The sequence below is a fragment of the Cryptomeria japonica genome, chromosome 5 (assembly GCF_030272615.1).
Source record: "Cryptomeria japonica chromosome 5, Sugi_1.0, whole genome shotgun sequence".
In the NCBI taxonomy this organism is placed as follows: Eukaryota; Viridiplantae; Streptophyta; class Pinopsida; order Cupressales; family Cupressaceae; genus Cryptomeria; species Cryptomeria japonica.
The window spans coordinates 919,975,870-920,047,958 of NC_081409.1; positions in this window are offsets into that span (position 1 = coordinate 919,975,870).

Sequence of the window (72,089 nt, forward strand, 5' to 3'; positions counted from 1 at the left end):
TCTCTAAACTAACAGACTTAAATAATGTATTTCTTTTTTCTTTGGACAATCTAGTTGCTAACTTTAGAGATGGATAACTACTTCTAGATTTATTTACTGCAAATAAATAAAGTGACATAATTTAACAAATTTTAACAGCAAATATATTAGACTAGAAATCATTTGAAATATTGCTTAGAGATAGACAAATTAAATCTTTTTAACCATAATTTGTAAATGGAAATAAAAATGCTTACTTTTCTCTTACTAACATGCAGGCTTACTACTTCTCTGATTTCCATTATTTCAATATGCATAAAGAAATAAAATGAACCTTATTTTCAAAAATAACATGAATTCAATAAACATTATTTCAAGAACAATACATAACTTAAAATCCAACATAAACATTTCATTTTGTGACAAAATAATACTTTTCTTTCAAAGAATACTTAGAATACAAGATAGTCAACATTACATAGGGGTGAGATACCCATCTAGTCTTTCATTTCTATTAAATGAGGACTTTGAATAAAATGAATGCATTTCTTTTTCAAAATAAATACAACATATAGCTTTTCTTTTACATTGCTACAACTAAAACATAATATCCCATTTCCAAATCTTTTTATGCAAATCAAGTAAAACCAGCAACCCCTAGCTTGTTTTTTTTCCTTTTCTTTCCTAGCAACCTACAAATAAATCATAAGGTTTTGACAATGGAGAGCTCACCTCCTAGCCTAGGCTTTCTAGAAGCCACCCCCGAGCTTGGAGAACCAAGCCCTAGACAGGTTACACACATGAAAACACAACAAGCAAGGGAAAAACATACAACAACACTTTCCCAACTAAGGCTACACTTCATCACAAAATGTGATGATTTTACATGGGTGGTAGTAGACCAAATACTCTAAGGAGACTGCAAGAATGGTAGATCACAAAGACACCTCATGGCAAACAAAAATATATCATAAGTTCATTAACCCCACATCCTTATGCCCCCCAAGGCATTCATGCCATACTTTCTCCCCTTATGACCCCCAAATGCATAAAACAGGCCATGCAGCAAGGGTCATGTATACACCCCTTGAGTTCACTCTCATAATGAGAGCCTCTCACTCGAGGGCTGTCAAACTTCTACCACCCACAAAACCATCCTACTCTCCCAAGAGTAGAAGGCCTTGGTTACTCCCAAATCACAAGAAAATGCATAAAAGAAGTAACAAATAGGTCACATAATAATTTTCACAAAGGAAAATACAAGAAACAACTTTTATATACAAGCAATTTTTCCAGCATAAACATGCAACGTTAAAAGAAACAAAAGGAGAAGATGAACCAACCTTCAATATGCCCAAAGGTTTGCTAGAACTAGTTTGAGGATGAGCAGCCCAATTCCACAATTCTTCCTCCTACACTTAGCCAAAATTCTCTGATATCCAAAAATGGAGAGTGGGTGATTACCCACAAAGTCTCTCATTTTTGCCTAAAAAGACCTCAGTGAGAGTTCTCATAGGTTTCTAAAACTGAAAAAGGAAAAAGTAAGAGAAAGTGGGAAAAAAAGATCTCACATCAAAAAAAGAAGGTTATCTAACCTAGATGGCACCTTCTAATTTCAATTTTCGCTCACCTTAGGAAACTCACTTTTTGAGGTGAATAAACAGTCACATGGGAGTAGACACATGCCTAAAAATACTCCTAACCCATAGGTATACCTTATGGACTTTAGGAAACACCTTTAAACCACCCCTAGGAGTCTATTTGACCCCTTATAAACCCATCTAAAGCTAACTTTCGGGTCAAACCTGAGTTGACCACTCCAAAGAATCTCTACCCAAGGCAAATTTAGAAACACATTCAAATGTTTGAAAAGGCTATGGTTGAAACAACTCCCTTCAAGAGACAAGTCAACATTCAAGACATAAATCAACACGTGTCAAGTAACACAATAAAATACATTACAAAATTACACATGAAATTTGTCTCTTGTTGGATTTACACAAATTAATAATTCAATTTAACACACATGTAGCATTTATTTTCATAAATAAAATACGATACATATGGGGTGTTGTCTCTCCAAATAGACAACCCTTGGTTCTACGAACGTACATAGGTCTAGGTTTGGTTCTCCATAGTATTTCCATGGTCACATGATAATTTTCCTACGCATCTCAATTACACATTAGTAATTCCAAATAACCTCATATAAAATTAAACACATGAAAAAGAATACACGTCAAACACTTTTCATACAATTGACATTAAACAAAATCAATATATCTTATATCAAAATAAATCCACATAAGTAATTATCATAATCCTCATAATTTTGATCCACACATAAGGCATGCATCTTATTTCTATCATCATAATAAAGTCCTGCAAATCTAATAATGACATACATTATCTCAAAGTTATCCTATTCTAGAATCATATAAAGTTATGTATCCATAACACATCAAAATGTACACTGCAAGGTGAAATGATTCTCTAACTTGGTTCGATTACTTTTCTCACCAATCTATCCATCTAACATAGCCCATCCTATTGAATTATAATATTTATTAGTAAGGTCAACCATGGTCAACTGAGTTAACTAGAGCTTGATCAGGAAGGGGCTCTATAGCTTAAATGATTTCTTAACTCTCTCTTCAAATCTTGCATTCCTTTTAGGATATCTAGATGCAAAATGACCAATCTTATTACATTTAAAACATTTAAAAGGTGCTTTTCCTTCATACTTACTTCTTGTCGGTCCTCTATGTACTCTTCTAGCAAATAAGGCTTCAAGTTGCTCAAATTCTTCATCTTCTTTCCTCATATCTTCCAATTCTTTTGCATATAAGGCTTTCCAATCACTTTTGTTGGTGGATGATGATGATGATGATGATGATGATGCATGAAAAGCAAGTTCAGTCTTTACAGCTCCAGAAGATCCAAATTCTTCAAGCTCAAAAGTAGATAATTTCCCAATCAGAATGTCTTTGTTAACTGAAGTGTTTTCCATTGTTCTCAACTCATTAATTGGAGTTGCCTTCATCTTGTAAGACGGTGGAAGGGCTCTCAAGACTTTGGAAACTATTTAATATTCACTCAAAAATCCTCCACAACATTGAATTCCCATAACAATCTCATTTACTCTTTCCATAAACACAACAATTCTTTCATTATCTTCCATCTTCAAGTTTTCATATCTTACCCGGTAACCATCAAGTTTAGCAATTTTGACAGTAGGATCACCTTCATTTAAAGTTTGAAATTTATCCCACATAATCTTTGCTGATTATTTATCAGTCAATCCCATGATTTGTTGATCAATAAGTGCACACAAGAGGGCTTCTCTAGCTCTGCAATCATTTTCAATATTCTTGTCCAGGTCTGTAGGAGCAGGATTTACAGATGCCAGATCATAAGGTGTTTATCCTTTCTCAATGATCTCCCACATATCCTTTCCAAGACATCTAAGATGAGTCTCCATTCAAATTTTTCATATCCCATAATTTGTTCCATCAAGCTTAGGGATTTCTCTTCTGAAAATAGTTGTCGGTGGATTTGAAGTGTTAGCTGCCATAGGATCTACCTCACGCGATTAAGCTTCTGTAAAAGAGGACCAAAGCTCTGATACCAATTGTTAGGATAATTGGTGAACAACTAAGAGGGGGGGTCAATTAGTTGTTAATAGATTATATAATTTAATCCACTTAATAACCTTTAACCAGATTAAATACCGATAAAGAAGAAACAGATGTCGGTAGGAACATATACTGGTAAACAATAAAACTTAACAAAGAAATAGATAATCAACACAATGCAACCATACCACATAACACCATGATTTGTACATGGAAAACCCGAAAAGGGAAAAACCACGGTGGGAAGCCTACCCACAGTCAGATGATACTTCTGCAAAAAGTATGTGATACAATGAGGAGCATGCACATGCAGGAAGGCACACTGCCTAGAGTGCACTACTCATTACAAAAGAGTCTCACTGACTACAGAGAGGTTATAACCACCTCAAGATAAATGGAAAACAATCCAGAGTAATGAACTACCAGAGATAACATCTACCATGCCTGATTACAGTCCCACACTAATACATTTGGGGTCAAATTCTGACGGAGGTTTCCAATGGACAAGGAGCATTGTGTGAAAATTTGATTTTTTTTTTTTAAATGCCCGTGTTCATCGGAATTCCGACGACCTCGGGCATTTTATTAAAAAAAAAAACACATAATGCATTTTCATTTTGAAAGCAAACCAATGCAAGCAGCGACCGTCTTGCCTCCCTACCCCCCCCCCCCGCCCGCCGAAGCAATCTCTGCACAAGCAAGGTAAGGTTTTTTTTGCAATCAAAGGAACTCTTTGTTTTTCAATGAAGGGCAACTAATTTTTTTCACAATGAAGGGAAACTAGTTTTTTTTTGCGAATTAATCCATTTTATACATATCTCGCGATCTTCAAATTCCATGAAATGACATCTCTTTGAGGTATTCCATCATACAGTTCACATGTCGTGTGTATGCTACCCCATTTTGTGATTTTTGTTATTGAAGCATTTGCAACTAATTTCTGACAAAAAAACCCCTTCAATTATGCTTTGATGGATGTCCATACCTTGTTCCAAAGCTCCTATTTTGGCACACGTAGGGAGGATGCTGGCAAACATTGCATTGAGATAAACATGACTGTATTTCATGAGGATTTGAACTCAAAGCATTGGCACTATCACTTATGGCTATATTAGCTTTTTAAGACACTTTCATAGTGTACTTCACCTGTCCTAATAATGGACTATCATGAGATTCTTAAGAATGGAAATACTCCAAACATTTATGCCCTCTATGTTGTCATTGTGGTTTTCAATCATTGCGACTACATGCTTTTCAAGGACCAAGTAGTGTTCTTTTTTCATTGTTCTACTGTGCTTCTCAAGCTACACCAACATAGTTTTATTTAATGAATTTGTTTTGATAGTGATTTCTCCATGGCTTCCACTGTCTTTTTCTTGGTACATTCAATGCATTGTCATCTATCACTACTATTTATTGTCCTTTTTTACCTTTATTGAGGTTGTTCTCATACATGTCATTCACTTTGTCTATGAGTATATCTCAACCAATTCATTGTTGTAAGTAGAAATAAAAGATTAGTCTCATCTCTTTTACTATTTTAGACCTTCATAGTAATCTTTGCAATATATCATTTCCTTCCAATTATATGGAATAATGATTTTCTTTTTATGGAATGTGATGAAGGCTTGAGTGTATCTTCTTAAACTCACTTATTATCAACTCCTCTATGATTACCTTAGATCTTTGTGGCTAAGAATTGTTCTTGATGAACTTATGCTCTTTATTGATTTCTTTTACTACCATTATATTATCCTAAAAAAGGCTTGTTCAATGCTCCCGTAGCATGCATGTGCTCTATTTGTATTGATCTAGGGCTACTCATTAATGTATCTATGGATTTCCCTTATTCACTATATTGTGACAGTCATTTGCAGATTTGGGACTATCATCTTTCATAATTTGATGTCTTTAAGATGTGGGTAAATTGCTTGACAAGAAAAGCTCAAGCATTTGTGAAGTTCAAAGAGTTTAAACCCCTTGTTGAATGGTCATCCAGTTGTTCTCTAAATGTAAAATGCTTAAGTAAATGAGAAATTCACTCAAAATGGTTTATCCACAACTAAAAGAAAATGACTAACCACTACATATATGCATCAACAAAACAGTGTTGTATAGAGACCTAATCATGCCTTCATGGATATGTAGATCAAGTTCCTACATTTTGGACAAAAGCAATTCACACAATAATATATTTGTTGAACACACCCACCACAAAGATTTGGTTATACAATAATATATTTGTTGTTAACTTTATCATGGAGGATTTGGTTATGCTTGTTACAATCAAGGTTTGACCAAACTAATTCTTAAATATACAAATGAAAAGTGTGGTTGGTTGGTGACTAATTACTCTTTTTAACACCATTTACAAGATCATATCTAAATCAAGTGCCTCAAGAATTAAGCTACTACTAAGAAGATAGTTTGCCTAAAGCAAATGGGTTTCTTGGGTGGCTATTTATTGTAGATAACTTAGTTCCTTCATGAGAATCAATCAATTTGGAACATCTATAACTCACATTTGTGACATGTCACTAATGCAATTCCTTAGTACTTGTTTGAGTACTATCTCCTCTATTGTTTTCTATCCACTTTTGTGTCCTTCTTAGAACAAATAATAGATTAATGAGAAGGTGGAAAAGGTGGATTCACCTAAGAGGGAGTGGATTTTCCCAATAATATGTTAGATTCTCCCAAGGATGGATGGACAATACACTTGGAAGGTAGATGATTAAGGATGATGACAAGGTGAATTTTCCTTAGAATAATAGGGTTGATTTTCCTAAGAACAAGTAGATTCATGTAAACTAGAGGATACAAATTTGGACAAAATAATGGAAGGAGACTAAAACTAGATAGATTCACCTAAATGGAAGTGTAGTCATCTAAGGATAGGAAAAATTCACCATTTGCATAAGAAAGATGGATAAGATAAATGATTTATGTGAAATAGATTCACCTAAGAGAAAGTAGATTCACATAAGGATAGGTGGATTTTCCTAAAGATGAAGGGATAAGACTTAACAAAAAGAGGACTTAGGATGATGACAAGGAGGATTCATTTAAGGATATGGCATATTCACCTAAGGGATAGTGTATTCTCCCAAGAATATGGAAAAATTATTGATTGGTGGAATGACATACTAGATCAAGGAATGATACAAAGGTAGATTCACCTAAATATAGGGTAAATTCAGCTAAAAGGGTACCCATGAGATTCTGGTACTGAGTACCTATCTATGGATGGTGTATTTGGATACAAGTATGATGAAACCATGCTCGTGTATGATGAAACAAAGTCCAGATCTCTATTATAGGTCCAACATAATCTTTATTATTTGAGAAACCATTTTATTAGCATATCCAATTATGGTAATTTATGGGTTTAATTATGGATCATGTTGTCTATTTCCATGCACTATTGAACTTATTTGGATGTATTGTGATTATTTTAATTTTGAAATTATAAATAAATTATGTTTGTACCTTAGAAAGGGTAACTCCAATTGATGTTTGGGTAGTTTATTTGAAAACTTATGGTGATTATTGCCCTATGTTATGTAATGGAGTTATTTTTACACTAAGTAATTAACTAGAAAAATGAATTTGTATTGTTGTACAAGTATGATGAAACCATGCTTGTGTGTTTACATGTTTGTGCACCCTATTGAGAACCAACCTCATTATTGAGGAACTCAATAAATGTGGTGTTAAGTAGAAGAATGTAAAACTCAAGAAGCTATGGTGACATATTGTGGCATTAGTAGGGATTATCTCTATTGACCACACCTTTCAAAGATAGTATCCCCTAGTTCTCCTCATAGAATGGACCATTGGATGGCTCATAGTGGTATCCTATCCTACATTTATCTTGATGGCATTGCCAATAGTTGGTATGTAGTTCTTGGTACGGGTTTCCTCTTACCCTATTATCTTATTTATATCTTTGTTCCAACATGTGGAGATTGATTTTTGTCATGCTATGATGATTTTCATGTTTGCATGTGTTTTGACATTATGCAAATATATATGATGTCACACAATACTTATGTTTTGATATAGTGTAGGTGATGGTTACATGTTGTTGATGGTAGCGATTTGGGTTCAAAGACACAATTCCACACACACACAAATATTTGAAGATGCATTTTATATTATTCCTTCTTAGTGGCGATTAGTGTTGGAAGATTTGCACACATGTAGAGAGGAACTCATGTTAGATACAATAGGTTGTGTTTGATAACATATGAATGTGCCTCATGATCGATGATTTGGATTCCAAGATTAAGATGGCGAGGACCAAGCTTGAGCTGGAAGAGGTCAAGAAAACCCAGGAGGCCCTTAAAAAGAAAACTAAGGAGGTTAACACTGTGTGCAGGAATGCAACCAATAAGAAAAATGTCTCCCTATAGGCTATTCATGATGATATGAAAAAGAGGAGGGTGAAAAAAATAAAATTCATGGAGTCCCTGACCACTATCTCTAGTCCCAGGGCTTCCTTAGTTAAAGACACCCCTTACTCCACGTTCATTTTCTCTAGCTCTGGCATTGGGTCAAGTAAAAAAGATTTTTGTCTAATATTAAGTGCTTAGTTTGTGCCAAGATTTGCAATAAAATGGTACCCTCATGTAGTGGACCATCTGTTTGTGTCTGTGCTGAGTGGTTGTGAACTTTGGTTAATGGTTGTCTCGATTTTCTTTGTTTGTTGGTCTTTTAGTTTAGCTTTCAGTTTTTTGTTCACCAAACTGGGTTTTTGTTATCTGCAGTGGTGATTTTTTATTGGTTTTACATCCCTTGTGTGCTCTTGGTGCCACTTTGAAATTATCTAATGGTATAGGCCTAGTCCGGTTTATTAATCAAAACATTGAGGATAGCCAGGAATTTAAAAAAAATTGTAGAGAAATTTTATAGCCTAGATGAAAGTCTCAAGACAACACTACTAATTGCTTTGTTGGTTCATGGGGAAGAAGATGATTTAGACAAACTACAGGAGGAAGGCATTGTTGATGGGCATTTAGTTGTGTAACAAAAAAGGGAAGAAGATCTGAGTAAAGATCTCCTTACTATTTAGGATGGAGAAAATGCAAAAGATATGCAAATTAAGTTAAAGGAGTATCCTAAGATGATATGATCAAAATATCAAAGAGGCCTTAGTGTTGCTTTACGGTTATGTAGTTTGGTACGAGCCTATCTTGATTTTATTAATCAAAACATTGAGGATAGCTAGAAATCTAAAAAGAGAAATTTCATAGCCTAGATGAAAGTCCTGAGCCAACACAACTCATTGATTTGTTTGTATTAATTGAAACAGTTTAACCCTTTTAACATGTTTCATAGCAAACTTGCACTTTGTATGCAATCTTATTGTTACAGTTCAATTACTGAGGTGACGTGATTTTCAAAAGTATTCCGATGAAAACAAAATTGGTTTTCATTTATGTATTTTATTAAAATTTTAGAGTTTGCTCGTGAACATTTAAACTTAGAAGGATTTAAAAATTCAATACAAGAGTACTAGACATAATTTCTGGAGATAGAACTGAAACTCTCTCCCATGACTTCAGATTGTTTCCATGCTCTCTAGGCTAGTAGCTTTCAGACACAAAACATAGGTCTTCTAAATTCTGTCCCAACATTAATTAGTTCCTTTCTCTTCTTTTTCATGCTTTTGGAAAGAGAATTGGAAATTGTTAGGAATGAACATCTTCCTAGGTGATTTGTTAAAATACAATGGGGAACTCAATCAAATTTTAATTCACTTCGTTTTAAGTTATTATCACAATTCATTGAATTATACTTACAAAAGGCTTATATTTCCAAGGTAAAATATCAGTATCTTTCTTGAGTGATATTAGATAGCAGGGTCTCTTGGCTTAGACAAAATCACCCTCTCATTGTATTCAAAGTAGATGTGTAGCAAAGCTAGATGCATCAATCGTTAAATCATAAACAAACACAAGCTCAAAAATTGTGTTACCAAGTACACTTGGAACCTAGCCTGTAACTAACTAGTTCATACTAGATATTGTTTGGGTATGGTATTCAATTCTATTAGAATCTACAAAATAAATATTAACCTAGAAATTAATGTAAGTGATAACATTTTTTAAATTGTTAAATATAAATGATAATAAAATCAAAATAGCATAACATAGTTGATTTCATAAGAGAGAAAATGAAAAAGTTCACAATATCTTCACTCGATATCCAAGATTTTAAATCCATGAGGATGAAGATGAGGATGAGATAGAAAACCAAAAGACAAGGAATTGTTTACCCAAGTTTCCAAATTTTTGAGGATAAGGAAAAAAAACATAATCCTATGAAAGAAGGAGAATGTGCAAGTCATTATCTGAAGTTAAAAGAAATTACTTAAGTAAACTAAACAAACAAATGCAATATCATACTTATGATAAAACATATCCACTTGGTGAATAAAATGGTAAATTGGCACACCCCCTTAAGTGCAATTGAGGTAAGAAGAAATGGGTCCCAAGGTTAGGTATCCATGTAAAATATGAAATAACCCCAAATTATAAAGAGAGTGTACCCTCTCAAAGTAGAAACTAGAAAATCCCTAGGACAAAACTCCATCCCAAGTAACATATGTGAAGGCTAATATAAACCCACCCCATCCCCTAAAGTTGGTGCCTCCACAAAGAAGAGAGAAAAGCAATGCAAAATGTTGAATGGTGAATGTTGTAGTAGGTTCATTTGCAACAAATGATGCACCTTCCTTTCACAATATGGAAATATTGAGTTGTCAAATTGTTGAATTCCCATTCAAGTGGAATGTAGAAAGGAATTCAGATGTATGGTTTTTGAAGTGACTCATGTGTCTTGATGTTGATGTTAAGCTATGATTGTTCCATAGAAGATTCAGGAACTACAATCATTGAAGTGTGAGACCCTAATTAATGTGAAATATAATGTGTCATATTGCATGATATGGTGGGGATAGAACAAGTGAATTTACAATGGGAGACGATGTAACTCGATGGGCATTGTCATCAATGAGAAGACAAATATTCTCAATTGTTTCATCAATATTTGAAAGGTGAGAGTCCACAAACAGATGTGAAATGTTTAAGTAGGCCTCCCAATGAAGTGGATCTCATAGAAATGAAGAATCCTATATAGAGAATCATTGAGAGCCCTTGAAGATGAAAATTTGAACTTCGATGAAGAAATACATGATGGAGGAATATTTTGCAAGAGGAAATCAAAGTCATTATGGTGTCATCTAGATCTGAAATATGGTCTACTTTTCAAAAAATTAAAGATGCTTGATAGGAATGTGTCCTAGTGGGGTGAATCTAGAAGACATATAATCCTATTGCAAAGAATCATGGAAAGTTATAGAAGAAGCAACTTTTAATTCTAAAGTAGCAACGTGTATAAGAGATGTTCTCATTTGTAGATGGAGTATCAAGAGGAGGATCACTAGTCCATGGACCATGTCATTGCTGTTAAATACCTATGCTTTTGTTCATAGTCACTTGGTGTAGGAATGAATTCAATGAGATAGGGTAGGAGATCCTACATAATGTAATTTTTCACTATCCCTTGTTTCGAGTACAAATGGTTCTCTGAATTTATCTTGACAATAGAATGTCAGAATTTAATACCATAATCCATGATGAAAACTGCCAAAAATGGAAATTTATCTTAGTTCGCAATTACAAAATGCTTTTGTATAGGCCTCTCAAAGATTAAGTACATCAAATTGAGACTTTATAAATTGAGTGTATGTATTAGCAATCTCCCAAATTGTTCAATGGTCTCCAAACCTTGTCAATTTTTTATTTTTATTTTAACTCAAATATGTATGGTATAGGCATATCATTGGTTGTGTGAATTTTTTTTTCCTTAAATGCTTCTACGACCAAAAGAGACAAGTTTTAGATGAAAATGGGGTCTTATGGGCCTTTTTGACACAATGGTAGGTTCTTTAGACCTGAAAATGCCCTAAAAACCAGTCGATTGCCTTAAGTTACAAACAAATCCTTGTTTGTGAGCATGCTTCTTGATCTCCAATTTTGGTGGAATGAAAGATAATATTGAATTTCTCAAGCCTTTTGGATGCTTCGAAACCACCAAAAAAAAGCTACTTTGATCATTGAAATGTTGTAGTGACTTGGATAAAAAAAGAAAACTAAGTCTAAACTTTAGAAGTTAGTTTTTTCTTGTCAAATTGTTTTCAATTTTCAAATCATCCAAGGATGCAAGAGAAGTATATTTTGTTATGACAAGATAAAAAAAAAACTTAGAATCTTTTGAAACCATTGAAACATGGGGACCCCTTCCCCCCCTCCAAAATCCCTATTTTTCAGCATGCAATACTTAGGGGAACCATCCCCTTGCCGCACCACTTAGGGACATCCTAGGGACTCCAAGGAGTCTCTTGACCATCTTGAGGATGCCTATGAGTCTCCCATGGCCCCCAATTAGAAACTCCAATTCTAAACAAAAATGGTGAAATTATTGTAAAAATGTCATCCGTATTAAAGGTTTGGCAATGCCCCCTAACCTTGATGGGGGCTCTGCCCCAAACTCCCCACAAGGGGCACTACCCATTGACCCCAAACCTCTACCCACCATTCTTATTGTTAATGCAATCATTTCCATTTTTTTTATGTTGACTAGTTTAAACACTTAGTATGCCAAAGTTTCATATGCAATTCTTATACTTTTCTTAGTTTGTTCCCAAAGTTCCAAAACTCTACCACCATTGTTAATGTTCAAATTTCAATGCAATCATTGACATATTTTTAATGTTTATTGTAAAATTTACATAGTGTGGCAAAGTTTTATTTACAGTTGTTATACTTATTCTATACACATCCTTTTATAATTAATTTTTTAAGTTGTATATGTTGGCATATGGACACTCTAATGAGATATTGTGTGTGATTGAAGGTTTTGTCATTGATGGCAACCTTGAAATCCTATGGCACTGACAAGACATCATACCGGCAAAGCATTATTCAAGCAAGATAGTGCACCGGCATCAACAAGATCACTCTACACCGGCACCGACACCGACATAGAAGAAAAGATGTATACCGACATAGAGGCCGACAGGATTTTTGATATGTAATATTTTGATTATTATTGTAAGCCAACTTGGCAAATTGTAAAATGACTCTTGTATATAAAAGAGATCATTGTAGACATTTGTGAGTGTAAGGAAGCGAACAAAAAAGAAAATTATTAGGTAGACCTAATGTGTGAATTATAGGTCAAGGGTATATGTAAAGAATAGAGTTAGAACCGGTACTAAATCTGGCATTGGAGATGCCATTGTAAAGTAGTACAGATCATTAGATTAGTGCAATCCTCATTGTAAGTCAGTGTGACTTCTCATTGAGCAGTGAGCTCTAGGCAATTGGCCTTCCTGTATGTGCAGACCCCTATTGTAAGTAATTTTATCTTATTGGCCAGTAAGTGAATATTGTGGGTCACAAATCCCACCGAGGTTTTTCCCACACCGAGTTTCCTTGTTAAAACATCTTGTGTTATGGTTTTTTTTCATGTGGATGTTTTTTATTCTGTTTATTACATTAATTCTTGCATACCGATATACTGCTACTTTATGTTCTGCATGTTTTAACTTAAGAAAATTTGAATACTGGTCAGATACTGATTCACCCCCCCCTCTCTCAGTATCTGTGGGAACCCTAAAAATTGGTACCAGAGCCTAGTCCTCTATTTTCAGAAGCCTAATAGCTTGAGGAAGATCTTGACACCGGTAAAGATGGAAAATCTGATGAAGCAACTTGAAGGAGCTCTTACTGACTATGATGCAGAGAAGTTGAAAAATATCAAATTAGAAGATGATTTAAGAGCATCTCAGGATATCATTCAAGCACTTCAAGAAAATCTTACTGTTACAAGAAATAAGAGAAGAGAACTTTGTGAAAAATTTCAAAATGAGAATGATGAAAAGGAATCACTTAATGATATGATAAGCAAGTTGAAACAAGAGATCATGACAACAAAAAATGAAATGCAGGATATGACTATGAGATTTTGCAAAGAGATTGAGGACAGAAAGAAGAATGAAGAAGAATTGACCAGAAGACTAAGTGATGCAACAAATGAGAACACAAGACTTAGCTATGAAAATGACATGTTGAAGACAGATCTGATGCATACTCAGAATGACTCAAATGAACTAATGAGACAAAAAGAAATCTTGGAAAGGGAATTGGAAACTGCAAATCAACATAAAGAAAAATTCAAGAAAAGCTCAGAAGAACTTGGTACCTTATTGAGGAATCAAAAACCCAAAGGTGACACTTCTGGAATTGGATTTGAATTTGGAGAAAGCTCTGGTACTGCAAATACTCAGAATCATAGCAAACCAATAAGACCGCCTAATACTTATAAATTCAATGGAAAATGCTTTAGTTGTAATAAATATGGTCATAGAGAAAATGAATGTAGATCTAGGAATTATCAGAATATCAATCCACCCACCGGTCAATGCTCCAAATGCAACAAAGTTGGTCATAACTCTGAAAACTGTAGAATGAATGTGAGATGTTATGTTTGTGGAAGATTTGGACATCTATCTAATCAATGTAGAACACAAACCAGCATAGGTTATGGGAAAGCTATTCAGAAAAATAATGTAACTTGTTATGCATGTGACAAGATTGGGCATATTGCTAAATTTTGTAGAAGTAAAAGCACACCGGTAGACAACAAAAGTGCTAGCTTGAAAGGTAAAGAAAAAGTTGAAGAGGTTAAACAAGAATTCTCAAAGAAATGGATTAGAAAAGCTGATCTAAATATTGGGAATACTCCTCCACCGGTAGAACCAACAAATGCTCCACCGATAGGACAGAGTGATGCCTCACTGATAGGACAGAGTAGTGCTCCACTGGCGGGAAGCTCTTCATCTAATTGAAGAAAATTGTCTTGAGGGTTTGGCAGTCTAATGACACATGTGCTATTATTCCCTCAGTTAGAAGTTGAAAATCACTTATTACCGGCAAATAAAGTTAAGTGAATACTTAACTGACATGCAATTAATGTGGTAGATAGTGAAAAAGACTTTATATAATAAGGTTTTGGCTCCATTTCATTTCACCGTGATTTCAAACTTTCAGAGAGCACGAAGATTTCTGAGATAAGGAATTTCGAGAAAGAAGCAAGCACACTCCAAGCAATCATCCATCCAGGAAAGAAAAAGGTATTTTATCATGGCATCCACCTCTGCAATTGAATACATAGCGAACCCTACTTTTGTGGAAGTAATTAAAAGACCTTGGCCCATATTTCAGTTGGTCCCCAAAATAGCAAAGTAGGATGATACCTTAGGTGCATTTTCTCAAATCCCTAAAGGTGTTGTATATGCTAAAGACCCTAAAATGTATATTCACTGCAATATTGAAGAGTTAGGAGATGAGGAAATCAAAACCATGTATAAAACCAAGATATGTGATGATATCGGCAATGTCAAAGCTGAACACAAAATCATTGAAACCCTAGGATTCACAGAAATCCTTAGTATTCCTAAATTTCCTAAGGATGTGATTAGGATAGTGTTAAGCAGAGTTCATAGAGAATTTTTCTGGTTAGATACAATTCATAAGATCACCAAGCAAGCAGTAAAGGCTGTCATAGGGTTACTAGCCACTAGTAAAAGACCAGACAAAAATAAGAAAGTTTCAAATGATTTAGTCACAGACCTAACATGTGCAACATTTGATAAAAGATCTTTAAGGATTAATGATGTAAAGGATACAAATGTGAGATTCATAAGCATGATATTAGGTTACAAAGCCACTCATGCCAATAGACTTAACTCAATTTCTAGTTTATGCATTAAGAGTGCTTATGACATGATAACAGACAATGCAAAAATTGACCTTTGTGAATGGTTAAAGGATGAACTGATAGACAACCTTGGAAAGATAAAGAAGGATAAGAAAGGAACCTTCAGAATTGGAAATCTGTTAGTGTGTCTAATGCTTCATATAACAAAACAAGTTCCCGGTATAGGATATAAAGAACTTGGATATGACATACCGGTAGGAAAGCAACTGACAGAACTATTCAATGCCATGGGTGAGAATAAGGAAAACAACATTCATGACTTTTTCCAAGCACTAAAGACAAAAATGAAGAAAAGGACAAGGTTATCTCAGGAAATTGTAGATAAATACAAAGATGATATATGCTTTGTTATCAAAAAGGATGAAATATGGATGGAAGCAGTCATCCCAAGGACAATCTGGGTAACAGAAATGGGCTATGAGACAGATGACCACATAGTTGAAACTTATGCCAAAGCACTTCTGGAAGCCCCCAATGAACCTAAGGAGGAAGCATTTGGTAGTGTTGAAACAATAGAAAAACAAATACAGTCCAAGAAAAGAGTGAAGAAGGTAGAGACATTTGTGAGAAAAGGATCCAGACAAGCAAAAGCCATTAAGGAAGATGTACTAAAGAAAATCGGTATAACTAAAGATGAGTTGGCAGCCCCACAACCTAAAGCTCATCTATCACTAGTAGGTACTTCTTTAGAAGGAGACATGCCAGCAACCTTTAAAAGAGTTGTTAGGAAAAGAGATCCCTCACCGGCAACCACTCCTTCACCTAGAAGGACAAGGCAAAAGCAACAAGCTGTGAGATCTCCAGTCAGAAAGGTCACACCTAAAAAGAAGCTTACTCCTAAGAAAAAGAAAAAGGCAAAAACTGACTTGGCACCTCTAGACATTTTGCTAAATGAGATCACAGAGAGGAAAACTGAAGAACATAGGGAAAATTTATGACATCCTATCGGCTGAAGAGAAAGGGCAAGTTGAGGAAAGTGTAATATTACACATGGACATGTTCAAAAAGTTTTTGATGGAAGTCATAAATAAAATTCCTGATGACTTATACAAAAGACTTGAGGCCAGAAGGCAAGGAGTAATTGAACTAGACAAGAAAATAAAAATAGAAAAACTACTTGCTGTATATTCGGTAAACTCCCCAAAAGAAATTGATGATTTGATAGCTCAGGCTAACCGGACAGTTTTTTCCACTACACACCAACAAATTTCACTGATGGCAGGTAGAGTTATAGAAGTTTCAGAGGAAACAGAAGATGGTTGGGACATATTTTTGGTTGAAAAAGAGAAACAAGAAGAATATAGGAATCCCAAGCCTATTAAGGTATACCAGAAGGATAAGGACAAAGGGAAAGGCAAAATTGGTGGACCTTCAAGCATAAAGGTTAAAGATAACCTACCTCCACCTGTAAAAATTACAATCCCTAAAAACCAACCGGCAGCTGAAAGCATGGATGCAGAGGATAGCAATACAAATCCTGAAGTCCTATACACTATAAATGTTGATACCCAAAAGATCAACATAACAGTTGATAAAGACACAAGTGAAAAATCAAATATGGCTAAAGAGCCTCCAGTAACAGGAGATATAGAGCAACCGGTAGAGGATACAGGGAAAAAGATGGAATCTGAGGCACAAACAGAGAAACGGACAGATCTAAAGGCTCCGGAATAGATGCCACCAGTAAGCAATGAAGCAGGAAAACCAATGCTAAAGGAAATGCAGACACAAACTGATCTGCCAGAGGTCAATACAAGCATGGTCACTTCCACCGGTACTCAGTTTGTTGGGTCATCATCAAAGTCAGCAAATGTAACTGAGGTATTACTTGAATCCATCAAGAAAATAACTGACTATAGTTCACAAGCTTACAAAGCAATAGATGATTCAATACCAATTTTGAAGATAATTGACCCTAATTGTAATATAGATAATAAAGATTCTTTAGGACAGTTGGATACATTATGTAAATACATTTTTGGGAATATTGAGAAAATAAAGGAAGAATCTGTAAAATACATTATAGAAAAGGAGAAACATAAATTCTTTGAGGAGGAAATAAAGAAGTGTAACAGAGACTTTGACACACTTCTACCGGGACTGTGTAGTTTGTTAAAAGAGTATAAAAACCTGTATAAAGAAACATGCAAAACAAACTTCCTAACTATAGATATTGACAAGAAAATAAGCAAGACAGGGGAAGAGATAAACAAGCTTGTAGACAATTTTGTCAACTCTCTAGATTCACTATCTATTTTTGAAGATAAGTTAGCAAATTTTGAGGTAGAATTACTTAAATAGGAAAGAGAGAAAGAGACAATAATAAACAAGGCAAAACACTTGAGATCTAAACTGAGTCCAAGATTGGACTATCTAGCATCTTTGCCGAAGGAAATCTCAAAGGTATTAATACCGAGAAGTAAAACACTGGCAGAACAATTGCAGCATCTCACTGGTACTGTGAAGAGGACTGAAACAACAATAAAAGATAGCAAAAATTTTATGGACAGTATAAACTTAATTTTGGGCGATCTTTTTCAGATAATAACTACCCAACTACAAGGTTGAGGATATGGACCAGTATAACTACAAACTCTACTAACATCTTGACAACCTTTGTCATTGATGCCAAAGGGGGAGTAGTAGGATGAGAAAGTTCAAAAATAGGAATCATATGCTCAGGGGGAGCCCTTCATATTGTTGGTAAAATTTTTGGTCTACACATTTTGGACACTTTTTTGAAATTTCTCATGAGTGTTGCCATCAATGCCAAAGGGGGAGATTGTTGGCATATGGACACTCCAATGAGATATTGTGTGTGATTGAAGGTTTTTTCATTGATGGCAACCTTGAAATCCTATAGCATCGGCAAGACATCATACCGGCAAAGCATTATTCAAGCAAGATAGTGTACCGGCATCAACAAGATCACTCTACACTAGGACCGGTACCGGCACAGAAGAAAAGATGTATACCAACACAGAGGCCGACAGGATTTTTGATATGTAATATTTTGATTATTATTGGAAGCCGACTTGGAAAATTGTAAAATGACTTGTATATAAAAGAGATCATTGTAGACATTTGTGAGTGTAAGGAAGCGAACAAAAAAGAAAATTATTAGGCAGACCTAATGTGCGAATTATAGGTCAAGGGTATATGTAAAGAACAGAGTTAGAACCGGTACTGAATCTGGCATTGGAGATGCTATTGTAAAGTAGTATAGATCATTGGATTAGTACAATCCTCATTGTAAGTTAGTGTGACTTCTCATTGAGCAGTGAGCTCTAGGCAATTGGCCTTCCTGCATGTGTAGGCCCCTATTGTAAGTAATATTCTCTTATTGGCCAATAAGTGAATATTGTGGGTGACAAATCCCACCGAGGTTTTTCCCACACCGGGTTTCCTTGTTATAACATCTTGTGTTATGGTGTTCTTTTCATGTGGGTGTTTTTTATTCTATTTATTACATTAATTCTTGCATACCGGTATATTGCTACTTTATGTTCTGCATGTTTTGGCATAAGAAAATTTGAATACTGGTCAGATATTGATTCACCCCCCCCTCTCAGTATCTGTGGGAACCCTAACAGTATATATATTTGCATCCCACCCTTCCCCCTTCATCATCCCCCTATCGTCCCCAAACTTAAGCCCTTGGTATGTTAAGATATGAAAGCTCACAATAGTTTCATTTGATATGTTAATCGAGGAAAAACCTACAATATATAGCTTCCAAGATTCCAAATCCATGAGGATCATGAAGAGGTAGAAAACCAAAAAAAGAAATTGCTTATCCAAGTTTCCAAATTTGTGACAAGGAAAAAGTAGAATCTCAATCAAAGAAGGAGAATGTGCAACTCACTATCTTATTCTACCTAAGTAAAAATATTACCTAATTAAGCTTTTTAATAGTGGAATATCACACTTAGGATAAAACATATCCAAGGTAAATAAAATATTACATTGATAGGCTTCTTTGGTTGCTCTAAAAGTGGTGCCTTATGAATTATGTTCTTGGATACTAAAGTTTCCAAATTCTGGGCACTCTTGATAGCTTCTCGTAGAGATTGTGATTCAAAGGCTTTAACCAAACCTTTCAATGGTTTCTATTGATGTGTTTTTTATGCACTATGCAACACAAAATAATATACTAAGTATTCTATCCTCTCTTGAACAAAATCCTCCCAAGTGTTAAACTACGTGATCAAATGGGATGACTCCAAGATTCCAATAGTCAGGTCTTGACTTTATATTGCAGATAGACTCAATGATTGTGATGTGATATCTGCTGGAATCACAAGCAGGACTTGCGTTGCTTGGGTCATCCTTGAGCAACATCTTGACTTAGCCAAATTTTGTTTTTTGTACCCTAATTCTTTAATTTTGACCCCTTACTAGCATTGCCTTAGGTTTTATTGGAATTCTTGCTTCTCTAGCATGGGCACATTTCTAGGGTTCATTCGCACAAATTGCTCTTGATGAGCAAGCTAGTATCATGACCATGATTTAAACAAAATTTTAACTTAGTCAAATTATCTCCTCCAAACTTCTATGAGTTCATCACCTTCATTCTTCATCATTTGGATGTCTTTTGTCATTGGAAGATAATTCTTGACCACCATACCTCAATCTTGACCTATGCTACCTTAAAACCCTAGAACCTAGTCATGTTTACAATTGAGATCTTTGTGACTTGATCACTTAATATAGCTTAATCATGCAGGTCTCATCTAACTCCGACTCCAACACTTAAGCAAATCAACCCTAGCAACAAAGTACTTTGGGAAATATCTTGCAACTTAACAACATGGGTAATGATGCAGGAATGGAAGGTGAGACCTATAGAGGTGAGAGAGAGAGAGAGAGGGTGAGAGGAAGAGATAATGACCTGAAGAGGGTAGAGAAAGAGAAGTAGAGAGGGAAGAAGAGAGGGATGGAGAAAGAGACCTAGAGAGGGGAGAGAGAAGAGAGATAGTAGAGAGGGATAGAGAAGAGAGATAGAAGAGAGATACCAATGTCAATCTTTTTCTATAAAAAAAATTTCCAAAAAATTGGCCTATCGTCGAAATTTTGACTCCAAAGGGTAAAATTCCGATAGAGTGTCGTCGGATGCACAGCATCCTTGTCGGAACTCTCCTAGAAACCATCGTAATTACGACGGCCTCTAGGAGAGTTCTGATGAGGATGTTGTGCATCTGAAGACACTCCTCTGTCAAAATTTTTACGACGGCCTCCAGGAGTGTTCCAACGAGGATGTTGTGCATCCAACAACACTCCTCTATCAGAATTTTACCCTTTGGAGTTGGAATTCCGACGATAGGCCGAGATCGCGACGTATTCTTTCGGGGTATGAGCATCCATGGCAGCCATCGGAAAGGTTGGAGGTGATGTTGGAATTGCGACAACCACAAGGATAGTCGGAACTTCTGACACAAAGTTTTCAACAGCTTTTTTGGTTCGTAGTGTGACGAAATTGTGTCGGAATCCCGACGATTTGCCGTCGAAATTTTGACCCGAATGTGCTAGTGTCGGTTAAGCTCAATACTAGAGGCCTTTAACCTCTTCCTTAATCCCAATTCAATCACTTATGATCGACAAATTCTCCTTCACATATGATATTGCATTTCAAGACCACAACACTTATTCCCCATTACCATGATCTACAATGAGGTCTTATATCATTTTATACCAACCCTAAGGCCTAAACCAATTAGGTCAATGTTAGTGAACAGATTTTGCTCTTTGCATTCAAATGATTAATTTTAGGACTCTGTTACCTTCTTTTAAGAACAAATGGTTCATTGAACAGTTGGGTCGGTGTTTGTTCAATCACCTCCCTCTGAATTTTTGCCTAGGTATAGCTCCCTATCTAGATTTTTCATAAAGTATGTTTTTGTTTTTATATTTATATCCAAAATGAAAGCTTTTAACCAGAAAGCGTATAAGGCCACCTATATCATTCTTGGATGTAAGGCTATAACTTTCCTCATATCTCATAAATAACAGAAACTATCTTCTTAATTTTCAAAGTATGTAAATACAGTAACTGAAACAAAGTTCAATATACTTCTTCCGAATAAAGATGAACATATTTAGAGAAAATGAATGCACCCACAAACATGAATCTTTTCCAGAGTAAACAACACATTCAAAGGAAAGCACATCAGAGGAATAATGAAAAACTACAATGAAATAATCAAATATTGTTTCTTGATCGGATGAAAATATGCAAAGACATGTTATCTATTCGGATTCAAAATTCACAGATCTTTCTTCTCCCCAAAAACAATATCACCAGATTTCATATATATATCTTTATGTAATCAAAGACATAATGATACATCTGCTAATCTTTTTCCACCACAGATTTCAACCATCTGATTCCTCCTTTGATTAGGAATGAGAAAATCCAAAAACAAACACACGTTCTAGTTTTCTTTAAAATCAGTTACTAAAAATCTAACCCTTCTACCATCAATTCTACTTAATTTATAGTCTAAATGGGGGGGGTCTCCCTAAAAACTCAACCACTCCCTGATAAAACAGTTACGAAACCAACAAAAAATATTTTGGTACAGATGTCCCGAAGTTTTTGCATAACTATGAAAAATGTTTTTTTTTTTCAAAAATAAAGAAAACAAGACCAAAGCGGATGCACTATTCTATATCTCATCATCACCCTCTTCTCCGTCTTCACAAGCATCATGAGCAGCTGTGAGTTCTTGAATCATTGATTGGCTTGGGACTTTCATTGCATTAAGCTTCACCTTTGCCACCTCTTTATTCCACCTGTGTTGTATCATTTTCTCTGAATGCTTCGGCAGCTGATCATTCCCAATGAATACCATTGATTCGATCCTAGCCACTTTGGTTATATCCTCCAGTGTGAAACTACTCCTAACTCTGATCTTCTCCATGTTCAACCAGAATGACTTGAATACTTCCTGTGTACTTGCCCCGCAGATTCCTAGTTCCCAGTCATAATCGGGATTAACCACTTTATTATCTTTGACAATACTGCTCTGCAAATCTTGGAGTTCATAGACGGAGGTTTTTCCATCCGCAATTACCGACTGAAAGGTGAGCACCTACCACATGATAGTCTTCTTAAGCATGAAAAGTTGGCATTCATCAGATACCAGCTTAATTGAATGTTCTGTGAGAAATCTGGTAGTTCCGTACTCTTCGATTTTGGTAAACAGAGGCAGGACATTTTGCCATTTGTGCTCTTCTTTCTCCCATGGTACAAGTTGATTTTGGATTTCAGAAATCAGGCCCTGTACCTCATCACACAACTTTCGGGAGTCGGTAATGTATTTTTCACCATCTTTGATTACTTGTTCAATCCATTTTTCAACTGCTTCAGCGATGCTTTTAGCCCATTGAACTTGATCCATCAACTTCCTATTTTCTGGAGAAGTTGGGTCAAAATTCTCAGTGGTATGGGATATTGGCATTGCTCCAAGGCAACCGATGCTCTCGATGAACTGAGCCAAAACACTGATATTTCTTTTAAGTTCTCTTTTCTCCCATCCATCTTTCTCTGATCGGGTAAGCATCTTTTTCGCTGATACTTGGAAAAAATGGTTATCTGTATCCCTGCTCATCTTTCCCAACTCTACCTTTGTTATTTCAAAATCATCAGAACCAGCCTCTTTGTTCTCATCTTTCAGTTTGTAAGAAGCAATTTCCGTCGTCCATTTACTAGTTTCCTCGTCATTGTTTAGGTGCGCGGTGGTCTTGAACCTCTTTGGCTTTGGATTCTTCTCAGAGTACTTGGTAACCATCTCTTGAATTGGAATGCTCACGGTAAGAGAGCTCCTTTTCTTTTTCACTGAGGTTGTTAACCATTTAGGAGTCGCAGCAGCATGAGAAGTTCCTTCAATCATCTTTGGGGGTGGCGTCATAGCCACAGTCACCGTTTGGGAGTTTAGAGCACAAGCAACTTCACCATCCAAATCTTAAATTTCAAAGATCTGAGCTTCAAGCATGACATCTTTGGCTCCCATATCCTTGACCTGGTCCATTCTCTTCTGGGCGACACTACATGATCGAGTATACCGAGGGGTATTGAAATCTAGAGTTGGGCTAGGTCTGCGTCTAGGTGGAGCCGACTTGATTTCCTTACCTGCATGAATAGGAGCACTGTTAGAAGGACGTTTTGGTGAAGACATACTTCTCGTAGAAAGAGGCTTGGCATCTGGCTTCATTGCTTTCTTCTTGGCCACCCATGCCACTGTTCTGTCCAAAACTCATTCGGTTCTCGATTGAATGTCATCATTTTCGTCTTCATCCCAATTAATTGGGGGCATTTCAGTCTCTGCGTAGGCTAAATACCCTAGTTCAAACAGTTCAAGATAATCTTCTTCAAGCCCTTTAATATCTATCTTTATTTGCAGAGAAATAACCTGTTCTAGCACCAGTCTCATATTTTCTCTTTTGAAGACTTCAAATTCATCTAAACAGTCCTCCCAGAAATCTTCTAACTATGGCGTGGGAAGATAAGGCATTAAACCAAGGCTCCAAGAAAATCCTTTGTTGTCAAACCCTTTTCTTTCAGCATACAGAGAGAAATTAAAATTTCGAAGGTCTGCTCCTATACTTAGTGCATCAGACATTGAATTATAGGATAACACTCCCAAATGTATTGGAAAATGACCTTCCCACTTGTCCTTCGGCTGTGCCTTCTTGACCATGGAAGTCAGTTGTCTACATACTTCTACTAGGACAAAACAATCAAAATAGAAATGTGGAAGCTTGAAGGGTTCCTCTTCAAAGCCTCCCATTCGTATATAGAAAAAGCGTGGAAACTAGATGTTAAAGCTTCCGAACTTCTTAATCAAAGCCTGTGCCTCATCTGAAATCCGTTTGGCTTTTGTACCTTTCAATTCATGACACATATCACCCAGGAATGCATTATGTACCCTTCTGAAATCTTGTAGGGCATTGTCCTTTTGTAGCATTGGATAAAACTAATACACCGAAACATCTTCCTCAGTGGGCTGCTTGGGTATGTTGGTTAACTCCTTAACATAGGCCAGACAATACAAAAGATATGAGGACATGAAGAAATTTTGTTGAAATTGCTTGGCTAGACTCAACTGCTCTTTCATCGAATCAGCAATTAACTCCGCCCAATCTGGATATTGTTTTCCTTCCAGAACTAATTGTATATAGCAATATATCCAATCATCAAAGCTATAAGCTTTAGTAGAACCTCTGGCTCGGTGTAACAGAATCATTACATCGTGGATATGTGGCAACATGTGGTTCTTGTTAGGATTTTTAGGCAGTCTAGAACCACCTCTCTGAGGGACTTTCAACCAGTACTTTGCCACATTATTCCTGTGTCCAGCTCTATCCGCATTGAACTCACTAATTGACTAAGTAGGGGAGAAATTAGAAAATTGATAATCTGGTATTTTGAACACCGAAGCAATCACTTCGTGGTTAATGGCGAGAAGGGTTTCGCCGTTATCCCTTTTGATGGTTTCAGATACAGGGTCGTATCTGGCAATACACTCCCGAACAAGCTCTGGACAAGGGATTGCCGGAGGAAAGGCTACAACTTCTAAAAGTCCACTACTCAAAATCTCTATATAGAAAGACTTATCAACACCCCTAAACACCCTTTCTTTTAAATCTTCAAGGTTCTCACCCTTGAGGTCAGTATCACTAACTATGGCTTCTGTGGACGCCATCTAAAGACGTTTCCAAACAAGTGCAGGGTGGACTTCATGATTTCAAAACAAGAAACCCAAACTTGATTGCAATGAAACCAAACCTCTGTATGAGAGAAAATGCAAGGGAAAACACTGGAGAGAATAAGGAAAAACTCACCTTCACAGCTGTATAATTGGACGACGGCTAGCAGCAAGAAAAACTCCTATCCAGGGACAATATAAACACAAATCCAGCAGCAAGAGCAAACGCAGAACACAAATGATTTTCATACCTTATAAAGAAAGGTAATAATGCAGAACACTAAATGCAATGATTTCACAATTTCATTCTAAATGTGGCAAATTGATAGATTAGACCCCTGCACACATGCATTGAATGCATGGTGGCATACTTTAAGAAACTGCCAGTTCCCGCAATGTTCACTTACTTTGAAAAAACCAAAGAATGACATCACTTTAGAATATGGTTCTGCCTCTCCGTATTTAGCAATAAATACACTTCTTGAAACATTAGAAACTGCGGGACCCACCAGCATCGAACCTGTGTGAACATCTCGAACCAGCTTCTTGAGTGTTCAAGTAGTTCAAGATGTACGCCGCATCAAACTGTTGACTGCTTTGCCATGTTGAACAAGTTGAACATATTTGAACCCTTTGAACTTAGTTCAACAAGTTCAACACAAATATTATGTCACCGAACAAGAAAAACTTTATTAAAGAGCCACTGCAAAAACTTAGAGAAAATGTTAGTACGAAGAACCTTTTCTGAACACTTCGGAACCTATTGAACCTAAATGAACATCTTGAACCTAGTTTCAGAACGGTTCGACACGTTCAAGGAGTACAATGAATTGTCCGAACTTGAACAAAAATGACTAGAGAAAGGACTTGAGGCTGCATTTAAAGACTCGAACCAAGGTAATATGGTATGAACTAGGACTCCAACATAAAAAGGAAATTATGACCCATTCTTGGCATGAAGAATAAATGACGCGGTAACATTGGCTCTGACTGGGGATTGTATTTTTCAAAGGAAAATGCAAAGAACTCACAGACTCTGGTTTCTCAAAACATAAAACAACGAGTAAAGGGTTAAAAGCACAACCAAAAATACCTAGACTACTATGTACAAGTGACTCAAACACTAGACTTACAATTTATAGAGCTTGAGATCTTGCCCATTGTAGGTATAAGGTAGAATCATTCCATCAACATAGCTGAGTCTGAATGCATTTTGTCCTACTGCTTCACAAATTCTAAAAGGACCTTTCCACAATGAATCAAACTTGTCGTGAGCACCTTTGGACTCTTTCCTTTTGTCCCATAGTAGCACCTCATCTCCTACTAGGAAACCTCTTGGTTGAGCTCGTATGTCAAAAATCCTCTTTACTCAGCTCTGATGCTCTGAAATCCTATCCACCAGCAATTCTCTCTCTTCTTCTAACTTTGTTAGATACATGATTCTTTTCTCCAAAGCATTTTGAAAGAAGGAATCTTCCACTACTGTTTGCAGCTTGGTTGCTGATAATTCCAGTGGCAAAGAAAGTTTTGCTCCTACACCATACACAAGTTCAAAAGGTGCCATCCCAATAGCCCTCTTGGGTGTGGTCCTGTCTACCCATAAAGCCTCATATAACTTCTTATGCCAATTCTTAGCATTCTCATCAACTAGCTTCTTCATGATGACTATCAAATTCTTGTTGCTAGATTCGGCCAAACCATTGCCCTGTGGAAAATAATCAGAAGAATGTGAGAGTGAAATTTGATGATCATAGAAAAACATGGTCAACTCCTCAAAGGAGAAATATGATGCATTATCTATCACAATTTTCTGGGGTACCCCAAAACGAACTAGGATGTAATCCATGAGAAAATTACATACAATCTCTGAATTGGCCTTTTTGGTGGGAATGGCTTCTACCCACTTTGTAAAGTAGTCAGTAGCTATCAAAATGTATATGTGACCCGCACTAGAATGAGGGTTTATTGAGCCTATGAAATCAATTCCCCACTATGTGAAAGGTTCATCCATCACTATAGGCCTTAGAGGCAGTGCTGCTAAATGTGGCTTCCCAGAAAACAATTGACATTTTTCGCATTCTTTTACGTGAATATAGGCATCCCGAAACATGTCGGGCCAATAAAAACAATTTCTTAGAATTTTGAAAGTAGTAACAGATGATGAAAAGTGTCCACCACAAACATCTCCATGATAAGCTTCCAGGAGCTTTTGCTATTGAGGTTTATCTACACACCTTAAGTACGTTCCATCTAACCCCTTTTTGTATAGAACATCTTGCCAAATTACATACTTTGCAGCCTTTAATTTTAAATTCCTTTGTTCTTTAGCCAACAGATGATTTGGGCAACTACCATAAATTAAATAGTAGGCCACATTAGAGAACCAAGTATCCTGCAATCCAACAAAAAGAATTAATGGTAACTCTGCTTCAATTTCCACCTCATTTTCCGCTATCAACTTGCATAAGCCCTGCCCTTTAATTGTCTTCATTGGGCGAATATCTAAGTCATACTCTTGAATTTTTGTCACCCATGTTGCTCGCTTATTTAGTCCAACCTCCTGTTGAGTCAAAATGCTTTTCACGGCTGAATCTGGAACAAAAACCACAGAGTGAGAATGCAGGATATAATATCGAAATTGTTTCACGGCTTTTACAACAGCATATGCATGTTTCTCCATAGATGAATATTTGAGCTCATGCTTCTTGAGCGGAGTACTCATGAACGCTATAGGCATTTCAGCCCCATGTTCATCCAACTGCAACAGAATTCCAGACATAGTATGGTCTGATGCATAACAATACAGAATGAAATCCTTCATGAAATCTGGGTTAACAAGAGTGGGCGCATTTGCAACTGATCCTTTAATTTTCTCAAAAGCATTTTTGGCTTCTTCGGTCCACTTGAAAGGACGTTGCTCACTTAGCAAACCAACAATATGTTTTGTGGTCTCAGCAAATTCTGCAACAAATCTCCTCAGGAAATTCACTTGACCAAAGAACGATCTTACTCCAGTCCGGCTAGAGGGTAAACTGAGACGTTGAATTGCATTAACCCTATCGGGATCAATCTTGACTCCCTCTTTTGAGACAATATGTCCTAACAATTTGCCTTCAGTGACGCAAAAAACTGATTTCTTAGGATTCAGAGAAATCCCGTGTTCACGACAACGCTGTAATACTACACTCAAACCCTGAAAATGATCTGTCCTTTTTTTTGAAAACACTGTGAGGTCATCCAGATAAACTACAATTATTCTATCTCGAAAATCCTTGAAAGAGGAATCCATAGCCCTTTGAAAAGTGGCTCCGACATTTATTAAACCAAAAGGCATGCGGTTGTATGCGAATGTTCCCCATGGAGTGATGAATGTTGTCTTGTGATGCTCATGTTCTGCTACAGATATCTGGTTATAACTAGAAAAACCATCCAACATCAACATCATTTTTGACCCAGACACTGTCTGTAATATGTGATCCATATTTGGTAAGGCGTAGTTGTCCTTCAGGCTTGCTTGATTCAAATTTTGAAATTCAACACAGATACGAATTTCCCCATTTTTCTTTCTTACGGGAACAATGTTAGCTACCCAGGTGGAATGGTGAATTGGATATATGATTCGGGCCTTAAGCATTTTCTCAACTTCCTTAGAAATTGCATCCGCCATGATGGGATTAAAGTTCCTTAATTTTTGCCTAAAAGGAGAGATGCCTGGCTTCAGCAGAATCTGATGTTGAAAATGTCCATTTCTAAACTCCTTCAGATCATCATAAGACCAAGCAAAAACATCAATATATTCCTTAAGCAGTGTACCAAGTGTTATCTTTTCCTCTACAGAACAACACCTGCTGATTGTCACTTCTTTAGGATTAGCTTCATCTCCCAAGTTTATTTTCTCACATTTTCCTTTCCCATCATCCTTGGGAACTTTATTACCTATGAATGCGTCATCTCTGGTGAAAAATCTCTCCAGAGTCACTAACCCCTTAGGAATTTTGTTACCTTTGAGCTGAATAAAGCTATTTGTAGGATCCACCTCTGGGTCTGGACTGAACTCTTTGCAAACACTCTCAGAGCCTTCAAAATATGACTAAGAAAATGATTGAGCACATTCTAGGAAATCTTTGATCTGTGCATCTGCATCAAAAACCTGCCAATGATCTACATTATCAGGAACACTGGGCCTATAGATCATTTCGATCCTATATGAGTTATCTTTAAAATCTGGATGTGGTAATAAAAGTGAGGCAGACATGACCAATGAATCTGCCCTACTATTTTGTTCCCTCGGAATTGCTTCAATCGAGAAGGCGTCAAAGAATTCTATCTCATCCCAAACTCTATTCCTATAATGCCTTAACCTATCATTCTTAACTATATAAACATTTCTCACTTGCCTAACAATTAACTCTACATCACCTTTGACTTCAAGCAACTTAATTCCTTTACATTTAGCCTCACTTAATCTCAATAATAGTGCCTCATATTCAACAGTATTATTAGTGTTTTTAAAATCCAACTTGAAGGAAAAGGGGAAAATATTACCAGTTGGTGACAGCAAAACCACCCATGCTCCAGAACCGGAGTTAGCGCAGCTTCCATCAAACTCCATCTGCCATAGTCCACCAAGTTCATTAGCTGTCTTATCTATTTTCTTTTCACCAGGTGCAAGGACAAGATAGTTTCCAAACTCACACTCTTGAAACAGAATCTGGGCTTTCGGGTTATCTGAGGGAAATACAGTATACTTATTCTTGGGTTCAGGTTCAAGCTTGATTTTCTGGTTTCCAAGGGGAATAACGGCTTCAAACCAGTCCATTTTGATTTTGCCTCCAAGATCCTTGCAAAACATCCTACTCAGAAGCATTCCGTAACTCACCAGAATATCAGCGACCAGTATAGTTAATATTACTCTTTTGTTTGGGCATGTTGCCAGCACTTCCTGGACATCCTTTACCTGACCAATAAGAGGAACCTATTTTCCATCCATTGAAAAGCATCTTCCAAACGTTTTAGTAAGGGTTAAACCTAAAGATTTAGCTATAGAAGAAGGCATTATATTGTCTGAAGCCCCTGAGTCAATTATGCAATTACTTAACTTTTGGCCATTTAGGAGAAGGGAAATATAGAAAGGTTCAGGTTTCAGAATTTTGACCTCAAGCCTAGACCTTGTGTCATGAAAAGCACAGGAATTTGCCAGATTAGCTAATGAGGAGAGGATAGATGAAGACCTGTCGGCAGCAGCTAAATCACTATTTTCCATACAGCTATGTACTTGAGACTCTGAAAAGGAATCCCCTTTAACGTATTTGACCAGTTTATCCAACTCTTTTGGGTTAAGCTTTAAGTACTCAGTGGTAGGTAGTTGAATGGTTTAGGCCTTACAGAATTCAATGATATCAAAGGGGGAAGAAGAGGAAGAGCTCTTATGATCTTCATGGTTCCTTTGCAAAATCTTAACCTCGGGAACCTTTGAAAAACTATTACCTGGGAGATCTTTGCCTTTGAAATTGTTTCCAGAAGGATTCACAAAGGAAGAAGGCTGGGAGGTTCGTTGATTCCTTGTTAGGATCGCACATGAAGAACCTTCAAGAGTTGCCAAAATGTTACTACCCTTTTCTGAATCTGACTCATATTCGAGGTAGAATGTTCCAAAGTCGCCAGGTGCCTCTTGAATTCTTTCTACTTCAGTGAGCTCTCCTAATTCGTCCTTTGTGTTTTGCATCTAAACGTGTCTTATCATATCAGGACATGAAACCCCATCTTGATTAGTGGTAAGATGAAATGAACACATGACACCTTTGTCAAGAGGTGCTTCTATCTGTAATCTTTGTGGAGCTATAGGAAGTTGGAACGGTCATCCATAGTTATATTGATTTGAGGTTCTCCTGCTTATATCCTGATAAGGTTGTGGATAAGAGTTTCCAAGCTTAGGTATTTGCCTCTTTAGAGCAATCATATCATTGACAAGCCGTTGAACAACTGGATCGGTAGAGGACATAGAAGCCTGAGATTGTCCTTAAGGAATTTGTACATCCTTCCTCCATTTGCCAGCTGTTATCAAATCATCTTCAAGCTCTATAGCCTCGTTTTGTGTAGTTTCTAGGTCGGCCGGCCTACTTCTTCTGAGGTGAAATCCTACATCAGGTGGCATGGAATTTACGAAGAAACATCACTAATTATCTGCAGTTGGTCTTTTGGGTTGAGGAATTTTGTGAATAATCTTATTATATCTTGCTACATAATCCCTCATCGGCTCATGAATTTCCTTCTTCATCTGTGTGAGTTGAGCCAGTAGCGTGTGTTCATCATCAGCACTTTGGAATCTTTTTTCAAAAGCGGTTTTCATCGTTTGCCAGTCAGTTATGGATCCTGCTTGCAACTGGCTAAACCATTATGTTGCCCCTTTAGTGAGGGTTTGGGCAAAAAGCCTAACAACCCTGTCCTCATATTTAACTGCTAGGATTCTCGTTGCTACATTAAAAGAGTTCAAATGCTCTTCAATTGAAACTTTTCCGTCACTTTTATATTTGGGTAAAACATCCTTTGCTCCTTTTGGTAGCGGATTATGGGCTGCGAGAGCAAGAGGTCCAATAGCCGCACCCCAGGGTTGAGCCATAATGAATACTGGATGAATGGTTACAAGAGGTGGAGCTTGAATTCCAGTAAGTGTTAATGCTTGCCAAGGGGAAGAAGAAGATATAGGAGTAACTCTATCAGGAGATGAAGGTCTGCTTTTGGCCTTCCTTCTAGGAGTAAAACTTGGGGCAAATGATATATTTTGCAATTCTTCAAAATAGTTATCAATTACTCCTCCTTTCCTTTGTGTTCTAGTATATGGACGAGAATCCAAGATGATTAAAATAGGTTACTTCAATCAAGACTCAATCTCAACAATCTTCCTACACTCCAAACACTTTTGCTTATTATGGGCTCACGTTTATGACATACTGGTCTATTGAAAAATTTGGTTTTCTCTTTGTTTCGCTCCCCAGTAGAGTCACCAAAAATCTGTTAGTGAACAGATTTGTCCTTCGAAGATAACTATACAAATAAACTCAAAATGCCCAGAATGAAGGACAAAAAGTACTAACAGTTGGATAGATTATCATTGAAGTGATAATCTTCCTCTGAATTGAGAGGTACAGCTCCCTCTTCAAAGATTTACAATGAATTAAATTGCTGAGATGCTTTTAACCAGAAAGCAATAAAGGAAAATAACATTCATCCATAGCCATGAAAATGAATGCCAAAGACTTACAAAACAGATATAAATGAAGACTATTAAATCAAAGTTTAATTTTCTGCACTTATGGATAGCATTTAGACTAAAAACCAAGAGAGAAAGTCGTTGCTCCAATATGGCTTACTTTCAAGCACACAGACTTGTAATAAATCCACATACACAATTGATTATAACAGAAAAGACATTAATAAATAACCGCAAAGGCTCAAAGACCAGCTACAGTCATGAGAAGAATATCAGCAACACAAAGATTGAAGATATCATCTGCATTTTTATTCATGTCTGGAAATCAACTCAAAGATTGATATTTTCTGTAAAAAGCATTGCTTAGAAAAGCTTCAACTCCTCCCTTACAAATAAAAATCTAATCTCCCCCACCCACAGGCTGCTGGAAGAAAAGAAAAAGAAGAAGAACCCTTGCTCTTTTAATCATTTTGCCATAAATAGCTACATGAGATCATTATTCGGTTTTATAACCGAATCTTGAAAAACCTTTTCACTTACGCTTTTAACTTTCCCCATTACTCTTTTTTTATAACATAAAATACTTATAAACATTAGAAATATAATTCTCTAAAGTTTATAATAATATTTGGATAGGTGACACTTGAATATTTTCAACCAAAATGAAAATATTCAATATGTTGGGCGGGCTAAAAATATTTGTGATAGTCAAAATCTACCTCGGTACGAGGGCCATAACTTTTGTTTCCACTGTTGGATCTTCCTCAATTTTGGATATGTTGGCCAAAACCTAGTTTCCTCCATTCTGACCAAAGCGATTTTAGAAATATGTCTGAGTAAAAAGATATGAGCTACTGTGTGTGGCTCTATATGATTGTCATAAAATCAAACCTGCAGAGCTTGAACCTTGAACTTCATCGAACAGATTGAACATCACTGAACTGTTTGAGCATCCTTGACCTGTTTGAACTTCCCTGAACTATTTGAACTTCACTTAACTGTTTGAACTATATGAACCTGCTCGAACTGAATGAACTGTTTGAACTATATGAACCTGCTCGAACTGAATGAACTGTTTGAACTGTATGAACCTGCTCGAACTAAATGAACTGTTTGAATAGTATATGACATATCACTTGCACAACACTTAAGTGAATGTTAGCCCGAAAATGTCTTAGACACAACTTAGAACCTGCGGTACCTAAATGAACACTATGAACTCTATTCAAGATGGTTCAAGGGGTTCAAGAGGTTCAATAGACCATTGAACCTTAATGTTAAGGATCTAAAAAAAATGATTTACAAGCGGATAAGGGATTGAATCAACAAATTTTTAACAAAACAAAGACTCAACTAAATTTTTTGCAAGGCGACTCAGTCTTGTTATGAGGGACGAATGACAAGGTAACAATCGGCCAACTAAAAGATATTACAATAAGATCATTACATAAATCCATATTACAATGATATGCCATGTCATCTTAAGACCAAAACAACAATAACCAATCCATAGAACATCCCGAAACATCCTAGTAACGTGTAGAGTACACATTAATATGATACTGGTCCATAACCTAGATAGGTACCAGACCTATTCTGGGTCCACCACACCAAAGCAATGTCTTCAAGCAGTTGAAGAATGATCAGAAAACATCTTCAACTTCTTGAAATCCATCTAGAAGCCGCACCAACACCACTTATGCATCCTGTCAAGATTCCCCAGTGAAAGCTCTACCAGTTAAACCTTAAACTAATGTTAGTAAGGGTTTACAAGAGTGTATGATAGCATCTGATCACCAAGACAATAGCAACTGACCAAAATATGCTCTAGAAACATGTAACACATAAAATCAAACATACTCCATTGATTCAAACATGTCGGAAGTGTCCAATAGATAGTCTCTTCTGCTGCTAATACTAGATCTTCTACCGGTAACAAAAACCTATCTATCGGTAACCAATCATAACAGCTAGTATTCACATCAATGACAAAACATCAATGCAACACATAATCAATTCATCCATAATGCCAACAATATCATCACCAACAGTACTTTACTGATACACCATCATCTCCATCACTTATGCCAACATGCCAATAGTTATCCTGATAAAGCATAGATTTTGTTGAAAACCATGTTGTTGCCAAAGTCTGTTGGAAGATTTGATTTGTTGAAAGCCCAAGACTTCTTGCATCTCATCTAAAACTAACTAAATCCATGAAACTGATACTTTATTGCAAAGAAGAATGAAACTTTATTACAAATTGGTGATGCAAGTGATCTTTTATTGCAGATTGTGCACGAAAAGAAGGAATGAAAAGACAATGCTTCTCAGAACATGAGATGCTCATGGTACCATTTCCATCACTAGATTTAGGATTATGCCCTAGTTATAGATTGGACCCAATTTATTATGAAAGGAAAGGATGAAACGAGAGGTTTATTATGAATGGCTAACCAAGCTTAGGTAGATCAATAACAAGCCATGATGAGAATGGGTAAATTTATTATGGATGGATAGACTATGAATGTGTGCAAAGTGAAAGGATGAGATTGAATCCTAAAGGAGGGAGGAGTAATGTCTCCACACATGGTGTCGATAACCTGGTTTACACCATGGTACTTGCCCAGGGTGCCACTGAAGTGGTTTTCACCATTGGACGAATTTATTTCTTTTTACTTTTTTTGATTTTTCCAAATTTTTTGTGTCACAAGGCGCTTGTTTGTCAGGTTTTCACCAAGTAACAATTTTATTTTTTTTATGATTTTTTTTTTCTTGATTTTTTTAATTTATTTTTGTATTTTTGATATATTTATTTTTGTATTTTTGATATTGGGATATTCTAAAAAACTATGTGTAATGCCTACGAAGGTACATGTTGTTAATCAGATCTTCTAGAGGTTCTCCATTTGGTGTTGAGAGCTGATATGCACATGATCCATAGACTGTTGTGATGACGTAAGGACCAAGACAATTTGGTTTGAACTTGCCCTTCTTCTCTTTGTCCAATTGATTTTTAGGATTTCCTCTGAGAACTAAGTCACCCACCTCAAATGTGTGCTGCTTCACCTTGTGATTATAATTGTGTTGGTCCTTGACTAAATGATATGTTTCTCCCTTGCTTGTCTTCCTTGATGAAGGAACTAAGATAGAATTACTAATGTGTGGACTACATTCACCCATATGTGTGTCACCTAAAGAAGTTTGGGCATCCCTGACAACAAAGTCCCTCGAGGAAGTTCCATTAAAGGTTGATTGATTTGATGTATCACCAAAAGGGAATGGATGTGTGGAACAAGTGGATGAGTTATGAAGGCTTATGATTGCAAAAAGAAGTGAAAGTAGCATGGCATGATGGAGACTCGGGATCAATAAGTATACCTTTTGAGTTATCAATAAGAAGGTAAATGATGGAGACTCAGGATAAACTCTTGTTCTTTTTTCTTCATAGGATTTTTATCCTTGACTTTGATTTTTGTAGAGTCCAATAGGTTTTGATGTTGATTTGGACTAAAGGACTTTTCTTTATTTTTGACTTTTAGATTTTTCTTTTCAAAGCTTGATTTTTAATCCCCAATGAGTAAGTGATTTTGTTATTCTTGTTGATCCAAGTCTAGGAGAGGAGTGTAAATGGAATGAGTGGATGAAATGGTAAGGCTAGATGAGTTCTAAAGAGGGTTGGTGATATATTCAATAGATTATTTGTTGGAACCACTCTTAGGGCTGTTGATCTCAAGAGTTGATTGCACTACTAGAGGAGATTTGCATTCAGACTTAGTAACCACAACACTAGGTGGTTCACACCCAATTCCTTGATATTGAAAATTGTTTGTAGGTTATCCCTGTCGACTAAATTTCTTAGGAGATAGTGGGAGTTGACCGACATGAAATATATACTCACCACATCCCATGTCTTTAACCTTGAATCTTTCTTTGAGCTCTACTTGTTTTGATGTAGAATCTTTCAAGGATTCTGGATCCATATATGCTAATGATGGAGTTGCTTTTTTTATTATTGGAATTATTATTTCTGATCCTAGTCGCAAGTTATTACAATACATGAATGGATTTGGATCACCTCTTATTGTTACTTAAACTCCATTGTGAGGGAATTTAATACATTGATGATATGTTGATGGTACTACTCTCATCTCATGAATCCATAGACACCCAGAAGTATGTTGTATGTTAGATCCAAATCAAGGACTTGACAAACCAAATCCCTCGTGATTGGCCCAATTCTTAAAGGTGAGGTGATTGTTCCCTTGGATGAGCGTTCTTCATCATCATATGCTTTAATGATGATCTTGTTCTTTGAATTCATAGTTTGTTCAGAATATCCCAATTGTTTAATAGTGTTCAATGTACAAATATTCAGACCTTCTCCTCCATCTATCAAGACTATTTGATACGGTTTTTGTGGAGAAAGGCCTCAATGTAGAGGGGTGCATTGTGTGGTTGGCATATGGAGACATCATCAACTTCTTTGAATGTAAGGCAATGTGGAGTGGAAAGGTATCCCACCATGGCCTGAAACTGGTCCACATTCGGATTAGTGGGTACAGAGGTCTCTTTCAATTCTTTGTCAAGAATGGCCTTATGTGAAGGGGATATACACAAAATCTCAAGGATGGAAATGAGGGTGGATGTCTTCCCTAACTTCTCTACAAGGTCATACTCAATTTTGGTAGATGATGAGGTTGTGGTCTTGGGTGGAACACCTTGCAGGGTGACTTTACCTCGACAGGTTGTGACATTACTTTCTGAGGTTTCATTTTTGGAGGATGAGGAAGATGGTCCCGTGCCTTTTTAAACAACTTTACTCCTTTGGGTAGAACCTTTAGGAGTTTTTTCCTTTATGATAATGGTAGAAACATAATTGTCCACTGAAATGTGGTTAATGGTTGAGTTATAATCATAGGACATTTTAGCGTAGTTAGATTGATTATCTATTTTGGCTTTTCCTTTATCATGTTTAGGGAATGGCTCCTTAAATATGGCATGTTCCTCATTGGGCGTATGGCCATCAACTTCTATGTCACCCTTGTCAATAATATCTTGTATAACATCCTTCAATCTATGACAATTGCTAGTAGTGTGCCCTTTTCTTTTGTGATACTCACAATACTCATCATCATTCCACCACACATGTTTACTTTTGTTTCATAAGGTGGATTATCTAGTAGTGTTATGATCTCATTTGCAACTAATTTCTTGAAGGTTGTCTCAAGTGGCTCTCCCAATGGAGTGTATTTTCTTTGAGGCTTCGATGTTCTTTGAGTGTTCACTTGATTGCTTGTATCGGATGAACTTGCACTGGGGAAAGTTACTTTTAGTTTTACAATATTTGCTTCTACTACCCCATCATTGATTGTATTCTTATTCTTGTTCCAAAAGTGGGGTTCGTCTTTACCATTTGATTCCTCTTTGTTTTATTTGAATAGATTTATGACACCTTATTCAATAAGGACTTTCTCTTTGGCCAATCCTTTCTCGATGACCTCTTTGAAGGTAAACAAACAAGCTTTTCTTAGCTCATATCCAATATCTTTGTTGATGTTTTGAGTGAACATTTCTACCATTTGTTTTTGTGGGATATCACAAGAGCATTGACTACAAGACCTCTCCATCATTGTAAAAATGAAGAAAAAGATTCTCCATTTTTTTGCTTAGTATTGCACAAGGTAGTTACAAAAATTTGTTTCGATGTTATATGAGAAGTGTTGTATGAAAGCCTCTGCTAGATCACTCCACGATTTGATTCTAGGTGGAAGTTGGGAGAACCATTCCATAGCTTGTCTACCTAAAATTTGTGGGAACAATCTCATCAAGTATGTTTCTTCTCCTACTACCTCAATGCAAGTTGTGAAAAATTCTCATATGTGTACCCTTGGATCCCCTTTGCCCTTGTACGTGTCAAAATTTGGTGTCATGAAATGTGGAGGAAATGAAGTCATTGGAATGCTTCTATAAAATGGATAAGGACATATGTCCTTCATTGTGTACTATTTCTTTGGTGCATTCATGTCTTCCATTTTGTTTTGCAAATCCTTGATTTGTTGTTGCTAATCATTCTTGGGTGGTGTCTTTTCTCTTTGACCTAGTCCCATGCCTGAGCCACCAGGTGGTGGAGGGGGAGGGATATAATGTTGGCATTATAACAGACAAGGCGAGATTGTTGGCATTTCAATAAGGATATTGAGAAGGTTGTTGATGATTATGGATATAACTGATTAAGGATGTTTACTGTCTTAATATTATTATTTTGTCATTGATGTCAAGAAATTGATTTTCTAATTCAGTATGATGTTGCCATATCTTAAGAAGTATGATTTGATGAGTATAAAGATGTCGGTAAAAGACATAGAAAGAATATGATGAATAAGGGGAGGAATAAGTTATTCAATGGACAACTATTACCGAGTTAGACAATGATGAGATCATGATGTTTAGATTGTTTTGATATCCTACATATGTTATAGATTGTAAGGTTAATACTATACTATGTTATCGAGTAAAGAACCTAGTTGGTAAACCCTAAGGAACCTAGTTGATAAACCCTAAGGTTATCACTATCGGTTAATGAAGGCATAATGTCTATCGAGTGAAGTTTAGTATTTACCGAGTTGCAACCGAGTAGTAACAGAATGCATTGAATGAATATAAGCATTATTTAATGAAGGAAGCTAATGAGATGGAACTGATTAAATGATTGGTATGATGTGCATGAAGTTTGTTAAAGAATCTATGGCAAAAGAAAATCGACAGGAAGATCTACATCTCAGATTGAACCGTAATACCCTAGCACAAGTTCCAAGAAATGTATGCAAGTTCCAAGGTGGGGTAAAATGTTTTCAGATCAAAGGATACATTGAACCTAGTTAAGATTGAAGATCTGATGGCTATGATTGATCATGGGAAATGTGATCAAGGAGATTAAGCGATTGGCGAATTGTTTATAAATAAGGAACTCTTGATAAACAATGTATGCGGGCAAGTGTATGCACAGGGACGCTACATAGTGATTACCGAGCACAAAAGCTTGAAGACTAATTTGAATAACAGAGTATAGAGCCCAGCAGATGGACAAGACAAAGTTTTATGTCTAGATTGTAATGAGCAAATAAGAATTTGCTTTAGCATTTTAGATGTGAAGTTGCAGATAGATTTTTATTACTGTTATTTTGTGAAGTGACAGAAAATCTCTTAACCGAGTGGACTTAACAGTCTTATTTGTAAAACCCTCTAGCAAGGTGACATTTTGATTGAATGTTTGAAATCCTTTAACAAGGTCACTTCTAACAAGGTGAAGATCCTAACAGATCTGAGGGAAATCCCTTAACCGGGTCACATCTAGCAATGTGTTTGTAATCTTTAATAGGATTTTCTTTTAACTGAGCATACTCTAGAAGAGTATATTTCTTAGTGGGTCCGAAATCCCACAGTGGTTTTTCCCTATTTAGGTTTCCACGTTAAATCTGGTGTTATGAGTGTTATGATGTTTATATGCTTTTGAGTTTGCATGTTTAGCAGTTTTGGTTATATTACTGAAGTATATGTTACCGAGGTTGAATCTATTGTTTTTATGGAAGATTAAGTTTGTATGATTCACCCCTCCCTCTCATCTTATTAGATTGGCATCTGTACTTAACATTAAGTATCAAAACTATCAATTGGTATTAGAGCTTTGGACTCCAGAAGAAAAATTTTAAAGGTACTAGAGGAAAAGATCCAAAGATATATAAGAGGGATGCACCGAAGCTAAATAAGTCAATTTTCTCTACATGGTAGAAAAGGATGAAGCTGCACCTATCAGGAGTTGGAGAATATGTTGTATATTATCTAGAGAATGATTTCATTACACCGAGCACCTATCCATTGACAATGGAAGAGATAAAAGCAAAGCAAGAACATATCCAAGCAATGATTGAAATAACATTTGCATTGACCGATTCAGAGTTTAATGATCTAGAAGGCTGCAATGATGCAAAGGCAATGTGGGACAAGCTCATATCTGTGTATGGCGGTGATGAACATGTTCAAAGAGAAAAAGTGGATAGTCTAAGAAGACAAATTGAATCTATGAGGACGAATGAAGGTGAGAACATAACCCAGTACAGTACAAGACTAAAGGAGATTGTCAATCAAATCAAAGGAGCAGATGGAACTATTGAAGAAAAGGATATAACAAGTAAGTTGTTAAGAACCCTTCTACCAGCTTATGCAATCCGAGTCTCTGCAATCAATGAATTGAGGTCTGTACCCAATATGCAAACTTCTTTAGATGTTAGTATTGGTAAGCTACATGCATTTGAGTTAAGTAATTTTGATAACAGTGAGTCATCGGTAAATAAAGTTGAGTCTGCATTTAGTTCTTTTCATATTGGTGAATCTGATCATTACAATGATAGAATGAGTAAGTACACTAAAGGGGATCACAGTGGAGCAAATGAAAGATTTTGCAAAAACATGGAAGAAGTACATAAACTGTATGAGGAAATCAAAAAGCAAGAAGAGTTTGAAGCACTATTAGTGAGAAGGTTACCGAGAGGCAAAGATAAGTATAAAGGAAAACTACCTTTGAAATGTTTCAATTGTGATAAGATAGGACATATAGCTTCTAACTGTCCTAACAAAGATTCTATAGAAAAGAGAGATTACCGAGATGACAAACAGAAAGATAATCATTACAGAGGACACCAAGACTTCAGAACAAGAGAAAGAAAGTCATGCTTAATAGCTGATGAGGAATTCAATGATGATAAATCGGATGAAACTAATACAAAGGAAGTAGTTTATGTGGCTATCAAAGATGGATAAGATGAAGAAAGGTATGAAGAAAAATCCCTAATATCTCACATAAATACTAATGATTCTTGGATTATAGATAGTGGATGCTCACATCACATGATAGGTGATAAACACAACTTTGTTATGTTAGAAGATTATGATGTAGGTTATGTAAGATTTGGTAATGATGCACCATGTCCGATAAAAGGTAAAGGATCCATAACACTTCTTGACAGTGCTAAATGTAATGATGTTTATTGGGTTGAAGGTTTGAAATATAATTTGTTGAGTGTAGCACAGCTAAACAATACAGTTTACCGAATAGAGATTCAGAAAGGAATTGTCAAAGTTCATGACAAGCATGGAAAGTTAGCTGCTACTAGGACACAAACAAAAGGTAACACATTTCACCTTGACTCAACTCAGAATAAGTGTTTGTATGCAAAGATAGATGATACCTGGTTATGGCATAAAAGGTTTTGTCATGTAAATTTTGATAATCTGATCAAGATAAGCAAGAAGCACCGAGTAAGAGGTCTACCGAGTCTTGAAAAACCTAAGAATGCTATGTGTCGAGGATGCCAGATGGGTAAGATGACAAGATCAAGCTTTACAAGTAAGTCCTACACTTCTAAGGGAATTTTAGATCTTGTGCACACTAATCTTTGTGGTCCTATGACATCTGACTTTGAACCGAGGACAGTGAAAGAGGCATTTAATAGTGAAGATTGGATAAATGCTATGACAAAAGAGATTGATCAAATCAAGAAGAATGACACATGGACACTGGTCCCAAGACCGAAGGACAAAAATGTAATCGGTGCAAAGTGGATTTTCAGAAACAAGCTAAATGAAAAAGGTGAGGTCATTCGAAATAAAGCAAGACTACTTTGCAAAGGTTATGCCCAAGAAGAAGGAATTGATTATGGTGAGACTTTTGCACCTGTGGCTAGACTTGAAGGAGTAAGAACATTGTTGGCATATGTTGCTTACAAGAATTTCAAGGTATATCAAATGGATGTCAAATCTGCATTTCTGAATGGTATATTAGAAGAAGTTATTATTAAACAACCTGAAGGATTTGTTGAAGACAAGAATAATGATCAGGTATGTAAATTGAACAAAGCTTTATATGGTTTGAAACAAGTACTTAGAGCATGGTATAAAAGATTGCACTCTTATTTAATCAAGATTGGTTTTATAAGGACAAGTGAAAACAGCAATATGTACATGAAGAATGATGAAAATGGAATACTAATCTCAGCCATATTTGTTGATGATATTATCGTTTGTGGAAATGACTCTCTATGCAAGAACTTTGCAAATGAAATGAGCAAAGAATTTGAGATGTCATTAATTGGTGAGATAAAGTATTTTATAGGTTTACAGATACTGCAAATGAAAAATGAGATTTTCATTACTCAATCCAAGTACATAAAGGAAATCTTGAAGAAATTTGGAATGGACGACTCAAAACCAGTAAGTACTCCTATGACTACCAACTGTAAATTATCAAAGAATGATGAATCTGCATCTGTTGATGAGACACTTTACCAATCCCTGATTGGAAAGCTACAATATGTTGTTCACAACAAACTAGATATAGCACATGTAGTAGGTATAGTTGCAAGATTCTCTGCAGATCCTAAGGAAACACACATGACAGCAATCAAGAGAATTTTCAGATACATGAAAGGCCCTGAGGATTATGGTTTAGTATATCAGAAAAGAAATGACTTTGATTTAAAAGTTTACTGATGCTAATTGGGCAGACAACATTGATGATAGAAAAAGCACAAGTGGAGGAGCTTTCTTTTTAGGAGAAAGACTAGTGAGTTGGCTTAGCAAGAAACAAGGATGTGTTTCACATTCAATAGCAGAAGTTGAATACGTTGTTGCAGCATTGAATTGTACCAACATAGCATAGATCAAACAACTGTTGGATGGTATAAATGAGAAATTTATCAAGCTAGTAACTCTATTCTATGACAATACTAGTGCCATTAACATTTCAAAGAATCCTATTATGCACTCTAAGACAAAGAACATCTCTATCAAATATCATTATCTTAGAGAAGAAGCTCAAGAGAAGAAAGTGGTGTTGGAGTATGTTAACACAAAGGAAAAAATAGTAGATATCTTCACCAAGCTACTTCCAAGGGACACTTTTGAGTATCTCAGAAGTAAGTTAGGGGTCCTACCCCTATCTTCCATTCACTGACTGAGTTCGGTGAAAGCATCAATTTGATGACTCTACAAAATATCTTTTAGGAGTTGATGCTGATTTACACACTTTAGGATGTTTTCTAAAGGTGTATAGGAAACAAACATAGGGAACAGGAATTGAAGACAAAATGCTCTGACCGAGACTAAGTTGACACATAACATTAGGAAATCACTTCATACAAGAAGAAATTATGTTTTAGTTCTTTACTTTTTGGCATTGTTGTCAAAGGGGGAGAAGACTAAAGAAAAGAGGAGAAGACTAAAGTATGGGGGAGAAGACTGGTAACAGAGGGAGAGCATTTCAGTATTTTAGAATCTCACAGCAATTTGAATCAATTAGGTCAAATCAATTGGTTTTGCCATCAATGCCAAAGGGGGAGATTGTTGGCATTATAATAGACAAGGGGAGATTGTTGGCATTTCAATAAAGATATTGAGAAGGTTGTTGATGATTATGGATATAACTGATTAAGGATGTTTACTGTCTTAATATTATTATTTTGTCATTGATGTCAAGAAATTGATTTTCTAATTCAGTATGATGTTGCCATATCTTAAGAAGTATGATTTGATGAGTATAAAGATGTCAGTAAAAGACACAGAAAGAATATTGTAGATGTCTAAAAATGGTCAACGCTTGCGGAGTCATACTTTAACATTTGCGCATTGCCTTATTTTAGGGTTTTTGCGTCGCATTAACATTTCTTCTATGTTGCGCACTTGGTCTTTATCATTTGTGAGCATCGAGTCCTTCTTCTGCATTCTTCATTTGTCTTTCTTTTGAATTTGGTCTTGTCGATAACAATCTTCAATCATGATTTTGGTCGATTTTATCCTGTCGCATCAATGTGCGTGCTCATTTGTCATATTTTGGACATCATCAATTTGATTTTATTTTGGACATCATCAATCCTAATCGATGATAGAATTAGGGTTTTGTCCTCTTGTCAATCTTGTCACCTTGTGATCGATTCGTCATCGATCCTTGTCCTCTTGTCAATTTTGCAATCGATTTGTCATCGATCGTTGCTCTTGTCAATCTTGTCACCTTGTGATCGATTCATCATCGATCCTTGTCCTCTTGTCAATTTTGCAATCGATTTGTCATCAATCATTGCTCTTGTCAATCTTGTCACCTTGTGATTGATTCATCATCGATCCTTGTCCTCTTGTCAATTTTGCGATCGATTTGTCATCGATCGTTGCTCTTGTCAATCTTGTCATTTTGCGATTGATTCGTCATCGATCCTTGTCCTCTTGTCAATCTCATCAATTTTGTGATTGACTTGTCATCGATTGTTGTTCTTTTCAATCATGTCAATTTGGATCAATTATTGTTCCTCGTCAATTGGTGCCTTTCCATTTGGTCTCTTTATCAATCTTGGTCAATTCATCAACCAATCTCAATCGTTTATCAGCATTGATCCTCTGTCAATTAAAATCATGATTGAATCAACATCAATTATCTTTTGTCAAGACCTAATTTTCATCCTTGCATTTCTAATTCATCTTCTAGGGTTTTATGATTTATTCATTTAACCTTGTTTGTCATTTTCCCTCTAGGTTAAATAATTTATTTATTTATTTATCCTAAGTCTTCTTGTCACAATTAAATTTTTATTTAATTGGCTAATTAAATCCTTCTCTTTTTGTGAATTAATTAATGAATGAAAAAGTATTAATTAATTCACCTAATTTTCTAATTTCTCCTAAATTCCTAAATTTCTATTTCTATTTCAAATTCTTGTCATAACTTCTTGCATAGCAATTTGTCATAAATTGTCATAAATTGTCATAGCACCTTGCATAGCAATTTGTCATACACTTGTCATAACTTTTCTATTCTTGATTTGAATTTCCTTTCAAATCTCTTCATGCTAATCTTTTCTTTTCTTCAATTTATCTATAAATTGGATGAATTTCTTCATTCAGGGATCGGATCTGAATCAATCACGCTTCTAGTATCCTTACGCCATCATCTCATCTTGTCAATCTTGCTTTCATCTCATGCTTATGCACTTGTAGGTGAGATCCACAAAAAAAGCAATTTGAATGAGAAAGAAGGACAATGGAGAATTCTGGAGGAGACATTCGCATTTGTAATGGTTTGCATTTGGTTTAAATGTCTTATTTTCAGTATCTCTATTGAATGTAATTAGGATTTGTCATTGCAATTTAGTTTTTGTGATTGAGCTAGTTTAATGTTTATATTTGCTTTGATGATTTCCAAATTCCTATCTACATTAATTGGTGAACCCAACGTGAACCTAACCCCTTAACTATGTTTTTGAGTGCTTTTGAGCTGATTTGTAGGTGAAAACCCAAGAAACAGGGCAACTCAGGGCTTTCTGGGCACTTCTGCGCCTATGTAGGAGGGATTTGCGCCTATGTCAAGGCATTCTGCACCTATGTCAAGGCATTCTACACCTGTGTCAAGGAATTTTGTGCCTGTGTTGAGACATTCTATGCTTGTTTAAGGCCAGAAACAGAGGTGAAACCAGTGTTTTTATTTGCAAATTACATTGTTTTGCATTCTGTTCTTATATGCTGGTTTCTTTGGTACTGATTCTCTGTGCAGCACCCTGGCATGACATGTGACGAAGACTAAGAATGAAACTACTAACAAATCTTGTGTAGGATGCGGTCAAAGACTTCTATTAAAACATTTTGCATGTGATTTTTAAAGTAGTTGCACATTTAGTTTCCTAAAGGTTAATGAACACCATGCATGCTTTGTTTGCTTTTAATTTGTTTGCATGTTTTAACCCTTAGAATTGGGCCTACCTATTGATTTGCCTGGCACTTCACACAAGCATTGGTGAGAGGGAACGACCCTAAGTGGTGACAGGTTGAAGCCAAGCTCTTCCGAACCACTCTAAATAACTGTGGATGCAACGAAAGTTGTAGACAACAGGTGTTGGAATGGTATTGCAATGATTTATTTGCCAGATCAATACCCACCCGAACGGATGCCCTTACTATAAGCTCTTGTTTAGATGCCAAAAACCTTCTATCTATTGGCTTAGGCATTGTGATACATGCATGCCAAAGACACCTCTCATGTACTCTTTAGTTAGAGATAGCAAGTTCTTGGGAAGTGATGCCCCTTGAACTCGAAGCTTGGTATGCCTGAGAAGTGAGTGCACTGTAAGGGGGAGCTAGTGCTACCAAGCGTCTAGCTATCCGGCTAAGTGTTGTATTTTATGGATAGAGGATTCAACAGATATTGTCCTTGCTAGCCATAGGAGTTGTTGTAAATGTGCTTGATTGTTTTGAGTCAAAGTCAAACAAACATTTTGTCTTCCGTGATTGTCAAGGATTAAATTAAAAACAAACTTTCAAAAGTGCTCATAATCAACTTGCATTTTTGAAATCAACAACATTCAACTCAAAACACAATCCAAACAAAGGTCCAAGTTTGTCCAAGTATTCATCCAACATTTGAACATGGTTGTCAACACATTGAATGTCTTTGTTTCAAAATTCATGTCACTTTAGGCTAGGTTTTTTTGCATAGTCTCACTTAGGTCCTAAGGCATATTGTCATCTCCTTTCATTTTAGTCCCTTTTCATTGCAAGCATCCTCATTTTGCACTTAGGTCCAAGATCATTTTCCCTAAGTTTGCATTTCATTGTAATATCCAAGTTAGATTTCCATTTAGGTTGCATAGGTTGCATTTCTCATATTCCAAGTCATTGGTCTTCACATATCCTTATCATTGCATTGTCATATCATATCCTTAGATCATTTTCATATCATATCCTAAGTCATTGTCATAATCATTGTTTTCTTGCTTGTAGTCTCAAAAACTAGGTTTTGTCATACTTGAGTAATCCAAATCTTTGAATAAACCCTAAGTCATTGTTAGGAAGTCTAGACCTTATCAAACTTTTGTCTTTTTGTCATCAATCTCATTTGGTCAAAACTAGCTTAGTATCCAAGCATATAGGGGAGACATTGTCAATTTGTCCTATTGTCATTTGGCCTTTTGTCCTTTGAGGTCTAGTCATCATTTTGATTTCCTAAGGGTCTCATTTTTAGAATTGCATTCATGAGTTTGTCAAAATCTTGAAAAAACAACAAAAACATTAAGTTGCATTGTCATCCTTTTTAGGTTGCATTTGTCAATCCCATTAGTTGCATTGCATAGTGACATGTTTTTTGAAATGAGATCTCAACCTTCTTACGAAGCCATGTCATCACAATTGAGAAATCAATCATGTCAATCAAATCTCTACATGTCTCAGAACTTGGATCAAACTTATCATGATGATGTAAATGTCCAAATACAAAAACTAGAGGAGAAACTAGCTCAAGAAAAGGAGATTTTCGAACAAAAAGTGAAAAATAGTGAGAAGATTAGATCCCAAATGTCCAAAACATTTAAAAAAATTCAAGGTCCAAACCCAAAATTTGAGCCAATTGATGTAAAAGCTCTTATCGAACGATCAGACATGCCAGCTCTCATCTCTCAAATAGAGATGATGAAACAATTTCAAAAAACAAGCACAAATTTCAATCAAATCCCAAATCAAAATTCATTTGGTCAAATTTCATTCAATCAAATCTCAAATCAACAACATATCCAATAGACACAACCAATGGTCCAACATATACAACCAACACAACCAATGGTGGAATATCAACAAGTTCAACCAACATATCCATGTCAACAACCACAACCAAACATTCAAAAACAAAGGTTGTAGCCCACACCAAGCCAAGTTTCAAACATGTCGAAACAATTGAACCAAGTCCAATATCAAAACATGACATCAAACCAAAAACAAGTTCAAATTCCAGATACAGCTATGTCAAAATCTTGAAAGAAAGGTGGCCTTATTAGACAAATCTTAAAGAGAGTCCTAAGTGATTTTCGTGAGGATGATCAAAATCATACACCAATGTCTAGCAATGGCTCATCCATCCATCAAGAATTTGACCCTCAATTTGCCTCCACTTCCCCTCCCATTCCATCATATTTTGAAGTTTCACAAGAGCAATTTACACCATCGCCTCCAAATGATGTATCAAATAATGCATCCTCCCAAGGATTGTTTGCCACAAAAATATATGCTAATCAATTCATTTATAAAAATCCTTTGTACTATTTGGAAATGCAAGATTTAATGCCACCAAATGCTTCTCTTTTAGAGAGTCCCATTCAAATTCCATCCCCTTCATGCCAAAGCATTAATCCCTTGCCAAAATCCCCCATCCATATCCAAAGTCCAACCCCATGTCAAGAGGATAATTTAGAGCATGAAGAAACGTGTCTTAAAAAAAATCAAGATCAAGATCCTGAAACCTTATCATCCCATCCAATTGTTGACTAGGACCACATGTTCCCAAACACTCACGATGATTCCCCTATTCTTGTCCATCCTATCCAAAGTCCTATTGATACTCCATTCCCCAAGCAAGATTAAGATATCCCAGTCCATCCAATCCCAAACGATCCCCTTCCATTTCATGAAAAAATTGTCCTTTCAAATCCCACTGACATTCCACTTCCAAAGAAAGATCAAGATATCCCTTCCATCCTTTATGATGATCCCATTAAAAATCACAAGCAAAGCACCTTTAAAGAGGATTCCAATGATCTTCCTCCTTGTCAAGATCAAATTATTCCTTTAAATCCTAGACAAGATCTTTTTGTTCCTCCATCTCCTTGTCTTAATGCTCCATATACACTCCAAGATCGCATTTCTTCTGATGATCCCATTATTTCTCCCATTCCATCTCTTGAAGAGCTTGTCATTGAACCATGTCCACTACACAATCCTAGTCCCCCTCATGATCCTAATCCCCCTCATGATTCTAACATGTCAGTGCAAGATGTTCATGAACCCTCAACATGCATAATGGGTTCTTCCACTTTGGTGCAATCTGATCCACTTCAAGATCTCATTATTTCTCTCATATCATATCCACCTCATAATGGACTCGCGTCTTCTTCCCTAAGAAAAGAGTATCCTACAAGTCAAGATATTCATAAAGGCAAAGGGGTAGACCTTCATGAGAAAGAAATCCTCCATATCAAAGAAAATATTAAGGGTCATGTCTACACAACTCACTCTCAAGACGTTGGTATCCCTCCATCAAAATCCAAACATATCCCTTCCCCATCATCCCTTCCATCCATCTTAGGTCCTTGTATCCCTTCGTCCTCTATGTAAGGTCAGCAAAGGCACACATCCTTGAGTAAATTTCATCAATCCAAAAGAACTCCATTTCATTCATATCCATCCATGCATTCCTTTCCTCCTCCAAGCAATTTGAATGCCAAGTATAAAAGCCATAAGTCTAAAAATCCACATGTATTCAAGGATCAACATGTCCAATCTAATCAACATGTCAAAACAAAGAACAATATGATCTATAAAGAAAAAGAAATATCCAAAAGGCCACAAAGGCCCACTGAGAAAAATAAAGCAAAGTCAAAATATATATGGGTTCCTAAATCCCTTGTGCAAGCGATGCACTCCAATGAACCACAAAAGCATGAAAAATCAAAAACCATGTGGATCCCTAAGCAGATCCTTGAAGCACAAAAGCCTAAAGAAACATCCAACTTGGCATCCAAAGTTGCTATTCCTCCATCCAACCCTCTCAAATTTGTTCCTCCATCACCTTCTTCATCCATTTTGGGCTCTTATGTCCCAAAATCCCAAGCTATTCCTCCATCCAAATCTCACAATCTGAGATACATCTTTCCTCCATCAGTCCATCACCCCTCAAGGTGTGTGCCAATGTTGATCTTGCCAACATTTCTATCCACTCAAGCACAGTTCTTCCAATACCCTATCCATTATCCAATGCATATTTTCCATCCTTCGATCCCTTTGATCCCATCCTTTGCATAAATCCTTGCCTTAGTTTCATCTCTTTTTCCATGTCCTTATCTTACCAACATCTTTGAGCATACTTTTAAAGGTCATGGTCCATTTTTTTTCAAGGCTACTATCCAAACAAAAATATGTTTGAGTCCTTCTTCCATCCCCTATCATGTGTCCATCTTCTCTTGAAAAAGTCAAAATACAAAAAAAAAAAGTGAAAAAAAAAAAGACAAAAGAAAAAAAAAAGTAAAGCAAAAATAATCCGTTCACTAGTGAAAACCTGGCAAATAGGCGCCTTGGGCAAGTACCATGATGAAAACCTGGCAAACATGTGTCATGCATAATCTATGAACTTCTTGCATACCATACTTGGGGACAGGTTTTATCCTATCATATCCTTTTTTCCCTCATTGTTCCATTATCCTATCATATCCCTTCCTTGTCCTATCATCCCTCATGTCCATTTTCCTTTTCCACCTTTGATCTTGACAAGGCTGAGGATTGTCATGAGCATCATGCATCTTGTTTGCAGCTTTTAGTCCATCATAGCTTTTGGTCTTTATCCATTTGCTTATTATAACCTTTCATCCATATTCCCTAGCTTATTGCAACTTTCTGCCACTATCTCGTATCCTACCCCGACCCTCAGTCCATGTCCCTTATCCATTCTTGGTCTTGCTTATCCTATCCATATCTTATCATTATCCATACACTCTTTCTATCCCTTGATCTTGATCTAACATAAGGATGCAAAATTTAAACATGGTTTCAAAAACCTCTTGACATGTCCCTCATGCCATGTTCCTGCTTTACATTGTCATATCCAGTCTCTTGTCCCATCACGCAATAGCCCTTGAAAATTGCATCTGTATTGTCTCCATAATAAAAGGCCTTTGTCTTCCCTCTATCCACCAACATTTCAGAAAGCCTATTTATTCACCTGTCATATTCCTCGCCTTGCTAGACACTGGGGGCAAAATCATAAAAATCGAAAAGTGTCCTGAAATAATCCAAAAACATCAAAAAAAGATCATGTGTTAATTTTCGGCTATAATGTCCTAAAAAAATCCAAAAAAATCAAATAATGTCCTAAAAAAATTCAAAAAAATTGAAAAATGTCTTGAAAAAATTCAAAAAAAATTGAAAAATGTCCTGAAAAAAATTCAAAACAAATTGAAAAATGTCCTGAAAAAATTCAAAACAAATTGAAAAATGTCTTGAAAAAATCCCTAAAAATCAAAAAATGTCCTGAAAAAATACCTAAAAATCAGATAATGTCCTGAAAAAATCCCTAAAAAGTCAAATAAAGTCCTAAAAAACGAAAAAAAAAAAATTGTAAAAAAATCAAAATTCCTAAAAAGAATTCAAAACCTTAAAAACCAAAAACAAGCATTTTGCATTTTGTCAATAAAATGGTACCCTCTGTGCATAGACAGATCATTGAGCATACATCCAACGACAATCGATCAAACATTTGTGTAGACAACAAACAAATAACATGTTACAACACTACGCTTTAATGAAATCACGCATTAGCAGATGAACTTTTCAATCAAACCAGACATGCAAACTGATCACAATTGTCATGTCAATCAATCAACATCAATATCATTTGTCCTTGTCACTATTATCATGGGTCTTATATAGGGTGTGGTATACTCGAAACCAGACTGTGTCCTATCTTAGAGGGGGTACCGCATTCCTTGAAACCAGACAGCATGATCATTCTTGTTTTCCACTTTTGACAATGACGATCAGACTGTTTATTTGACTTCGTCAAATTTGCGAGTCTTATATTTTTACTGATTTATCTTTGGCTTCAATCATGTTCTTATGTTGCTCGATGATGTCGCTGAGTGATTTAGAGTGATTGGGATGGTTCATGGTCCCTTTCCTTTTTTGTTGTGTTTGCTGTTTGTGGAATGTTTGTCACAAACTAGGGAAACTATATCATTGGGTGTATGTGATAAGTACGTTCACTCTGTGAATGCCGCACATACCTCGACCCTTGATGTATGCACCCTAGGATGCTTCACTCATTCCTTGTGTGTGATGTGTTTGTCTTTTGCAAACGAGGTTGCATTTCAGCTCTGGCTTTCAATGCCATGATGCTCTGCATCCACTTTGCTACATTAAATAAAGGTTCTCACCTACTTCTTTGCAAGGTGAAAGCAAGTTTTTCTTCATCTCTAACTGTCCTCTGTCTAATTTCTTCTTACTAACATTTCTTCCGTCAGTTTGGGTAGTCAATTCGATCTAGTTCTTCGATCTCCAAAAACATAAGCTGCATCTTGCATTCATTGATTAGTACCTTTGCATTATATCAAACATCACATCAAGCATTTTATCCATTTCATATTATACATGCATCAAAAACACATAAAAATATATTCATACATGTTCCACAATGGTACATAAACAGCGCATTAGGCATCCATGCATGGAAAGTAAACATAAGTCATAACACATTGCATCCCATCATATAGCTGCATATCATATCATATATCAAAACAATATCGGAGTACAAAATTGGGCTGTCTATCCTATGTATGGCCCGCAGGCTGCGTACGTAATGGAAAATGTATGTCGTAAGGAGCACGTGCCTTTGTCACTAAGTGCTTCCTCTGTCCTCCTCATCCCTGCCCTCTCTCAAGGATGATGTCCCTCCTACCCCAGGTCCTGGCTGTTGTGGTCTCCTAGGTCCACTCACCCCCATGCTGCTCACTGACCTTCGAGAGCATGGCCTGCTCTCTGTCCTTGATCGTGCCCGATATGACACTGCTCTCTACTCTGGTGGAACTGCACTCTCATATAGTGTCCTCCAATGGCATATCTCCTCTCTGGTCTCTACCAACATCTGTGTCATCTCATGTGCACTGGCATCCCTAATCGACCGATATACTCGGTCACTCTTTGCCCTGCTTGTTGTGCCTGGGCTATTGCTGTATCTCGAGCCGCTATCAGTCTAGCTATCTCTACTCTGAACTGATCCTACTCTATCCTCAAGATAGCATTCTGTCTCTCTAATGTCGCAATGTGATCATGCTGACTCGCTATGGTGGCCCTACATATCTCCATCTCCTCTATGCTAGCTATCTTTGGCTCTATGGGTATATCCTGCAATGACTCCTGATCGGCTGAATCTGGCTCATCCTCTTCATCCTCGTCATCCTCCTCATCATTCCTTCCATCCTCATCATCCTCCTCATCATCCCCTTTGTCCTCGTCATCCCCCTCATCCTCACCATCTCCCTCATCCTCATCTCTATCATCATCATCTCCCTCCTCCTCTCCAGCGAGTGGGAAGTCCTCTTGTCTCCTAGGTACCAGAATATCAGGATCTGTCAATGGCACAGGCCATCATCGTGCAAACCATCGCTCATGCTCCTCTGTTATCCCAGCATCCACCACATCTAATCTACAATCTCACTGTCTCTGTTGTAGCTATGTGAAGTCGGCATATGCTATGTGTGGCTGAATCATCCTCCCCCACTGACTCGTCTCTCTGTGCGATCAAGCAAAGTGTGTAGTCCCTCTCAGTACATCCTACCTCTCTCCAAACTATCATCTAACTCTCTCTAGTAGGTACATCTCAATCACTCTCTGGTTAAACACTGGTTGCCCAATCAAGTATCTCTCCTGTCTGCAATACGGTAACTCCTCACTATCATCTGACCATCCAGGGCAATCAAGATATGGCCTCCATGTGAACTCTCTCAATCTGTCTAGCTCATGTCACCAATACAGTATGTATCTAAACAGACCTTGTCTCAATGCTCCCCCATAGTAGTACACATATGGTTGATGTGGTACTACCTGTCTCTCTACAATCGGTCAACATATGGCTATGTGCTCAAATGCCCATACCTGTAATAGTGTAACCCCACAGCTCAAAGTCTACACCCCCTGATATGCTATCTGATGCAACTGAAGCATAGCAAGCACACAAGGTCCCCATGCATACACAGTCCCCTCTATCACCATCTTCTCTAGCACTCTTCCCCATCCAATAAAGAATCCATGTCCTCATCTGTCCCCTGCTAATAGGCATGCTATAACCACGGCTATCACCATATATCGCTGATCGTACTTTGCTGCCATGGTCTCCCAGTGGATCTCCCTCTCTACGATATCAAGGTCCTCTGTGTTGCACTCAAATAATTCACATAACGTGTCTCTCCCTATCACTGGGTCATATTTTATCATCTCCCCATGAATCAGAATGTGGAGGATACGCCACATGTCCTCTAGTGTCACCGTCGCCTCTCTTGTCGGTAGCTAGAATGAGGAGGTTTCTGAATGCCATCGCTCTGCCAATGCGATAAGTAGTCCTATGTTTGCCCTAATCTTGGGCATGAATGTAATATAGTATAATCCAAGTCCTGCTAATGTATCTCTGTCTCTGCTCCTGAGTCTATGTCGTAACATGAAGCAGTTGGGTCTGTTCTCTCGCGTAATCAATGGATACTGTCGACTCTGCATCACAATTGGGGTACACTTTGTCAGTTTTAAGGTTTTCTCCTAAGGGCTGCATTTCCTTGTTTCATCCACAAATCAGGGTGTTTCTTATCTATTTTGACCTATCCTACCCTTATCCCCCTTTTCGGGATCATACACGCGCTATTTTCGATCAAATTAGGGTCCTAAGTGCACAATTGCACCTATGTACCCTGTCCTGCACCTGTGCAGCATCAAGCTACACCTGTGTACCCTACACAGGGGCAGAACATCCTCACACAAGCGCAGAATGCACCCACAAAGGTGCAGATGTCAATTAATTCATTCCCTGTGGGCCCCGCAATGTCCCACAATCAAGCAAAATTCATGAAATTGACAATATGGGTTTTTGAGATACATACCGCTGCTCCCGCATCGTCCAGTCGTCTGTAGGTGCATACGCGTTCCTCGAGGTGATCTGCCATTGGAATGTTCACCATCTCTATGGAAGGGTCCTTTTCTAGAGGAACAATTCCTCCACTTTGGCTAGTGCAAATGAGCTCTTTTCCTTCTCCTTGTCTCATTTATAGATCTTTGTCAGTGCCTAGATGGACGTGCACCCTCTCCATCTTATGTTGGTCGTGGTCTTTTGCACCTTCCACTGCTTGTCATTTGTGTATCCGACCTCTGATCTTTCATCCGTTTGATCCTATCATTTTCTATCATTCTGATCGATCAATTGGCCTCTTTTCTAGATGTTTCCAGCCAATTCCTTGAGGGGGCATGCATATGTCATCGTTATTGTCTGGGGCATTTTCATTATTGTTCTTTGAAACAATGCTTAGAATCGCATTGTCTCAAAGAGGGGCAAAATGTAGATGTCTAAAAATGGTTAACGCTTGCGGAGTCATACTTTAACATTTGCGCATTGCCTTATTTTAGGGTTTTTGCATTGCATTAACATTTCTCTATGTTGCACACTTGGTCTTTATCATTTGCAAGCATCGAGTCCTTCTTCTGCATTCTTCATTTGTCTCGCTTTCGAATATGGTCTTGTCGATAATAATCTTCAGTCGTGATTTTGGTCGATTTTATCCTGTCGCATCAATGTGCGTGCTCATTTGTCATATTTTGGACATCGTCGATTTTATTTTATTTTGGACATCGTCAATCCTATTCGATGATAGAATTAGGTTTTTGTCCTCTTGTCAATCTTGTCACCTTGTGATCGATTCTTCATCGATCCTTGTCCTCTTGTCAATTTTGCGATCGATTTGTCATCGATCGCTGCTCTTGTCAATCTTGTCACCTTGTGATCGATTCGTCATCGATCCTTGTCCTCTTGTCAATTTTGCGATCAATTTATCATTGATCATTTCTCTTGTCAATCTTGTCATTTTGCGATTGATTCATCATCGATCCTTGTCCTCTTGTCAATTTTGCAATCAATTTGTCATCGATCGTTGCTCTTGTCAATCTTGTCATTTTGCGATTGATTCGTCATCGATCCTTGTCCTCTTGTCAATCTTGTCAATTTTGTGATCAATTTGTCATCGATTGTTGTTCTTTTCAATCATGTCAATTTGGATCAATTATTGTTCCTCATCAATTGGCGCCTTTCTATTTGGTCTCTTTATCAATCTTGGTCAATTCATCAACCAATCTCAATTGTTTATCAACATTGATCCTCTATCAATTAAAATCATGATTGAATCAACATCAATTATCTTTTGTCAAGACCTAATTTTCATCCTTGCATTTCTAATTCATCTTCTAGGGTTTTATGATTTATTCATTTAACCTTGTTTGTCATTTTCCCTCTAGGTTAAATAATTTATTTATGTATCCTAAGTCTTCTTGTCACAAGTAAATTTTTATTTAATTGGCTAATTAATTCCTTCTCTTTTTGTGAATTAATTAATGAATGAAAAAGTATTAATTAATTCACCTAATTTTCTAATTTCTCCTAAATTCCTAAATTTCTATTTCTATTTCAAATTCTTGTCATAACTTCTTGCATAGCAATTTGTCATAAATTGTCATAAATTGTCATAACACCTTGCATAGCAATTTGTCATACATTTGTCATAATTTTGCTATTCTTGATTTGAATTTCCTTTCAAATCTCTTCATGCTAATCTTGTCTTTTCTCCAATTTATCTATAAATTGGATGAATTTCTTCAATCAGGGATCGGATCCGAATCAATCATGCTTCTAGTATCCTTACACCATCATCTCATCTTGTCAATCTTGCTTTCATCTCATGCTTATGCACTTGTAGGTGAGTTCCACAAACAAAGCAATTTGAAGGAAAAAGAAGGACAATGGAGAATTCTGGAGGAGACATTTGCGTTTGTAATGGTTTGCATTTGGTTTAAATGTCTTATTTTCAGTATCTCTATTGAATGTAATTAGGATTTGTCATTGCAATTTAGTTTTTGTGATTGAGCTAGTTTAATGTTTATATTTGATTTGATGATTTCCAAATTCCTATCTACAAATATGATGAATAAGGGGAGGAATCAGTTATTCAATGGGAAAATATTACCGCATTAGACAATGATGAGATCATGATGTTTAGATTGTTTTGATATCCTACATATGTTATAGATTGTAAGGTTAATACTATACTATGTTACCGAGCAAAGAACCTAGTCGGTAAACCCTAAGGAACCTAGTTGGTAAACCCTAAGGTTATCGCTATCGGTTAATGAAGGCAGAATGTCTATCGAGTGAAGTTTAGTATTTACCGAGTTGCAACCGAGTAGTAATAGAAAGCATTGAATGAATATAAGCATTATTTAATGAAGGAAGCTGATGAGCTAGAACTGATTAAATGATTGGTATGCCATGCATGAAGTTTGTTAAAGAATCTATGGAAAAATAAAATTGGCAGGAAGATCTACAACTCAGATTGAAGCACAATACCATAGCACAAGTTCCAAGAAATGTATGCAAGTTCCAAGGCGGGGTAAAACATTTTCAGATCGAAGGATACATTAAACCTAGTCAAGATTGAAGATTTGATGGCTATGATTGATCATGGGAAATATGATCAAGGAGATTAAGTGGTTGGTGAATTGTTTATAAATAAGGAACTCTTGATAAACAATGTATGCGGGCAAGTGTATGCACAGGGATGCTACATAGTGATTACTGAGCACAGAAGCTTGAAGACCTGTTTGAATAATAGAGTATAGAGCCCAGCAGATGGACAAGACAAAGTTTTATGTCTAGATTGTAATGAGCAAATAAGATTCTGCTTTAGCATTTTAGATGTGAAGTTGCAGATAAATTTTTATTACTGTTATTTTGTGAAGTGACAGAAAATCTCTTAACCGAGTAGACTTAACAGTCTTATTTGTAAAACCCTCTAGCAAGGTGACATTTTGATTGAATGTTTGAAATCCTTTAATAAGGTGAAGATCCTAATAGATCTGAGGGAAATCCCTTAACCGGGTCACATCTAGCAATGTGTTTGTAATCTTTAACAGGATTTTCTTTTAACCGAGCATACTCTAGAAGAGTATATTTCTTAGTGGGTCCGAAATCCCACAGTGGTTTTTCCCTATTTGGGTTCCCATGTTAAATCTGGTGTTATGAGTGTTATGATGTTTATATGCTTTTGAGTTTGCATGTTTAGCAGTTTTGGTTATATTACTAAGTATATGTTACCGAGGTTGAATCTGTTGTTTTTGTGGAAGATTAAGTTTGTATGATTCACCCCCCCCCACCCTCATCTTATTAGCTTGGCATCTATACTTAACATTAAGTATCAAAACTATCATATAATGCATATATGGATGGTATTGATCATAGATGTGTTCATAAGGAGGAGGGTCATAGGTTTAGCTTGCATATGGACCACTTGGTATGGTATTGTAATGAGGAGCACTAGGTCTAGGACAGTACATGTTATTCCTAGAAGGATAGGAGGTATCATAAGAGTGTATCTTGAGTATTGCCCCCAAATCTGACATGAGGTCTCCTCGTGTCATGATTTTGAATGTTTGCTTGGGTGTAATTGTATACATTGATATGATCTTGGGTATCATCATGAGCATGTGTAGTGGCAGTTCTTTTCCATGGGAAAGGATGACTATGGGGTTGTTCATGAGATTTCCTAGTAAAATTGGCATGAGCATAGGTATTGGGAACTTCTAGTTTTTGAAATAAGGATGAAGGTGACTCAGGCACAAAACGCTCTCTCCTATTACCACCATTATGTCCTCTAGGATTTGTATTTATTTGATTTCCTTGATTGGGGTCCTCTTCTATAATTTGTGACACATCAAAACCATGAGGTAGCTTCATTCCACTTTGTGCCATGACTTGAAAGAAGTATTGTCTATCTCTTCTCATGAATTATTTAACCAATCTATTGAACCTTGGATATATGATGTTCTCTTTGTTAGGACCCGGAGGCAACTGAGAGGGGGGGGTGAATTAGTTGTCATTTAATTTCAACCCAAATATAACTTAATCAAACTTGATACTTAATACTAGTAAACCAAACTTAATGCCGATAGATAGATTAGCAGTAAATATTAATACCAGTGAAACTTAATGCATAGAACAGAAAGAGAAACAACATCCACAACACATAACATAGAGATTTGTACATGGAAATCTTGTAAGGGGAAAAACACAGTGGGAAACCTTACCCACAATTAGATGATACTACTCTAGATAGTATGTGTATACAAATGGGGTCTGCACATGCAGAAAGGCCAATCGCCTAGAGTTCACTGCTCAATCACAAAATAGGAGTCACACTGACTATAATTGGATGATTAAATCCAATGATAATGTATTGCTCAAAGTAGCATCTCCAATGCTAGATTCAGTACCGGTAAAGCTCTAATAATCACCTTCAAACCTTCCTTGAACCTTCTCTATGGTCTTCTCATATGATCTTCAATATTCGCACATACCATGTTATAATACCATAGCCATATACCGTCACATGTCATCTCACAAATGAGATCTTACATATATACCAAAACCTAAGACCAAATGTGTAGGTTGACTACCTAAGAATACTACAATTAAATCAATTACAAATAAGTCAAGATGTGATGCATCATGTTGGCTTAATACATTTACAAACAATATCCAATTAATTAAATCATCTCCATAACGTGTCATCTTGATCTGAAATAGATAATGCATGTCGGTCCATAACCTAGACCAATTTGTCGGTAACAACAAATATGTCAACCCTATTAGACCAATAACCAAAATACCAAAACCAAGTTTCCAAACCATGTCTTTGACATAACCAAGTGATCTACAGATGATAACAAGTCATCCTCAATGTTGGTGAACAATATACCTGTGACTGTGCATAAGTCACTGAACATGTCGGTGAACATAATGTGTTGGTTCAACATAACCAAAGATCTCTAGAAGGATAAGTGTTGACATCAATGAAAAAACCAATGCAACACATCCATAATACCAACAATCTCCCCCTTTGGCATTGATGGCAACACAAGATGGAAAAACATCTAAGTACCAAAACAGAATGCCAAAAACCAAAAACCAACAATCTCCAAAATAGATCAATACCAGAAATCAAAATACAAATGGAGAGAGTATATATCTCGGCCCCAATGAATAATCTCTCCCCAAAGGATAATTTTTTTCCATAGATATATCTCCCCCTTTGACATCAAATGCCAAAGTAATACAAATACCATAACATACAACCAATTCATAGAACCAATTACAATAACCAATTGTTATAACCAACTACTCCCCCTGAGAAGTAGCTCTCCTCCATCAAAGTCAGAAAAAAAAGTTTTTCTATTAATTATGTCGGTTTGATGCCAATCATCAACTGTCTAAGTCTCTACCAGTGAGGGTATAACCCCAAGATACTCTCTGAGATATTCAAAAGTTTCCTTAGGCAAAGGCTTAGCAAAGATATCTGCAATTTGCTCTTTAGTATTCACATAAACCAATCTCACTTCTTTCGCTTCAACATTCTCTTTTAGAAAATTATATTTGATAGAAACATGTTTAATCTTAGAGTGAAATACCGGATTCTTTGATATATCAATTGATGTTGAATTATCACAGTAAATGATTATAGGTTCTTTGCATTTTACCTTTATGTCCTTCAACATTTTCTTAATCCATAATACCTAAGTACAATTCTGTTGTTGATAATGATGTACAACTTTGTTTCTTGCTCAACCATGAAATCAATCTGCTACCAAGAAAGAATGCCCCGCCGATGGTGCTCTTTCTATCATCTACATCAACTGCCCAATTTGCATCGATGTATGCACATAAATCAAAATTTTCATCTTTAGGATACCATAAACCAAGATTTGTTGTGCCTTGTAGATACCGGAAAATCATTTTCACTATTGATTCATGATTTTCTCTAGGATTACTCTGAAATCTTGAAACAATACATACTGCATTCATTATATCAGGTCCTATTTGTGTCAAATACAGTAAACCTCTAATCAAAGATTTATATCTTGTTGGATTAACAGGAGTTGAATCATCCTTCAATGTCAATTTATTAGTTGTAGTCATAGGAGTACTTACCAGTTTAGAGTTTTCAATACCAAATTTCTTTAATAGTTCCTTCAAGTACTTTGTTTGATATATGAATATATACTTTATCAGTCTATGAAATCTGCAATCCTAAAAATAATTTTATCTCCCCAATCATAGACATTTCAAATTCTTCTTGCATCTTATTAGCAAAGTCTTTACACAATCCATCTTCTCCTCCAAAAATGATATCATCAACAAAAACTTCAATAAACAAGATGTCTTCATTTGTCACTTTGAAATATAAGTTGTTGTTGTTGGCATATGCACACTCCAATGAGACATTGTATGTGATTGAAGGTTTTGTCATTGATGGCAACCTTACAATCATATGGCACTGGCAAAGGCATTATACCGGCATCAGCAGATCACACTCTACACCGGCACTCAGGACACCCGCACCAGCACAAAGAAAAGAAGTATACCAGCAAAGAGGCTGACAGGATTTTGTTATATTATTGTAAAAACTTTGTAAGCTGACTTGGAAAATTGTAAAATGACTCTTATATATAAAAGAGATTATTGTAGACATTTGTAATATGTGAGGAAGCAAAAAGGAAAAATATTAGGCAGACCTAGTATGTGAAATATAGGCTAAAGGTTTATGTAAGAAGCAGAGAAGCAACCAGTACTGGATCAGGCATTAAAGATGCTATTGTAAAGCAGTACAAGATATTGGATTTGTATAATCCTCATTGTAAGTTAGTGAGACTTCCCATTGAGCAGTGAGCTCTAGGCAGTTGGCCTTCCTGCATGTGCAGGCCCCTATTGTAAGTAATATTCTCTTATTGGCCAGTGAGTGAATATTGTGGGTCACAAATCCCACCGAGGTTTTTCCCACACTGGGTTTCCTTATTAAAACCTTGTGTTATGGTGTGCTTTTCATGTGGATGTTCTTAATTCTATTTATTGCATTATTTCTTGCATACTAGTATACTATTATAATATGTTCTGCATGTTTTAATTAAAGAAATTCTACTCACTTGTTAGATACTGATTCACCCCCCCCCCTCTCAGTATCGGTGGGATTCCTAACAATTGGTATCAGAGCTTGGTCCTCTATTTTCAGAAGCCTAACAGCTTGAGGAAGATCTTGACATCGGTAAAGATGGAGAATCTGGTGAAGCAACTTGAAGGAGCTCTTTTAGACTATGATGTAGAGAAATTGAAAAATATCAAACTAGAAGATGATTTAAGAGCAGCTCAGGATATCATTCAGGCACTTCAAGAAAATTTTACTGTTGCAAGAAATAAGAGAAGAGAACTTTGTGAAAAATTCCAAAATGAGAATGATGAAAAGGAATCACTTAATGATATGATAAGCAAGTTGAAACAAGAGAACATGACAACAAAGAATGAGATGCAGGATATGACTATGAGATTTTGTAAAGAGATTGAGGATAGGAAAAAGAATGAAGAAGAATTGGCCAGAAGACTAAGTGATGCAGCAAATGAGAACACAAGACTTAGCTATGAAAATGACATGTTGAAGACAGATCTAATGCATACTCAGAATGACTCAAATGAACTGATGAGACAAAAAGAAGTCTTAGAAAGAGAACTAGAAACTGCAAATCAACATAAAGAAAAATTCAAGAAAAGCTCAGAGGAACTTGGCACCTTGCTAAAGAATCAAAAACCTAAAGGTGACACTTCTGGAATTGGCTTTGAATTTGGTGAAAGCTTTGGTACTACAAATACTTAGGATCATAGCAAACCAGTAAGACAACCTAATGCTTATAAATTCAATGGAAAATGCTTTAACTGTAATAAGTATGGTCATAGAGAAAATGAATGTAGATCTAGAAATTATCAGAATATCAACACACCCACTGGTCAATGTTCTAAATGCAACAAAGTTGGTCACAACTCTAAAAATTGCAGGAATGAATGTAAGATGTTATGTTTGTGGAAGATTTGGACATTTATCTAATCAATACAGAACACAAACCGGCATAGGTTATGGGAAAGCTATTCAGAAGAATAATGTAACTTGTTATGCATGTAACAATATTGGGCATATTGCAAAATTCTGTAGAAGTAAAGGAACACCAGTAGACAACAAAAGTTCTAGCTTGAAAGGTAAAGAAAAAGTTGAAGAGGTTAAGCAAGAATTCTCAAAACAATGGATTAGAAAAGTTGATCTAAATATTGGGCATACTCCTCCATCGGTAGAACAAATCAATGCTTCACCGACAGGATAGAGTGATGCTTCACCGGCAGGACAGAGCAGTGCTCCACTGGTAGGAAGCTCTTCATCTAATTGAAGAAAGCTTCCTTGAGGGTTTGGCAATCTAATGACACATGTGCTATTATTCCCTCGGTTAGAGATAAGAAGTTGAAAATTACTTTTTACCGACAGACAATGTTAAGAGAATATTAAACCGACATGCATTTAATGTGGTAGATGGAAAAAAAACACTATAAAATTAAGTTTTTGGCTCCATTCCATTTCACCGAGATTTCAAACCTACGAAGAGCGCGAAGATTCCGAACTAAGGCATTTCAAGCAAGAGGCAAGAATACTCCAAGCAATCATCCATCCTAAAGGCAGTAAAAGGTATTTAATCATGGCATCCACCTCTTCAATTGAATATATAGAAAACCCTACTATTGTCGAAGTAATAAAAAGACCTAGGCCCGTATTTTACTTAGTTCCCGAGGTAGAAAAGAAAGATGATACCTTAGGTGCTTTTTCTCAAATTCCCAAGGGGTTGTTTATGCTGAAGACCCCAAAATGTACATCCACTTCAACATTGAGGAACTAGGAGATGAAGAGATTAAAACCATGTTTAAAACTATGATATGTGATAAAACAGACAATGTAAAAGATGAACACAAGATCATTGAAACCCTAGGATTTACAGAGATCCTTAGCATTCCTGAATTCCCCAAGGATGTGATTAGGATAGTCTTAAGCAGGGTACATGGTGAATTTTTCTGGTTAGATGCAGTCCACAAAATCACTAAGGAAGTTGTGAAAGTTTTCACAGGGTTACCGACCACCGGTAAAAGGCCAAATAAAACCAAGAAGGTATCCAATGACCTAGTTACAAACCCAACTGGTGCAACATTCGATATAAGGTCCCTAAGAGTTAATGATGTAACAGTCATTAATGTGATATTTATCAGCATGATATTATGGTATAAAGCTACTCATGCAAATAGACTCAATTCAGTTTCAAGTTTATGCATTAAGAGTGCTTATCATATGGTCACAGATAATGCAAAGATTGATATATGTGAGTGGTAAACAGTTAACAAAACTATTCAATAACATGGGAGAAAACAAGGAAAACAATATTCATGACTTCTTTCGCATTAAAGGCCAAAATGAAGAAAAGAATCAGGTTATCACAAAAGATTGTCGACAAATACAAAGATGAAATATGCTTTGTAATCAAGAAGGATGAAATCTGGATGGAAGCAGTCATCCCTAGGACAGTTTGGGTAACCGAGATGGGCTATGAAATAGATGATCATATAATTGAAACATATGCTAAAGCACTTCTAGAAGCCCCCAGAGAACCTAAGGAAGAAATATTTGGTAGTGCAGAAACTATTGAAAGCCAAATACAATCAAAGAAAAGAGTGAAAAAGGTTGAGGCAGTTGTAAGGAAAGGTTCCAAACAAGCAAAGGCCATCAAAGAAGATGTGTTGAAGAAAATCCGTATAATAGAGGATGAGTTAGCAGCTCCACAACCTGAAACTCACCTATCACCGGTAGGTACTTCTTTGGGGAGTGGCTTGCCTGCAACTTTCAAAAGAGTTGTAAGGAAAAGAGATCCCTCACTGGCAACCACACCCTCACCTAGGAGAACAAGACAAAGAAAAGAGTGAAAAAGGTTGAGGCAATTGTAAGGAAAGGTTCCAGACAAGCAAAGGCCATCAAAGAAGATGTGTTGAAGAAAACCGGTATACCAATGGATGAGTTAGCAGCTCCACAACTTGAAAATCACCTATCACCAGTAGGTAATTCTTTGGGGAGTGACATGCCTACAACTTTCAAAAGAGTTGTAAGGAAAAAGGATCCCTCACTGCTAACCACACCCTCACCCAGGAGAACAAGACAAAAACAACAAGCAATGAGATCTTCGGTAAGAAAGGCTACACCAAAGAAGAAGAAACTGACACCCAAAAAGAAGAAGAGGACAAACAAAGACTTGGCCCCTCTTGATATACTGCTGAATGAAATTATAGAGGAAGGTAAATTGAAAAAATATAGAGAAAATATATGGCACTTTAACAGCTGATGAAAAAGAACAAGTTAAAAATAGTGTTATATTGCATATGGATATGTATAAGAAGTTTTTGATGGAAGTAGTAAATGAAATTCTAGATGAACTATTTAATAGACTGGAAGCAAGAAGACAAGCAATAATAGAACTGGACAAGAAAATAAAGATTGAAAAGCTACTTGTTGTTTATCCGGTAAACTCACCCCAAGAAATTGATGACCTAATTGCTCAAGCCAACTGGTCAATATTTTCTACTGCACACCGGCACATTGCTTTAATGGTTAGAAGAGTTAATGAGGTGACTGAGGAAATGGAAAATGGATGGGATATATTCCTAGTTGAAAAAGAAAAACAAGAAGAATGCAGGAACCCCAAACCCATAAAAGTTTATCAAAAAGATAGAGACAAGGGTAAAGGTAAAGTTGGTGGACCACCTAGTATCAAGGTTAGAGACAACTTAACCCCACCTCCTTTGATTACTCCACCGGTAAAAACAATAGCTACATAAGATTAACCGGTAGCTGAGAGTATAGATGTAGAGGATGGTAATCCTAATCCTGAAGTCTTATATACTGTGGATGTTGATACTCAAAAGATCAACATAGTGGTAGACAAAGATATAACTGATAAGACTGACATGGCTAGTGAGCCTCTGGTAGCTGAGCAAATTGAAAACACACAGGAGAAATCGGCAGAAGACAAAGAGCAAAAGGTTGAGATTCAGACTGAGACAATGCAACAAACAGAGCAAAAGGCTCCGGAACAAGAACAACAACAACAGCAACAGGAACATAAGGAAATAGTGCCACCGGCAATTGGAGAAATAGAAAAACCATTGCTTAAAGAAATGCAGACACAAACAGACCTACCAGAGGTCAATACAAGCTTGGTTACTTCCACTGATGGTACTTAGAATGTTGGTTCATCATCAGGCTACAAATCAACTAATGTGACTAAGGTACTATTAGATTCAATCAAATAGATAACAGACTGCAGCTCACAAGCTTACAAGGCAATTGATGATACCATACCAATTTTGAAGGTAATTGCTCCTAACTGTAATATAGACAATAAAGATTCTTTAGGATAACTTGATACACTGTGTAAATATATCATAGAAAACATTGAGAAAATAAAAGAAGAGTCATTGAAGGATAAAGTAGAAATTGAAAAACAGAAATTCTTTGATGAGTAAATAAAGAATTGTAATAGAGATTTTGACACACTTCTACCGGAATTGTGTAATTTATTGAAAGAGTACAAAACTCTATACAAAGACACCTGTAAGACAAACTTTTTGACTGTAGATATAGACAAAAATATGAGCAAGGTACACGATGAGATCAATAAACTTGTAGATAATTTTGTTAACTCACCTGATACACTATCAGTTTTTGAGGAGAAGATAACAAATTTTGAAGAAGATTTACTTAAATTGGAAAGAGAGAGAGAAAGAATAGTGAATAAGGCAAAACATTTGAGATTAAAACTAAGTCCAAGATTGGACTATCTAGCATCACTACGGAAGGAAGTATCTGAAGCACTAATACAGGGAAAGAAAACACCAGCAAAGCATTTGCAACATCTCACTAGTACAGTGAAGAGAACAGAGACAGCAATAAAGGATAGCAAGAAATTTATGGATAGTATAAACTTGATTTTGGGAGATCTTTTTCAAATTGTAACCACCCAGTTACAAGGTTGAAACTACAAACTCTACTGACATCCTGACAACCTTTGTCATTGATGCCAAAGGGGAAGTAGTGGGATGAGAAAATTCAATATCATAGGAATCATATGCTCAGGGGGAGCACACACATTTTTGGTAACATTTTTGGACTTCACATTTTTGGATACATTTTTTAAATTTCTCATGAGTGTTGCCATCAATGCCAAAGGGGGAGATTGTTGGCATATGCACACTCTAATGAGACATTGTATGTGATTGAAGGTTTTGTCATTGATGGCAACCTTACAATCCTATGGCACTGGAAAAGGCATTATATCGGCATCAGTAGATCAGACTCTACACCAGCACTGGCACAAAGAAAAGAAGTATACCGGCACAGAGGCCGACAGGATTTTGTTATATTATATTTTGTTTTTTATTGTAAAAACTTTGTAAGCTGACTTGGCAAATTGTAAAATGACTCTTATATATAAAAGAGATCATTGTAGACATTTGTAATATGTGAGGAAGCAAAAAGGAAAAATATTAGGCAAACCTATTATGCGAAATATAGGCTAAAGGTTTATGTAAGAAGCAGAGCAGCAACCGGTACTGGATCAGGCATTAAAGATGCTATTGTAAAGCAATACAAGATATTGGATTTGTATAATCCTCATTGTAAGTCAGTGAGACTCCCCATTGAGCAGTGAGCTCTAGGCAATTGGCCTTCTTGCATGTGCAAGCCCTTATTGTAAGTAATATTCTCTTATTGGCCAATGAGTGAATATTGTGGGTCACAAATCCCACCAAGGTTTTTCCCACACTGGGTTTCCTCGTTAAAACCTTGTGTTATGGTGTGCTTCTCATGTGGATGTTCTTAATTCTATTTATTGCATTATTTATTGCATACTAGAATACTATTATAATATGTTCTGCATGTTTTAATTCAAGAAATTCTACTCACCGGTTAGATACTGATTCACCCCCCCCCCCTCTCAGTATCTGTGGGATTCCTAATAGTTGTAAACATTACCTTTAGTGTAACCAAGTTGCAAAAGATATTTGTCCAATCTAGCATACCAAGCTCTAGGAGCTTGCTTCAATCCATACAAAGCTTTCCTTAATCTGTTAACCATATCTTTATCATTTGTCAATGAGAATCCATCAGGTTGTTCAATGTAAACTTCCTCTTCAAGATCACCATTTAGACATGCACATTTTACATCCATTTGATATACTTTATAGTTCTTGTGAGCTGCAAATGTAAGAAATAATCTGACTGCCTTAATTCTAGCTACCGATGCAAAGGTTTCATTGTAATCAATTCCCTCTTTCTGTGAATATCCTTTACACACTGATCTTGCTTTGTTTCTGATTACCTTACCATCTTCATTAAGTTTATTTCTAAATACACATTTAGTTCCAATTACATTTTTTTCTTTAGGTCGGGGAACCAATGTCCATGTATTGTTCTTTTCAATTTGTTCTAATTCATCTTCCATAGCTTTCATCCAATGTTTATCTTCACATGCCTCAATAACAGATGCTGGTTCAATTTAAGAAATTAAGCATACCTCTTCATTTTCCAGTCTCCCTCTTCTCATAACACCTTGATATTTATTCCCAATTATCTGACTCTCAAAGTGATTCCATCTTACATACCTGGGTGTGTTCACTTGTTGTTGTTCTTCAGTCACTGTGAAATTCTCTAATGATACCTGTGTGACTAGATCCACATTCTATACCGGTACACTCTGTATAGGTTCATTTATGATCATCTCAACTGTCGGTTCAGAATCCATAGACCTTGAATTTCCTCTAAATTGTTCATCTATCTTCACATTTGCACTCTCAATGATTTTTTGTAGTCTTTTATTAAAACATCTATATGCTTTGCTCTTAGATGAATAACCAATAAATATTCCTTCATCACTTTTGGGATCAAATTTACCAATATACTCATCTCTCCTAATATAGAATTTTCTTCCAAATATTTTGAAGAATTTAAGAGTAGGAGTATTACCGAACCATAGTTCATAAGGGGTCTTACTAGTTTCACCTTTGATGTGAGCTCTGTTAAAAGTGTAAACCATTGTATTCCCTGCTTCTCTCCAATACATATGTTCCATCAAGTTTCAGACTATCCTTCCTAAAAAAGTTAGTTGTCATAGAATCTCCTCAAGATGTTAAACTTCTACAAAAAGAGTACTTAGCTCTGATACCAATTGTTAGGACTTGGAGGCAACTGAGAGGGGGAGGGTGAATCAGTTGTCAATTAATTTCAACCCAAATATAACTTAATCAAACTTGATACTTAATACCATTAAATCAAACTTAATGTTGGTAGATAGATTAGCAGTAAATATTAATACCGGTAAAACTTAATGCATAGAACAGAAAGAGAAACAACATCCACAACACATAACACAAAGATTTGTACATGGAAACCCTATAAGGGGAAAAAGTATGGTGGGAAACCTTACCCACAATCAGATGATACTACTACAGATAGTATGTGTATACAAATGGGGTGTGCACATGCAAAAAGGCGAGCCGCCTAGAGATCACTGCTCAATCACAAAATAAGAGGCACACTGACTACAATTGGATGTTAAAATCCAATGATAATGTACTACTCAAAGTAGCATCTCTAATGTTGGATTCAGTACTAGTTAAGCTCTGATAATCACCTTCAAACCTTCCTTGAACCTTCTCTATGGTCTTCTCATATGATCTTCAATATTTGCACATAGCATGTTACAATACCATAACCATATACCATCACATGTCATCTCACAAATGAGATCTTACATATATACCAAAACCTAAGACCAAATGTGTAGGTCGGCTAACTAAGAATATTAATATTAAATCAATTGCAAATAAGTCAAGATGCAATGCATCATGTTGTCTTAATACATTTACAACAATATCCAATTAATTAAATCATCTCCATAACGTGTCGTGCTGATCTGGAATAGATAATACATGTCGGTCTATAACCTAGACCAATTTGTTGGTAATAACAAATATGTCAACCTGATAAGACCAATAACCAAAATACCAAAACCAAGTGTCCAAACCATGTCTTTGACATAATCAAGTGATCTTTATATGATAACAAGTCATCCTCAGTGTCGGTGAACAATATAACCTACCGATGAACAATATACTGGTGACTGTGCATAAGTCACTGAACATATCGATGAACATAATGTGCCAGTTCAACATAACCAAAGCTTTCCAGAAATTTAAGTGTTGACATCAATGACAAAACCAATGCAACACATCCATAATACCAACACTCTTCAATGTCTATGGAAGTGATAGATACATTTTCATTATCATTGGTGTTCTCATTGTCATTGTCTGCTATATTACTACGATTGTCAAATGGGTAGTAAAATTTGTCTCCATCAAACTCATAGGTACTCATGTTAAAATATCTTAGAGCTTCTTCAACTTCTCTTTTAGACCTTTGGGAATGATTTTCAACCATGAACTTAACCTTGGCTAAAATGGAAGATGGAAGAAAATATGAAGACTATGGAAATATCAAGAGAGGATATGAGATGGAATGAATCTAGGGTTGTCTTGCAATGTCCAAAATGTAGGTTCAAGATATGTGTGATCTAAAGTAAGGTGTGACTTCCAAAGAGATGATAGATATATTGATGAGGTAAGATGACCTTAACCAAAGATGACCAAATGGGACCCTAAGATGATAGATCTAATGTAGGAACCACTTAGTGATGTGTTGTGGCAAGTTTGAAAGATATGATGAGCACAAAAAAGAAACCTTTTGACTCTAGTTTGGACAATATGTATGAGGGATTTCAAATGAAGGGAGATAATGGACAAATATGTGACCAAGACTGGTTGATTGAAAATGATGAAGCCCTATAGGAAATGCCTTAGAAGCTCTTTAAATCTCAAAACTTAATCCCATTATTGTCTTTTCCATTTTTTGCAAAATGTTGTTCTAGAATGGACATGGAACTGTCTTGCATAGATATGTTTTCTGATCAAAGACACAGTTTTAACTGTTGTTGTGACAATATTTTGCTTCCTAACAAAAACACAATTCTACCCTACACAAATGTGGTTTCTGAACCCAAACATGGTTTAAGCTACCACAAACACAGTTTCTGATAGAATGTCCGATTCTATCCAAATGTAAAGTTCTTGAATGTGACTAAATCTTAATGTTGAATGTTTTTGTTGCAAGAAGACACAACAAACAATGAAGACACAATGTCTGAAAGTGTATTTATCCAAAATATTTTTGTGTATGTTCAAAATATTTTCATTGGTATATCACAAATTGAAGACACTTGAAAACATGCACAACCTAGGATGGAAAGAGAAACCATTCAATGGGGCCTTCGCGACATAGAAATACCTCAAACAAGCAGACAACTAGAGATTTTGGTAGCACTGGCTCCCCCACCATGACACTCACTTCTCAGGCATACTAGATTCTCTTACCTCAAAACATCAAAGATCAAATGAGGGATTCCTATCTCAACATGAAAGGGTACATGAGGGGTATCTACGGGGTATGATCTGCACTCCCTAAACCATCAAATGTAAGGATTTTTGGCCTCTACAACAAAGGTGTTTAATGGGGGAGCTTCTGCAGTCCTTGGTGTCTACCCATGCAGTGGAAACTCATTTAAGAACCCACTCCTTGTTCTCCACACAAGTGCATACACATAGTGCAGATAGTAGGGAGTACCATCGGTGTAGATACACGTCACCAAGTTGTCACAACTTTCACCTAACGTATTAATTTATATAGTGGGTAGAAGATGTATCGCTTGTGTCGTGCTCTCTCACTTGGCCTTATGGGCTACCCTGGAGATGGGTCCTCCTACCTAAATAGAAGATGATAACACACCCAAGGTCCAATGGAAGGCAAGGGGAGAGGA